Consider the following 72,089-nt stretch of genomic DNA (forward strand, 5'->3'; position numbering starts at 1 on the left):
TCTCCCCAATCATGTTTTGTGGTTCCAATTTTGATTGAATAAAATAATCGGAATAATTTATTTTCATCGAGCCTTTGTTTTTGAAATAAACGACTTTGAAAATTAATGGATGTACACGTGCACTTGACAATCCTCTGGAACTTCGTACGAAACAGTATTATATTTCCTGTTGTGGTGCATGTAACATCCCATATATCACAATAATGTATTACACTTTTAAGTATTAATAAATCATCTGCTTTGTTAACTGATAAATTACTTTGAAAGTAGCCTCCTCTTTGATGGATGTAGTTCGACTCATCGAGTCAGAAATTATTGTACATTTAACGGGAGATTGGAAGACCCTTAATAAAAAGTCAATCAATAAAATAAGTAAATTGTTAACACTTAAAAATATGTTGCAACGTGTTGATAAATATTATGTTAGGCAAATTACATCGTAAATATTACAACAACAATATATGTCAGTGACAATGATTCTATAATATTCTATATGCACTGAATAATTTTCAAGATTATATTTTTCCTTAAATTCCAAATTGTTTTCTCCGTTTAGAAAAATTTATTATTTGGAAGGATGCACGTTTCAGTGTGCCATACTGTTCCTCGTAGTCCTCCTACCAGAAAGCATAATTTTCTCTACACCAGATCCCTTGGAACACTATCCTTAGACAATGCAACTTCATGCTACTTATCTTTCTAAACACATCCAAGCCTACTCTAAACATTCAATCTTACGACACCCGAAAGCTAAGTGAGTTGGAGTCACGTCGTGGCTGCCCATAAGGGTGCATGGTTTATATCACACTCTCACTCACCCTCTAACCCAGCCATAATCGTTTAGGAAGCGAAATAGCGTCGATCTAGCTTCGTAACAACCTCAAAATATATCAAAGGTACCATCTACGATAAAGGCTAAAAGAACTTTTCGTACAATAAACGATCCACAGTTTTCCAAATTCACGTGTCTGGACTTATTCGTCCCGCTTACGACTGTAAGAAGAATTTGCATGCATCGTCGCTGTAATGCAATCCTTACTAATGTGCGTCACGTCTGCTCGTGATAATCACTTGCTTCGAACATGACGGATAGCTTGATAATATACATACATATATTACAATATCTACAGCAGACACTCGCAGTTCAAGGTTCCAATATATAAAATTGATTGAAACAAGACACTTGATTGCTTTAACTATAGAACTTATGTCTTTGTAACTGCCAGGGATCGAAAGTTAGAGTTGCTGGACCAAGTTTTATATATTACTAGTGCTTCGAGAGAATGGGCCTGGAAGAGCTGAGCTTTTCTACACCTGTATTATTGCTATAAAGCATTAATCTAATCGGATAAAGTAAGCGTCTACGTAAACTTTAAAAAAAGTTCTTGATTTATCTAAGATTTCTTAATGCAAACCCCGCGAGAATATAACCAGTTTAAAATTTAACATACTGCTATCGATATTCTTTATGTACGGCGTACTATAAACATTCAATTTGTACGTACGTCAATAATCCCCCGATATGACACGAATTTTATCATCGGAGGGCACGAACCGATGTAAAGTCTGCATTGATATACGTTTTTATCATCAATCACTGCTCGCGAAGATACGCGTATAAATATGCGCATCGAAGTCGTGAAACGTGTAAATAGTGTTCTGTGTAGAAGTGTCTGTACAGTGTGCGACGATAAATCGCGACCCATGTTTATTATTGACAGAAAAAAGGTCAGTTTGGTACATCCATTAAACATTCTTCGCTGGGAATTTCAATCGAGAGAAACAGGGACGCTATCAGCGATCTGGATGGTCTTTTCAAATCTGATTCATAAGTAGCTCTTTGATGTTCCTTTTTATACTATATTGGTAATATATCAGATACTAAATCAGATATCCTTTTCAGTATCGAGTTTAGAATGTTTAACCAGTTTAGTTTTATACGATGTGGCAAAGTTTTCAGCTTCGGTCCACGTAACTTGTGCAACTCTATAACTTCCAAAATATGCGTTGCACGACTAAATTTTGTGTAGAAAAATTACATGATTTAAAGGCGTACATTACGCAGTGTATTTACTTTTTTTATAGGTGGAGGAATTTTTGAGATTTGAATATAAAAAAGTGTTGACCTTTATTAGCCCTAAACCTAATAGCTAACGAGTAATTTCACTTTATTCCTTAATTATTTTCACTGATCTACAGAAATCTGTGGTAAGATTGAGTCTCCAAATAAACTAAAATTACTCGTTAGCTATTAGATTTAGAGTTAATAAAGGTCAATACTTTTTTACTCAGAATTTGATATTCCTCCATATTTTCATACAAAAAATATAGTATTCTATTTAAAAAAACAAAGTTGACCTTCAAATCTCAAAAATTCCTCCACCTATAAAAAAAATAAATGCACTACGTAATGTACGCCTTTAAATCATGCAATTTTTGTACATAAAATTTTTTCGTGCAACGCATATTTTGGAAGTTATAGAACTGCACAAGTTACGTGGGCCACCCTGTATAGTATCTCGTTGCTAATGAGCCAAGGGTTGGCTGTAATTGCTTTCAGGGATTTGTTTCGAAATCACTAAATTATGTTGGTACTTTATTTCTTGGCACATCCCTGCAATTGAATGCCATACTTCCAGATGGAAATAAGCGTGACTTTATACGGGAGTATTTTATAATGGAGAGATAGCTGGGATTTATATCCAAGCAGCATATTTATCTCGTCTTTATAGTGAGTTATTTTCTTTTCGTTACGAAACAGTATTTCTTAGCGAGTCGTTTATCGAGGTGCATATATTCCAGACTTTAACGTCTGGATACGTTACATTCTTTAAGGTGGATACGACGTACAACGATTTGTTTTCATTAATTTTTTTATTTACTAATTTAGTAATTTCTACTACTATCTTCAAATGTAACATCAACATCGGAACGAGCAAAAAATTTACTTCCTAACTTTTCTCATATTAAATCATATTATTTCCACATACCCTTTCCCTCGTTAACTCTATATAGATAATGATGGATTCCTAATTACTTCGTTTAATATTCAATTATATCGAAACAATATACAGAACAAAAGTATATCGAATACACACTATAATTTAAACGTAGGTATTTTCAGATACTCTAGAATAAGTTTGAAGTAAAACTAAGAATAAAATTGGCATCTATTATGACGCCATTTTATCCTGCGAAACATGCGAAGATGTAAATAATTCCATCATAAAACTTACCGCACTCTTCATCCGTGCATTTGCTGTCATGTTTGTTTTACACCGAGTTTGAACCGCTTTTACTGCTACCTTTCTGTCGATTTCATCCCACTTATCTTTTTCTTTATCACAAAATATTTGGGAATGTAACAGGAGATAACGTTTAACCGCCAAACTGAAGTCTATAATGGAGAACGATTGTAGAAAACGATTAATCGATGTTTGTACTTCGATTATACTCTGACAGTAACGTTTAACAAGAGTTCGAACTGGCAGCACCATCTCCTTTCACATCGAAGTATTTGTCGCCTTGTGATCTGGTCGATGGGAAAATTTGAAAACAAGATATGCAGGAAAATTCGGTGAGTGCATGGCATGGTTTAAATTACTATTTATGTTTCTGTATCGGTTAATGTTATCGATATTTTGTTTATGGTGTTAATGCGTTACCTAACATTTTAACGTTATATAAAAGCCGAAGCTTTAACCTCAAACTCTTTCGTCTCTATCGGGATCGCTTGAAACCTAGATACCGTTTTAGTGTTAATTCCTTTCATCCGTATCTTATCGCCCATTGTCATCTGATAAACGATAAACTCTACCTGTTACCTCCTTGAGATCTGAGAGCTCAGTATCAATCACACCACAGTAAGACTCACTATGGTTGACCCAATCACTATATGCAGCATTGCATATTACACAGAAGCCTTACAAGTTCTTCTATTTACGCAATATTATCTGTCAATGCAAGCTGTAGCTTTCGCCAATGTTAGGGTGAATAATATTGATAAATGTAGTGAGTGAAAAGTATATTGCATGATTCTAACGCGTTGATTGTTCGTTCAAAGTTACTGCCCTATAAGGTGATACAAGTCGAGGCATGATGTAAGTACTATGGTTGTGGGTTTCTTTGAGAGTTTAATTGTTAATAATTGTGGATCATTAAAATATACCATTGAAAATGGGTATTTATAGAAGTCTTTATATGTAGAAAAGTTTCCAAGTGAAGATTTATTAAATTATTCGTTTTCATCATCCAAAACATACTATTTGCAATGTTAACTAATAGAATTCTAAAATAAATTATCAATATTAATAGTTGGTGCTTTGGTAATTTTTTATCCATAACTTTTAATCTTACAATAGCGAATATATCTTTCACCAGTAGATAAACGCAGAAAATACTTTGCTAGCTACTCACATTGCTTATTAAATTATTTTTGATTATTAAGCGCTTAAAAATACCTAAAATTTGTGATCTGAAGATACAGTATATTGCAACATCAATGTATCATGTATAGAACACAATTTTTACAGGTTGGATTACAGTGATGAGTTAGAATTACAAAAAGAAGCAGACGAAGTGGAACAATTAGCCATGACTTCCTTAGGGAAGCTAATATTTGTAGATATACATTGCAGACACTCAAAGTCTTTATCTACAGATAAGTCATCTATAGATACTGTTGATTCTTTATCGCTTGCTTTTGAGAATCTTTTCTACATGCCATTTGACATTATTGAAAATTATAGTAGTACCGTGCATACTCTGGATATTAGTCATAATAAATTCAGTAGGTATGTATCATCAAAACTATTTGTGCATGCACAAGTTTTTGCACGACTACGGACAGAAGGCTTAGAATAAAGTGAATCTTTTCTTCATCCATTGTCTGTTTAGAAACTTACAATTTTTGGCTGAATTTGAAAATTTGACGTCTCTTAACTTAGATCACAATAATATAGATGACTACACTGTATTCCCACATATGCCAAAACTTCAACTTCTGTGGTTAAATCATAATAATGTAGAGGAATTGTATCCATTTATAAAGAATCTCCACGAGAGTTTACCCAACCTCAGATACTTGTGCCTTATGGGTAATAAGGCAGCACCAAGTTATTTGAACGGTGGAACCTTTTATGACTACCTTCAGTACAGGTATGAGAAAAAGTACAAATAGGCGAATGCAAATTTTCTGAATAAGAGAAATATCTAAGTATGGTGTATGTGCATACTTTATTCGGATATTTAGAGAAACGTTTTTTTAAAAAAAGGTTGTTCATCATATCTTGGTTCCCTCATTTGGTACATCTGGATGACAGAACTGTGACACCAGAACAACGTCTGGAAGCAAAAAGGCTTTTTAAACGACCGTTTTTAGAAAACCTTACGGAGTATACTCCTGTTCCAGAATGCATTAAACATCTGCAACATAAAATTGCAAACATATTTTCCAAACCAACACTGCCTTACAAAGCAAAAGCAAGGGGAACAAACTTTATTATTTAATACAGTATTAAGTTATTAATGTGATTCTACTTAAAAGCTATTTACTTTTACTGAGTTAGAATAACATTTAATGCAAGACGCGCATGTTTTTATCTTATAAAAAAACAAATGACAGTAAACCACTGCATGGGGCAGTAACAAATCAACAAGAAGTTTAAATAATTTAAAATACAATTTACACTGAGGTACATGATTATATTAATCATTTTTATACTTCAGTCTAAGTAGTATAGTAAACTAATTCGTATACAATAAATTAATTACAGATTTTGCAACAAACATTAGCTCGATAAGAGCATATCCATCTATGGGCATTTTCTATTGATTAATGTTACTCAACTACAATTTAAAAAGTATTCAGCTTTGCTTAATTCCCAATAACTTTTTACAAATATTGTATACTATACACTTGTTACATACATTTGTATGCGTTTGTATATTTTATACTACTGGCAATAATAAATAAAAAATTTATATTATAAGATCATCATGTGATTGCTTATAATAATTGTTTTTTAATCCGTGGTTTTGATTTTCCCGGTGTTTTTATGTTTTAAAATAACGTTTCAATTTTTAATCACATATCGGAACATTTTGGCTTACGTAATAATATTTTACGAATTATTTTGTTTTTTAAATTTATTCTTTGCTTTTGAACATTTTATTTGTCAGCCACATGTTTTGTTTTTAATTATTCCATTGCTTTAAACTTCAATGACTATTTTTATCTCTTTTTTCAATTTTGAATGTTGATATTCCGATTCATTTTTGCAATTTTCGTTTATTAAATTGTTTTTGCATCCGTGAAAATAAAAATTCTTCGACGTTTTGCCGCGCTCGATACAATCTATATTTATCGATAAGAATATTATTCTAGAATTTTACGATTGTGAGAACCCTTTGAGATAGATCGTTCCAAGATTGATTCGATATTCGATTCTTATTAGGAAACGCTGCCCAGACAATCGTAAACATGTTTAAGATAAGAAAGTTTATTGAACGAGTTAGAATATGTGGTAAATTCCGTTTTATACCAGCATATATTGCGAACAGTAGCTGATAAGTCATGCAAAAATATCATGCGACTAATTAACGCAACGCGACTTCAACAAATCGAAGTTAAATAAGTTTTTATCGATTGACAATTCAAATATGAGAACAATTAGTAAAATTGTATCCAAATTATTTTTTTTTTTTCATGTAAGAATGAAAAGAACTGTTTGCCATTATACATTTTTCAGATTAATTTTTATATTCTATAGGACTACATAATCATTATCTAATATTTGTTTCGATAATATCTATCGAAAGATTCTTCGTGGTCAAAGAAAATTTAAAATATTTAATTTATTCGTGAATTTTTAAATCGCTAAATGTCTCGATAAAAATAATTTTAATATAACAAGTAATCGTTTCATGTATGTCGAGTTATTCTCGACAACTATTTTCATCTTAAAATTAATCTTATCTTGCATATCGATATTTGTACGATAGCGTCAACTGTTTCAGCGATTACGAATGGGAGCCACTCGCTTCACACGACGTGCCAATTCGTTATTTGCCATCGTTCTTGGAAACTCTGCATTCTTCCACACGAGGCCTCCAAACGGGTAAGGGTTTTGTCACGTGTTTTCCAATTCGAGTTCACATGTTACAGATTTATTTCTTATCCGTAGCAGTAGATAGCTTAACTGACGATTCCCGAACACATCGATGACTTCTTTTATTCTTTGTTACACATTTTATACTTTTCAATTATCAATGCAATAGGACCTCGATAAATGCAACTTTGACGGTTGCATGAGTGCCTCGTTTGTTGCGTTTAATGGGCATTCTTATCTAGATACAAACTCGAAATAACGAGTGGATGATAAAAAAAAATGTCGATTCTTTACCCGTTAAACAAAGTTGAGAATTTTAAGTTTTAATAAATTGCACTATTTTCTTTAAAATTGTACTAGCTTATTGTCCGTTTCGCCACGTTCATGTTTTCAAAGTTTTCCATCTTTTGCATACTTTGATTTTGTCGCTCTAATTGATATTAATTCACTAGCGATTATACGTACTATTCGATTTTCATTTCTATTTCTGAAGACGTAGTATCGTTTTAATTGAACAATTTGAAGCAGCTTTCTGAATAGACTGACGTTAATTGACCAACGTCGGGCACGCGAGGATGCTAAGAAAATGATTATACAAGGAACTACGAACGTAGATACCTTAATGAACATACGATATAAAACTGAGACCCAAACAAATTTAATAAGTTGAGTGGATCGTGACATAGCGACTTTCGACTAACGATAGCGATACTTTTTTCTTATTATTACTTCTTTCGTGACCTACATCGTGCAAGATCTTGCTAATACTTTCAGGATACTAACCTTAAGCTTGATCGTTTGAAGAGGGCGTAATTTGTATTGAGAGATAGTATAATCGCTGACGTATTACACACGCAAGCACTCGATATTATGCGCGATTAATTCGTTCCTTCCGATAATCGATCTATCAAATAATTTTCTTACAGTCGATGTTCTACCGTAATGTTTTCTACAATTACAAAATGATAATTAATTTTATTATCGACTTTAATAATTTGGAGCACATTTACTATGAACAATATTTTCCTTATTATTTTGTTAGATTTTTGTATAAGCATTTAAACTTTGTCACGAACTGCTTTGTAATTCAAGTTAAACGGTATACATTACAAATATTTAATATCATTTTCATCATAAAGTTAAATCTAATTGCAACTGAAAATATATTCCTGTAAAAGTATATAAGCTATTAAAAGAAATTAAATTTTAAATTTAATTTTGTTTTACTTACTGTATCCACGAACGTGGATATAAAAATGTGTAAATAGATAATATTTAAATATGTTGCCTGGTTTTACAAAAAAAAAAAATAATGCAGTTTATTAATAACAATTTGTACAATTATATTATATCGACTAACAGTAATACTTCACGTGTCACTATAATTGTGTCCATATCTAATTAGGTTTCGATATTTTCTAGAAATTGTGTAGAAAGTTAAAACAATTATTTGGATTACTTAAGTTTACTTTTTAAAATAATGATTTCGTATATTTTGATGACTTCCTATTTCTGGTGCATAGTCTTTCCATAACGAGAGATCCATTGCTGGAATATTTTCGCAGCTCACAACAGGGTTACTAAAATTAATGGAATTAAATATAATTACTAATTATTAGAACGTGCATCGTAGAAATAGAGAGAGAAAACTTACGATAGAGATACTTGTTGGAATCCCTTTGTTTGCATACTTGTAATCTGATCGCCGTTGTCACAGAATAGTCTTGATATGCTAGATTTTCGTATTTCGTTTAGTTGTTCTAAAAAAATTACAGAATTAATTATTCGTTTTTCGATTTTAAGTAACAGAAATTTATTTAGATGGAGACTTGTTAATTCGATTAACTTCGATTCTGGAATATCGTAATTAACGATAGAAAGTAATATTTACCTATAGTAAATGCCAGTTCGTTGCCGCCTCTTTCGAACCAGAAACGATCACCCACGCGCGTTCGATAAAACTGTCTAATAAGAATGCATAGGAAAGTTGGTCCAGAAAGTGTTCCTGGTACGTGGGTCTCTAACGATCCACCAACAGTTAGATCAACATCATCGGGACTTGCATACAATTCAGACAATTTTTCCACGTTCTGTATACAAAAGACATTCATAACAATTTTTACATAATTAGTATTAGCATCGAATTGGTATAAAATTTTAAATCAGATATCTAACGAACTTCGAAGCGCGGGTCAAAAGTGATCCACCGTCCTCTACCGTCTAAGAAGTAAAAATGACACGAATTTGTGGGACAATTTAATATATGATTACTTTTCCATTCTTCGACGTGTAAGGAACTTCTAAGCGTGGGTCAAAAGTGACCAGTTCCAAGCTTATTTACAAATCCCGTTTCTACCTACCGCGATGGAAATATAATCCGTGAAGTCAGCGAAGTACTTCGCTCTGGGCAAACCGCAATACTCGCGGAAACTGTTGTACGATGCGAGTCCGTGATCGCGATTTCTTTGAATATCCGTCGCCCGAAGGTCCGATCCCAGTGGTCTACCCATTCTAAATAGAAATTCCGTAATCTGAAATACGTCAAACATGTTTTACATCTTCAGCGACATTCTCTGTTTTTTTACGATTCGTCGAATCGGTTTCGTAGTACCTCCGCGTCAAAATACTGATCGCTTGCTTTTTCTGGCTGATAAGCCATGCCTCTCGTGAGGTCGTCCATGTTGTTGCGCTCTTCGATAACGCCTGGTCTGTTGAAATGGTCGCTGAGCCTCAAGGCACCGTTTGTGAATCGATGCTCCGTTACTAAGCTGAAAAAATCGTAGAAAACTCAGCAATATCGTCTCCAATAACATTTTTTCGATGTAGTGTATTGAAATTGTAGGATTATAGGTTGTATTATTTAATTAAACAACAATATTTGACTGTAGAATTTCGTAAAGTACAATTTTGGGTTTTCGTAATGTTAAACGAATCAAAAAATATGGAATACTCGGAGAAGAAACAAAATTAAGAAAATATTACATTACGCATATCTATTAAATGTAGTAAGAGCAATCGTAAATAAAATTATTGTAAAAATTAGTGTGAAAATAGCCCCCAGAACGAGGATGCTGGAAATATATTTTTGGAATGTCTCGAAAACTAGATGATGTAGAAAGATTTCCTTTTCATTTTTAATTGTGTTTTTGAGTAAAGAATTCTATTGCATAAGAAAATTGAAAAAAGATTTATTTTTGTCAGGCAATGAAAAATTGTTAGGTTACTTTAGCTTAATGAGGCCTAACTAAGGATCTCATTAGTTAGATTGTTGGCCAAATCTCTGTAATTTTCAGAATACGATAAAATCCATCAGCGTGTATCCATAGAAAATTAGTACATTACAATGTTGATTGAAGAATAAGTTGCAAAGGTTTCGCCATTAGATTGTGAACCAATCTCGCGCGGGACTGGTTTTCAAAGGTTCCCAGACAGATAATTACGAACCGAGTGTTACATTTTTCAAGGCTATTTTTAAAGATCGTTGTTTGATTAAGACACGACTAGTGATATTTAAACAACATTCTAAAATGACTTCTGAAATCATTGAAGACAAAAATTGATGCAAATACCAGTTATACTACTGTTAGTAGAAATTTTGTTCGACTTACTTGAGGTACCCAGCGATAAGAGAATGGAAATATCGAAAAGCTGCTGTAGAATGTTCGTTCAGGACACTCGGGTTCATGTTAGGATCGTAGTCGTTCACGTAATCTTTTGTGTCGTACAAAATCTTGTTGCCATATGTTCCTTCAACGCCTAAAACAGGAACGTTCGTATCAAAATTAATAATCGTTGTACCATAAAAATTTTCATAGTTAACTCTTTTACAATTTTAACACGTTCTTGATTTATGTCAAATTTATTTAGGTTTAGCAGGGTAATTTGAAACAAATGTCCATCGATTTTATAAAAAGGTTAATAGAAATAAATTATTTACTATATTGTGACGAAGTGGTCTTACCTAAAAATATTGGCAGCCATTCGTAGTATGAAATCTGTTGATGTTCTGCGATTACGATTCGTCGCGTCTCTTGGAATATTGTTTCGTCTGTCCAATGTGGATTCAAACGAGCCAAAGCATCAGCCACGCGGTTATGCTCTCTGAGCAGTATTATTTGTAAAACGGTCAACTGGGGATTCTGATTACTACGTGTGTCGCCTGAAATTTTGATCAGTAATAACAAAAACAATTTCAGTTACATCAATTTTTACGATACACTTCTGTAAATACTTCGTGGAATAATTACTAGCAATTAACAGTTTCTACTACGACTGGTCAAATGGTCGTTTTTTAAATTTTATTTAGAATTTCCAACATAGAATGTTATTTTAGCGCCATCTAACTTCACAAATCTAATAAGATTGTACCTTTTGCTTAATGGTCTGTCAATTCGAAAAAAATACATTAAAATTCTTGTATTTAAGTTTCCCGAATAAAATGTGACATAACAGTTGCCGTCATAAAATAAATCTGAAACGTTGCATGAACACGGGTTGTGATAGATTGATGCAAGTTTAATCTTTCCCTGTCCAGAATGAAAAGTAACAATAGTCAGGTAGTGGCAGTTTCTGGCTAGTAATCTATCTCTAAAATAAATTGGACCTGTTGACAGGCTATTACGTGGAATAGATGGATCGCAAAGAGTTATACCATGAATAATAATCGATATTCGTGGTTTAGTTTCCGTCTGTAAGCCACTTCTTGAAAATTTAGATGTGTTCTGTAAAACCGAGACGGCCAGGATGTCGAAGCTTACCAGTTTGATAACAAACTTCCTCAGGTTCCGTAGTATCGCAGACTTGACTCTTATTGGCTGCCGCAGGTGGCCATTCCCTGTTATGTCGAACATCTACGTTCAAACGTCCTCCAACTCCTGCCCTCAAACTGGCTGCAACTTGATCACTGGATCCATAAACCAGGGAGAGATCCAAGTAATGTGTAACGACGGTCAGCTGTAAGATCACGTGCATAATTTCATAAAAGATGACATAAGCTTGGCAGATGATATGGTGTATATAGGAAATCTCTTCCTTCGAGAATGAATTTAGTTTAGTTTGATCGAGGTTAAAGATATCTATAGTAACAGACATTTTCGATAGTATCCGTTTGGTTTTCAGAAAATGTGTGTCTTGTACACTTGAAAAAGTATGCATGAAAAATAGTTATTTTTTCGGCAAATATTAGCAGATACTTTAATATACAAACAAAAATATATTTGCTGATAAGAATGTTGCCCCTTTCTGTTTTAAAACGGTAGCAGAGCGTGAGAAGGATAGCTTCAATTAGATCACAACATCATATTGCAACGATTGTAGTGCAAAGTGATTAAAATACAATAGAGCCTCGATAATTGCAAGAAAATGATACCGAAGTGTCTTCTACGCGTCGAGATTCACGCAATTATCGAGATAACTGATGAAATAAGAAGCTTAGTATGTCTCCACTCTCTATGGTTGACACTATTAATTCTATTTCCAAGTAGTTCATTCGCTGCTGAATGATCGTTATATTCCTTTTGTAAACGCAGTGAAAAAAGTTCTCACGCAATAATCAAGGTTGCGTTTATCGAGGTTCTACTGCGTTGTTTTAGAAAATATATGAAGAGCTACAGGCTGTACAATTAATATTTTTCCTTAGAAATTAATTTTCAGTGGCATTTAGAATGGTAAATATTTTTGTATTGATTTTGGAAATTGATAGTATCTATACATACTTGTAAATTATTCGTTTCAAAAATATTGATGAACTTGAAATCCCAAAAAATGACAATTAAGTTAAACTTCATCGTCAACAAAAGTAATTACTCCATGTTCAAATGATGTAGAAACGAGACAGAAAATTTAATATTAAAAAACAAAAATGAAAAATGCTCTCCTTGGATCTGTTCAAATTTTCGCGTAATGTTAACATCGATAATCGACACGATGCAACGAGTAATCGACGTAACGATTAATACATTCGTTCGAGTGTAACTAATTACAGTCTTCCGGCGTAGACGTTTACGTGACTGTAAATAGCGTAATTGGTGTTCGTGAACTCTGATACTAGTTCTGATCTGGGTTACCGAGTGCACCCTGGGTATCCACGGATGAGGTAACAGATGATTGCGAGGAAAGTCAATAACCGCGAGGAATAGCGAACCTGTTCTGCTGGTTTGTATTGCGAGGAGCAGCCACGGTCAAGGTCAGTTGTACCACGGACGAAGTTGAGACATCTTGTGTTGGCCTTGCTGTAGGTAGGGTCATTGTAAGGAATAAGTATGGGGTAACATTGACTGTGAAGCTGCGACTGATCTACCAATTGTCCGTCGTCTGTGCAACACTTGGTCGCGTGGGGCTCTAGAAGAAAAAATAAAAGGTCAGTCGTTAGTTATAAGGGCTCTGGGTCCATTTTGACCCCAATTCATTCTTCCGTATTCTTGCTTAACATTTATAAATTCCTTATTTATTACTATAATTCTATTTTTACAATATCACGTGTCATTATTTTTATTTTAAAAAATACAAAACTTTAGGATCCTAAAATAAACAGTTTTGATGGTCCAAAATGGACCCATAGTCTGGAATAAAATAAGTAGTCAGTTAACTATAAGGACTATGGGTTCATTTTGTTATTTTTCATTTATTATTGTTATTTTAAAAAATCCAAAAATTTGGGATTCTAAAATAAACAGTTTTGATGGTTCAAAATGGACCCAGAGTCTGTAACAAAATAAGTGGTCAGTTAATTGTAAGGACTATAGGTTCATATTGTTATTTTTAATTCATTATTGTTATTTTAAAAAATCCATAACTTCATGATCCTAAAATAAGTAGTTTTCATGGTCCAAAGTGGATAATTATTTGGTTTATTGCTAAAGTTAAGAGAAAGTATGGGGAACAAAACTTGGATGGTTCGTTGGGGCAAATAAAATGGAGGAAATAAATCATTTTAAAACTGCATTTTCTTCATAGTAACGAAGCCTCCCTGTATAAGTTCACACGTATAAGTTGCTAGAATAATAAAAACCATTTGCTACTTGTAATAAATTTAATTAGCGTACATATATTAAAACGTGAAAGTGATAATGTTAAAAAAGAAAAATGGAATAGGACAGGCTCGACAGCAATTAAATATGAATAAACATATGCAGACCCAAATACAAATTATTGTGCTATAAACTAATATGACGGATAGAAAAATTAGGTATACTTGATTGAGTAGTTCCGTCGATCAAAGCCATGTCGTGAGTAATAATTTGTCCCCATTGCATGGCTGCCAACGTCCATATTCGATCGTCAATATCGACGGAGGGGAACATTACGTAGCTGACCATTCGTGATAGTGGTAATTCCGCTCCAGTAACTGAACTCGTAGGCGATCGAATTCCTGCATAAATTAAACGTAAAATGTAACAAAATCTAAATGAAAAACTGGCTTCACTTACATTAGTTTTTTTATTGATATTATTTTCTTAGTAACGTCGAATATATTATCACTGAATTGCCACTGCCATTAAACTCTTACGTGTTAGTAAGAATTACGCAGATATACGGCATTCATGAACATTTTTATTTGATTTTTATATCAACAGGTATTTTTAAATTGCTCGGTTAGTAGCTCTCTGTGCATTTTCCGTCAAATATTTGCAAATTTTTGTATTTAGTATCAATTATACATTCTTTAGTACTTCGTTTGTAAAAAGTTCATCACTTGTAAAACTTGTTTTGGACGAAATACATCGACTAGAAATTTCACAACAATGCACGACGGTGAATTCATTATTTTTTAGTGGTATTTCCTTTCGTTAAAATTCGATATTTCCGTGCGTAGGAATTTCCTTGTCTGCGAGCAGGAATGTTAAAAATGTCAACATAAATGTTATATTACAGCTACCATATATGGCATTCTTAATTTCCTCATATTCGCCGAAGATAATTGAATCGAAGAGAAATCTAATGTGGTACTGGTTCTAGTTCCTACTTTTGTCCCTTAATGATTTATTCTTTTGCGCAGAAATTCTCAAGAAAGTTAAATAGTAGTAAATGTATCATAGTAAAAATATAACAAAACGAATTAAAATATTAGAGCAATTTAAAAATCAACGAGGAATCCAATTTTCGAAATTTTAATTTAATGGAATTAATGAGAAACTAATATGTTAAATATTATAATAATGAAACTTAGTTGAATTGTTTAAAATGCACAAGTGCTTGTAAAAGTATTTCCAAGTGTCTCGATGAACAGTAGAGTACTAAATACACAACTGATTCTGAAAATATTTTTATTTCTGGTAATTGTTTTGTAAATAAAAAAGTGAACAGTATGTCGTTTGTCTGAAGATTATTTGATGAAGCCATTCAAAGTCTTATACACGGAGTTGAAAATAAATATACAGGGTGTTGGGCCACCCTTGGGAAAAACTAATGGAAGATTCTAGAGGCCAAAATAAGACGAAAATTAAGAATATCAAGTTTTTGATTGAAGCTTCGTTAAAAAGTAATTAAAATATTAAATTAAAAATTTCAAATCATTCCGAAAAAATTATTTTTGGTTGCAGGACTCAATTATAATCATTATTGGTGAATAGACACACCCTCAAAATCGTGCGCAATTTCGAGAAAAAATTAAAAAATTTCAAATCATACTAAAAAAATTATATTTAGCTACAGAGGTCAATTACAATCATTTTTGGTGAATAGACATAACCTCGAAATCCTAACCATTTGCGAGAAAAAAATTCCTTACCGAAAATCTAATTTCTGGCCAGAAATGTTTCCCCGAAATTTCATACGAATCTTTAAAATGTTATAACTCCTGAACGGATTGGACGATTTTAATGTTTAAAAAAGCAAACTACGCGTAATTTGATGGAGAATATGTAGAAATTGCAAAAATCTTCGAAAAGTTGTTCCTTGACCCCGCAAAATGAGAAAAACCACATAAAGATGGTCCAATTTTCAAACAGCCATAACTCCTATAATAGTGAATATATTTGAATGAAACTTTTTTCTGAAGTAGAGCCCATAAGTACATACAAAAAAGTATTAAACAACTTTTCTGTAGGACGTCAAACGAAATTACTAAAAATCAAAAACGAATTGTTAAGAAAAATCGACAGGGGGTAGGTGCTGAAATTTTTCGGCAAAAAACAATTTTTTCAAATTGTTCTAAAAAAATTATTTTCGGTTGCGGGGGTCAATTACAATCATTTTTAGTGAATAGACATACCCTCGAAATCCTACCTACTTTCTAGAAAAAAATTCGTGAAGGTGTGAAATTTTTTTAGAGTCGTTATAAGACTTTAAGAATGCTTCATTGTGGTCCGGTGCGTTCAGAAATATTAAGATTACATCGTAAAATTTATAAATTAGGAGGCAAACTGGTTCCCGTGCGAGCGCATAAATCACGTTCGACGGTATTTATTCTTTTGCGATAGAAACGAGTTTCCGTGAAAGCAGAAATATTATTTGTCATGAGGCACGTTTCCCTACCGCAACAATAAACTTTTACGGCCTCCGGAAATAACATATTGTAAAACATGTGAAAAGAAACATGGAATTCCGCGCGTTTAAAACGTATTATGTATCAGCGATTTTGCTTCGTGTATTCATACGTACTCGAACAATTACGGGATCACGTTTTTCCCCAGAATCGGCCGCTTCTCGTAAATAAATAAACTCGATAGGAAATGAATTAGCGAGCAACGAATCGTAACCAGAAAACGGTTCTACGCTTTTGTTGGGCTGCGAATAAATGCAAACTCAGCGCGGAAAAGCGATAAAAAAGTTAGCATTTGAATGTAAAGAGAAATCGATAGATCGTTGGTAAAATGGCTCGTTATAGTGTAACGACAAACAAATCACCGAAGGGTAATTATTTACGACTGGCGGCATAATACGTTTACGGACAAGTATAGTTTCGGAAGCATCGAAGAAATGCAAAGACTGTGAAAGTTGTGCGTTGAACAATGTTGTCGACGGTTACGGAGGTAACGTTTTTAGTGGGAATAAACGGTGACAAAAATGATTACGTGGCGAGGGTAGAGCTCGAGTGTGCTAGACCGGAAGTTGATAATAAACCTTTCACTTGCCACGATCTTTGCTGCAATTAATTTGACGATTAATTCTAACGTTCGTGTCAATGTCATGAAACGAACTATGAAAATTCATTGTAGTCTCTGCAAATATGATTATATAATTTTAGTCTTCCGCGGTAAATTATACGAGTATGATTGCATGTCATATAGTATTAAAAGAGGAATGGAAAATTGAATCAACGTACATTTTTATATTGTTTTCTCAATATTTGTCTAGTTGTGTTTGGTTTATTTTCGCTTATAATTACTCACAATAATCGTGTTTGATGGGTGTAAGAAGGATCTGTGGATTCAAAACCAGCATAGGCTACTTCGCTACGAAGGTAGAAATAACCTTCCAATAGGCGTATCGGAAAAATGAGTGCAATCACAAAAAAAACGGATGTCAAGGAGCCTAAGGGCGCGGGTTTTATCAATAGTAGGATACAAATGAGCACGAAAAAGAATTTCAATAGCAAAGCAGGCTTTGAGCAACGAATTTATAACACTGGTCGCCCATACGCGTTCAACGCACGTGGAACACCGATCAACATTTTAAATTTCATTGTTTAGAACAACGTTTCCCAAACTGAGTTTCTTTTCTCATTATGGGGAGTAAAAAAATGATATATAAAAATTATGTTATACCACTTTTTATATAGTTGATAATAGCCTTGGTGGTTGTTGAGATTTTAATTATTAAAAAAAGGAACATTAAGACCTATATGGAAAATAAAGATTCAGCAGATTAATATACTGGAAAATTAATGAGAATATCCTTGGAAGAAATTCAGATTTAATGATAAAAATGTTTAGAAATGCTTATTTCGCCTTTGCTATTGTGGGGGAAAAAACAAAATATTACCTAATAATTATATTTTATAATCAAACTTTCAGTTCTATAGTTTATTTAAAAACATTCATTTTGTAAATTAGAAATAATTAAAATATTTAAAACAAATTATTTAATTTTCAAAAAAAAAATATTTTTATCTTTAATTTCCAAAATTAATATTTTAATAAAAGTTCAGTATATTAGTATACTTGGAAGCTAAAAAGAGTATCCTTGAATGGAACTGAGATTCATAATGAATGAATGAAAGATTGATAATGAATGAATGAGAATGTTCCTGGAAGAAATTCAGATTTAGTGATAAAAATGTTAAAGGTTATTTCACTTTTGCTATTGTGGGGGAAAAATAAATATTCAGTATATTAGTATACTTGGAAGCTAAAACGAGTATCCTTGAATGGAACTGAGATTCAGTAATCAGAATTGATAATGAATGAGAATGTCCCTGAAAGAAATTCAGATTTAGTGATAAAAATGTTAAAGGTTATTTCACCTTTGCTATTGTGGGGGAAAAATAAATATTCAATATATCAGTATACTTGGAAGCTAAAACGAGTATCCTTGAATGGAACTGAGATTCAGTAATCAGAATTGAAGAAAATGTTATTTCCCTGTTGACTAAAATTTCGTATTGCATTGATTATTAAATAATTTACTATTCTGAAAAAGCAATACATGGGTGGAAGGATGGATTTCCATCGCGTCGTAAAATATCATTCAGAAGCATTCTTTATGACTTCTTGAAGTAGACGTTGAGGTATAGCTGGCTTTACGATGTTTTATTGGCAGATATAGGCAACAGTAGCAATGGAAGGGTTAATTGAACCAGTTGCCAAAACGTTTGACTACTCACAGCCCCACACACATACATATTTATCGACATGGAACGATTGTAGGTGATGTCGACTGCTTTTACGGATTCTTTTTAGAGTCTGGGTCGTAGACTGCGTAAATGAAAATATAAAACGTCATATTGCACATGATGGAGTCTGGAAGTATGAAAGTCACGTGTTTTACGGATGAATAAGTTTTTCGCCCGTCGAGTGTGAACGATAAATGTACGATCTTGGACATAAGTATCGGAACAGTAAAATTCCGTACACGAATATTGGTAATTACTGAACAAATTATTAATACTCATTACTCTTTGCGTGACTCTTCGTTTAATTTAGTAAATGGGGTTTTAAAATAATTTAAAAAATTTCAAGAGAAGGAAAAGAAACTTATCGAAAGGTCAATGAATTGTCAATTGTCATACCAGTATTTATTTAAATTATGTCAACGTAAACTTTTTTTATGTGGCTCGGTAGTTAAGGAAAGAGAAAATCGATCGACATCGATTCCTCTGTGAACAAAAGTTATTTTCCTGCCAACGAACAAAGCAATTTTTAGAAAGTGAAACACTTTCTTTGTTCACGAGATACATTATTTAATTACGATAATATACATTATTCAAATTACCATAGTTTCTGAGTCATTTCCTATTACTAATTCGGGCCAAAATAATCTTTGACAATCTGGAAAAACATAGAACCAGCAAAGAAGAGAATAATTACTAATTTCTATAAGCATTTTAGTTGCAATAATTATGAATTATAAATATTTAATTTGAAAATTTAACACTCATGGAACTTCGCTATTTTTATGTATTTTCTCGTAAATATTAATTGTCTATTATTCTTGTTAGTTTTCTTATAGTACTATTTATATTGCTTTGTGGTTTTATTATTTGAAGAAGACTTCAAAATAGGAAGTGCATATGTTAATGTCATAGAAAATTAAAAAATTTTTTAAATTTACCGTCTCCATAGTTCGCTGGTAAAAGACGTCCGTATCTCGTGTTTGCCATACCCCATGTAGGATTTTGAAGATTGTTGCAAGAGCCATCGTACGTTCGGTATCGTGATTTTTCGCAGCCTCGTGGATACGTGTCACCACATCGAATTTCTTGATGAATGTTGCTGGTAAAATTTTGTCCGAAGCCAGCGAAGAAGCTTAAACTACATTGAAAATGTAATTGAAACCGTATCAAAATTTAACGAACACACATATACAAATTGAGAAAGAATAAGAGGGGCTTGAAAAGCTAGGGAGATGAAAAACTTGAACTTGATGGTGACCTTAACACCTGACGCAGAGGTCTAAATTAGAGGCCATTTAAAAGATATACCTGCGATTCTTATCCCAGGATTTTGGAGTTCATTGTTCATGGATAATTAATAAACTGAAGATGTTCAGATAAAAATTTAACGTGAGGTGATCATAAAAAGCAGGAAATATTTACCAAATAATATTGTATTAGATGTGGAGGATTTACGAATATCTTGATTAATATTTATTGCATGGATAAAATCACCAGCACATAAAAATATTAATGATTTAAATAAAGCATGAACAAATTATATGAAAAAAGCTAATTCATAAAATCCAGTTCTTAAAGTTAATGTTATTAAACTTAATTGACTTAATGTTGATAAAGCAATAATTTTTTTTAAATCATATTCAAAATTAGCTATTAAACCCGTTATAAAAGTAGTTATCAAAGAAATATGTAATATATAAATATTAATATTTATATTTAATATAAATAATTTATTATAACAAATTAATGAATATACTTCAGCATAAAGATACGGAGAAAATAGTGAAGATTCTCGAGGGAGGGATTATTAGTAAATAGGAATATTTTTTATATTTACCCTCTATTTAGGAACTTTGAATACGAGTTGGCTGGTTGTGGCGAGTACCCAAAAGAGTGGAAGGAGTTTCCAAAATTAATGGATAGAGGGAAATTATAGGTAGCCTCCGATGCCTTTAAGTCCAAGAAATCTGGAAAAGAACAACGCAACAGTGATTCTAAATTGAATTGACTAACACGTCGTACGGTTTTCCTTCTAAATTCTATTCTTCATTGTTATTCTGCATTAATTGATATAATCGGATTGCGTTCGAAGCTAATTAGCTTTCGTGGCCCATAAACGTCAATAATATACAGCGAGTATGAGGCAATATTGCAAACCTTCTCGTACAATTTCAAATGTATAAATTAAATGTTCTAAACAGTTAGAAATACTGCAATCTTCGAAAGAAATTTATTTGTCTATATTTATCCAGTGAATCACATTTCCTGTGCCATGTTTTGTTCTATTCAGATTCTACATTTAATTAACACGAACCAGATTATATTGTCTTTTTATTCTTCGAGATCTTGATAAAATATTTTTCGATAAAATCACATAAATGATTGTATATTTTATAATCTTTTAGTATACTGTCCCATAATTCTATATGTGTCGACTTATTTCTCTCGCCATTTTTCATGTATCGACGTTTCGTTTTCCTAGCATTTCACGAGATTCGTCATGAAATATCTCTGAAATATTATTCGATCGACAAATATTCAGGGTATTCGACCACCCCTGGGAAAAATTTTAATGGGAGATTCTTGAGGCCAAAATAAGACGAAAATCAAGAATACTAATTTGTCGATGGAGGCTTCGTTAAAAAGTTATTAACGTTTAAAGTTCCGCCCGTACTGAATTTTTTTCTAGAAAGTGGGCAGGATTTCGGGGGTAGGTCTATTTACCAAAAATTTTGTAATTGACCCCCGCAACCAAAAATAATTTTTTCAGAACGATTTGAAATTTTTTAATTTAATTTTTTAATAACCTTTTAGTGAAGCCTCAGTCAAGAAATTGATATTCTTAATTTTCGTCTTATTTTGGCCTCTGGAATCTCCCATTAAAATTTTTCCCAGGAGTGGCTGGACACCTTGTATATTCGTACAACTCCCAATCGTATTTAAAACCAACTAAGAACATGCTTTGGTTCGATCGAGCATTTCGTTCAGCTTACTCATTCCCGTTTCCATTCCCCAACGTATTTACCCGGAACCACAGTAGTCGCTACGTAAGTGAAATCACTTTAATCAGGACAAAGGCGTAGCTTTAATGCCATACCACTGTGCTCCCCCATCGACAGAAGGACGCTACTATTTTCCCACGAAAAAGGACAAATGATCGGTTACCATAATTTGCTGTCTTTCTTACGTAGGAGGTGCCTATCTCCAACGAACCTTGCATCGATTCATTTTGCCATCACCATTTTTTTTAACGTTTATCGCGCATACCATCTGATCAGGCACGTTCACCGTACCATGGACGATCGTAGGGATCCAATGTCGACGTAATAGATCGTGAAACAGGCTCGTTATTGCGCCCCGATGCCTTTCACTGCTTTCAGCCGGAACGATAAATGTTACACCAACGACAGATCATATCGATGCGACCAGGTAACTCGACGAATGAACCACTGTGACTGGCTTAGGTTCTATAGCAAACTCTCCAACGAATTTCGATCAAATTGAATATATCTATCGGTCATTACGATAGCGGTCTAAATTATAAATAAAATTTTTCCATTGTGCTCCAAAATGTTTCAAAAAGTCTATCAAAAGAAGTGTTCAGTTAACGTGAAATTTATTTGAGATCACTAAATTTCTTATATTATTTTCAAAATTCATATCTTATTATTATCAATTAATTTTTATTCATTTTCTACTTCCACCACAAAACTTACTCCAAAGCACACTATCTTTGTTCGTAACCAATTGGTGGAATGATAGATAATTAATCCATGTACTACTCAATTTAAACTAATCTCAAGTAATATATATTAAAATGGAACAAATGGTTCATTGAAATTTTCCCTGGAAAGTGCAAGTTGAATAAGCAAACATATACCCAGAAAGTGAAGTCGATTACGATTCTATAATTGATTCTCCAATTAATTTTTATTCATTTTCTACTTCCACCACAAAACTTACTCCAAAGCACACTATCTTTGTTCGTAACGAATTGGTGAAATGATAGATAATTAATCCACGTACTACTTGATTTAAACTAATCTTAAGTAATATACATTACAATGGAACAAGTGGTTCATTGACATTTTCCCTGGAAAGTGCAAGTTGAATAAGCAAACATGTACACAGAAAGTGAAGTCACGTGCCCATAATTGTGGCTATCAAAGTATTAACGCACAGAGCACATTCGTTTGTCGAAGTATAAACGTGCATTATGTTTATATATCGTGGGCATAGAACGTCCCTCGAGAACGTAACTCGAATTCCGGCATGTTACACAGTCGAACGTTTTCCAACTCGAGAACTGTTCCCTGCCATTAACTTCCACTTGTTGCATAAGGAACCTATTGCCCTAGTTTCCTTTCCAACTTGCTGCTGCCCCTTGCCTTGATTATTAATACTCGATATGCCATTCGAGAAAGCCAACCCTCGAGCAAAAAAAGAGTGACGAATTGGTGTATCCTGCTCGATTTAATGGCGTATTCGATCCCAAGATCTAGTTGATCTCTTGACACTTTGACGGTGTCGAATTAGATATGTATACTGAGTTAATAACAAACTCATAAGTAAAATAACAGTAACTGGTAGTAAATTATGCTGTCTAATTGCATAAGAGAAACTATACAATTTTGTAAAATTGAAGTTTCACCAGTTATTACGATCTCGTGTGCAACATTCTTTTCAATAGTATGATGGATATTTAAAAAAAATGAAAATTGAGAGATTCTGAAAATATTAACATCGTTATTATAAAATGGAAACTTTTTTTCGAATCGAATGTTTCTTACGCTATTCTCACCTTCATTTTCCGAGGATTTTTCATTGTCTAACGTAATCTTCCCATGACTCGCTGAAGATGCTCTTTTCAGAACTATCGCGACAAGAAAAATTGTTGTAATCCAATGCACCGTTCGTTCTTTCATATTTCTGAAACAGAAATTGAAAAAGTCTCAGAAATATTTAATCTCGTGCAGCGGGGGGGAAAATTGTAAGAAACAAATTGCAGAATCTTTTCAAAGAAGAAAACTGTGGAAAGTCACTTTTAATTTATAGATAAATAGAATTTTTAGTAAGTCGATTAAGTTCATCTTAACTATAATTTTGTCAATTTTTAATATTTTTAATCGTTCATCTGTCGATACATAATCTCTAAACCAAAAATTCCAAGAGATTGCAAAAATCAAAAATCAATTTTGACAATGTTTAAAACTATATATTTATACCGTGTAATTATCAATATTAATAAAAAAAGAATATTAAGTTTCAACTAACTCTCCCATTCAAGATTTCTTGACACACATACGTGTTAAATAAAACAAAACAAAATCTATATCAAGGCGTTTCTCAACTTTCCCTTTATTTTCATACTAATTTTCAGAAAGGCGTGCAGAAATAAAATTGCGGTAAAGCTAACCGCAACTGCAAAACGAATTTTTTCGAAAGTTTGCTATTAAATTTTTCCTCTGGCCGTGAACTCCATCAACATAATTTCTGACGATGCAGTATACTTTTATTATTAACTATGTTTAATAAGTAGACGGTATAAGTGTAGTAAAACATTGATTAAAAGTAAATAATTTAGAATCAATGAAATTAGGTATTAAATTTTGTACCTGTTTAAGAAAACTTATTTTTTCGTTGTCCTCAGATATTAAATTATATTTATTAGACATTTCCCCGGTTGTGTAAGAAAGAAAAACACAAGTGGAAACGACAAGTAATGTTTTATCTAGAGTGAAAAGTAATTACTGCAAATGGTTGCGCAAAGATGTTGGTTTCTCACGTTTTTAAAGTTTCTTATCAGCAGTTTGCAAATTATATAATCGGCTAAACGCTGAAATGAAAATGACAAGAAAATCGTAAAAACCCATTACACGGCTGTTAACGCTTCTCTGATTTTACGTTATTTCTTTTATCGCGTTGTCCATGACGAATTGCTTTCATTTCACGGAATGTAAATTCAAACTTTGTTCTGTTCAGTCGGGAGTGGGTAGAAAATCATCTCGAGACAAAAAATGTCCGATAACGAATCAAACAAGAATTTTTGTTATTCGTTATTAAAATTAAAATTTGCAATTTTATAATGGAATTCTTTGCTGCCGCGCTCTGTTTTCAAACTGTGCGCGACCGTAACGCGTTCTACACTTTCCAGATTTACGAAAAAATAACCTACATCTATAAAAATGTTCCCGAACCATTCGTACGGTGAACGCACGTGCAAGATAGTTGCATTCGAGGCCCTCCATAATACCTCTCTATGCACCAGTTTCTTTATACGTGATCATATTTTCCTTTCGATCTAATAAACCGGGGCACAATACGTCAATGTTAATCAGAAACTGCATGGTTGCCTGAGAAAATGTATTGCAGATCTTGTAAGTTTCACACTTTCAGTATACTGAGCTAATAACAAACTCAAAATTAAAATAATAGCAACTAGCAATAAATTATGTTATCTAATTGCATAAAGTAAATTATACAATTTTAAAATAAATAAATTCTCTAACAGAAACACCAATGAAAGAACGTTCAATACAAAAAAAAAATGGAAAATCGGTTTTCAATTCTCAGAAAAATCTGTCTTATGACTTACAGTATATTAAGTCAATAACAAACTCAAAATTAAAATAATAGCAACTAGTAACAAATTATGTTGTCTAATTGCATAAAGTAAATTATACAATTTTAAAATAAATAAATTCTCTAACAGAAACACCAATGAAAGAACGTTCAATACAAAAAAAAAAAGAAAAATCGGTTTTCAATTCTCAGAAAAATCTGTCTTATGACTTACAGTATATTAAGTCAATAACAAACTCAAAATTAAAATAATAGCAACTAGTAATAAATTATGTTGTCTAATTGCATAAAGTAAATTATACAATTTTAAAATAAATAAATTCTCTAACAGAAACACCAATGAAAGAACGTTCAATACAAAAAAAAAAAGAAAAATCGGTTTTCAATTCTCAGAAAAATCTGTCTTATGACTTACAGTATATTAAGTCAATAACAAACTCAAAATTAAAATAATAGCAACTAGTAATAAATTATGTTGTCTAATTGCATAAAGTAAATTATACAATTTTAAAATAAATAAATTCTCCAACAGAAACACCAATGAAAGAACGTTCAATACAAAAAAAAAATGGAAAATCGGTTTTCAATTCTCAGAAAAATCTGTCTTATGACTTACAGTATATTAAGTCAATAACAAACTCAAAATTAAAATAATAGCAACTAGCAATAAATTATGTTGTCTAATTGCATGAAGCAAATTATACAATTTTAAAATAAATAAATTCTCTAACAGAAACACCAATGAAAGAACGTTCAATACAAAAGAAAAAGGAAAATCGGTTTTCAATTCTCAGAAAAATCTGTCTTATGACTTACGACTTGCAAGAAATTAATGGACGGGAATGAATGCGCCCGCGGCGGTTAGAGTACGACGAACCTAATAGATCGATTGACATCTCGTTTTTATTTTCGTAGATAAATGTTTCTAAATACGGAGTTACGTAGCGCAGGGAAATTTTGCACTAACGGTGCACGAGAAACTCGGTAAAAGCAACTCGTGTGTAACGTGCAACGGCTCGCGATCGCCTTCCGGTTGCATGTCGCGGACTTCTTCGCGAAAAAACCGACGTATTAATCAAAACCGCCAATTAATGTTTGTTTATGACGCGAGATCTGTGTCAAATTGCAACGCGATGAAAGGAGTTAGCATGCGGCGTAAAGATCGTTCTTGTACACGCTATTTCGTTTTATTTATTTACTAGCTACCATTCGTAACGAATTTTTAATAAAGAAAGCAAAAATTATTTTAATTAACGTGCATTATCGTTGTCTCATTTAATATTCTTTTCAGTAATCTATCAAAGATGCAATAGTTGATAAACAGAAAATAAACAATATTACTTTTAATTACGATAAATATATGTGTGTGTTTAGATATATATATGTTCTGAAGGAATTTGATCAATTATTGAAATTGATTTAATTCGATTCGAAATATCCTGTTCTTTTAGCACTACTACTGCAACTCCATTTTGTTTCATTCTTTAATTGATCACGTGATTCAGTTCTGCCGTTTTTCCCAGCATACTCCAATTTTTCTACTCATAAATAATGCATAAACTATCATGAAAGATGAATGGAGCATAGTGAACGCTTTCTGGGAGAGTTGAAACATCCTGCTCTGACGAAATTGTTTACAGTTTGTCACGTTTGAGGACAAGGATTAGGGAAAGTACATAGTCTGAGGCGACGATGGCGAGTATACTAATTTATCGTGGAATTCCCTGTATTGTGTCATCGTGTTTTCGACGATACGACCTCGAAATAGAACCTGTTTCACGTTGGCTAGACCAGTGATTGCGTTTCCTTGGGATTTTTAATTTTAGAGATTCGGGAATTCCCCAATTCTTCTTTATTTTGGTCGTTGGGATTCGAAAAATCACGTCGAAAAACTTTTAGGGAGAAAGTTTGCTTCTTTTCCACTAGATGGCACCTGTTCTGTGCCCATGCAATATGGCGTGCATTAAATACTCTCGATTGCCACATTTGTTTTTAAAGAAAAACTAAACGGAAAAATATTTAGACTAGTATTTGACTTAGTTGAAAAATTTTCATCTGAGAAAGTACTTTCGTCGTTTCGAAATAAATCACAAAAAATGGTAACCCCTTATAAACGTTGCTATAGTTTTGCCTCTAAAAATAATTATTTTTGTAATATTTTCTAAGTTTCTCGATACATTTCTAGTATCCCGAAATGTTTTAAAATTAGAAGAGAAGGGAAAATTTGTTAAAAAATCTCCAAAATTTTCTATACTGGATTCTCGAACTTCGCTGGACGACGTTCAGTCGTTCTACGCGATTTCTCGCTTGATTGATGAAACGAACGAAGGCGATGCGACACGATAATTGCAATGAAGTAATTCCTGCTACGCAATTGAGCCAAGACAATTTGTAAAGTGACTTACGACTTTGGTGAAGAAATTTTCTGGAACCGTTTAGTGCAGCTTCGTATGGCGTTGTAGAATCAGAATGTTCGGATAAAAAGCAAGGATAACATTAAGTAGAAAGTTATTTGTTGAGCCAGAAGTCAAAGCACACCTGCAAGTCACACCTGCGAATTGTGAAACGTGCCGAGAATAGATACCTTACAATGGTGTGAAAAAAAACGAGTTTAAATTTTGATAAAATGACATAACGATTAAATACATTCGCTGGGATATTTCGTGTTCATAACAAGGTGTACCAAAAAAAAAAAAGATTTTCTTATCGACTTGCAAAGCTGATGAAATTTATGTTGAACGTATTCCTTGATGTAAGAAATTCCTCAACTGCAAATCACTTCGTTGAAGTTTCGACGTTCTAATTTATTTATTTATTCCCATGGTTCGATTACAAAAATTTATTCGCTATTGTTTTCTAGAAATAAAATAATCTAAAAAGCAAGCTGCAGTAGGGGACAAAATACAAACCAAAACAATTGGGTCGATTATTCAATTGGAATTATAAATAGAAATTAGAGAAAACCGTTTAATTTCCCAACATTTCAGATCAAGATTAACATATTTTCCATATAATTTCATCGCTTCGAACGAAACATTGTACAGTATTGCGCGTTAATTAGAGACAACATAGTTTCAAGAAAATCGAAATTGCTCTTGGAATTTATTGTTCAATAATGAAACGACAAAACACTTTCAACTTTCCGTGGAATGAATTCCTGTTTACCGAAGATCTATTCGCACATAAATCAGCCATTTACATTTTCCCAGGTATAATAAGTTTCCACGTTTGTTCCCTTAATTTAAAAAGATAATTCTGCGTTCGATCTCGAAATCGTCTTTATAGAAACGCAATCGTTTCTGTAAACGTTCCTGAGATACGACGAAAAAAACGAGCAACAATCGAATTAATTACGTTGTTATTGCTAGAAACGAGGCAACGTGACGAAATCGATTTAACGATTCGCGCGCGAGTACCGAGGAATTTTTATTTAGCACTTTCTTCATTCGGTTTTCCACGAGGAAGCTCTCGGTGTTTACACGCGATAATTAGACGCGCAACAACTGCACAAGTGCAGTCTCTGTAGCAATTGCACAAAACTGGCTTCGATTACACCGAAGGTTAATGCTCGGTGACCGTGGTGACTCGAAACTTTTAGGACTTCTTTTTAACTTCACTAAAAGTTTCAGAAAACTCATTTAAAATACGATACACAAGATAAGGGTAATTTGAATCGAATAAAAAATATATTTCACAACATATTTTAACATTTTTAAATGGAATTTATAATTTCGATAGCGGAAGATTAAATTTTGTACCAGGATCTATAGGTCTATAAAAGTCTCGTAAATATCGATATAGTATCGCCAATATTTCAGGACGAAGTTACACCCACGAAAGACGCTTTTCCATGCTTCATTAAATTGCCCCAAGTTTCTCCCAAGCTGAGCAAACGTCGGTCGTTAATTAGTGCAATCGCTGTGTGTTATCAAACAGGAAAGGAGAACGCGAGAACCGATCGTTGATTCATCGTTCTCGTTCTGCGATATTATGTAATTACTCTATCGATATTCCCAGACTTCGAGGATCTCGAAGCACTTGCATCTGCGATAAACCAACGACCATGGATTAGGAACATCAAATGGAACACGTGAAACGTTAAACAAACTCAAAGTTGATCATAACTGAAATTGAAACGTCTGTTTGATCATTTGAAACGTAAAACTTACGGGCCCCCCCATGAGGATATCGATCATGAAACATAATTCTTGGGGTCCTCGTCGAAAGCTTGTACGACTTGTAAACTTTAACATTCTAGTTTAACATTTTGTTTTGTATTAATTCATGATTACTTGATGAATGTATAATAAATGTAAGATAATTATTTTTAGCCATGACTCTTGCAAATAAACGTTTGTTATTTTGTATATCAGAACATAAAAACAACGAATTTTAGTCAAATCAAATCCAACTTTAACATTTAGACTCCTCGTCAGAAACTGTCCTCCATTTTAGACTACAAATCTGCAAAATTTTATTAAAATCAGGAGAGGGGATAATTCATGAATGTACTTTTCCAGTGACCTTTCCTCTCCAACTCTATTTAAATTTCACGTCACCAAAATCGATGAGGTCGACGATAAATAACATCCAGACCTTGGATTATTGCCATAACTGTTTGCCAAATTACACAATTTGGTGTGTTTACATCTAAATGTACGAAATTTAGGTTTAAACAAAGTTTATTCTCTGGCAAGGTAACAGCAAATTGTATGTATATTCGTGTTTTAGAGGTTATAATTTTCGATTGTAACCTCCATTTTAAGAAAGTCTTTCAGCAGTTGTCGAATGCTAGTTCCCAGTTATCTAAAAACAGTGTTTCGTTTTTAAAGGGTATCGATATTCGTATGAATAATCGTGTTGCATCGTGAAAGTGTGGGTTCGTTTCATAAATCAGCTATACCATTTAAAAATTTAATGAATAGATAAAGTTTAAGCGACATCGCGTTTCCAAGCTCGTTTCCTAGCCTCTAATGATCTCCTCGCGGAGGATGTAGTACGCATTGTATGTTTGCGGCGCGTAAATTTGCATCGGAAACGTTGGGGCAACAAGATTCCGTAACCTTTTGCCTAAACGGAATTGCAAAATTGGAGAGTTCTTTGTTTGTTAGAAACTTCACACGAGCAGAACTTCGCGGTAGCAACTTCTGTTTTTGTAGCAAACAAGTCGTTGCGTTAGTTGCGTGCCTCACCTTTAAATTGTCTCTTCTTCGAACAGCAGAACACTTTTATTGCACCAGACTTTAATCCAATAAATAAAAAATCATTGTCGCAATTGGTGTACAAATAATTGCAATATTATAGAAGTAAATAGATCTTTTTTATTTCGAAAGACTGTCTGTATTTGTTAATCTAAGAAGGATTTCTGGAACTCTCTGTTGTTTTAAATTTTCATATTTGCAAGGAATCCACGAATACCATAGTTCGCGGAAAAAACTGTTTAACAACCTTCGTCTATAGAACTCCGCTCATAAAATGTTAACGAGAATACTAGGCGTAATTGGCGGGAAAAGAAACTCGACTTGCAAGTTGCCTAAAATGGTTTGATTGGTTCGATGGAATGGAAGGTTAATAACTACTTAAAGATATTTATTAAATTCCACCTGTAGGAATTGACGTCGAAATTTCAGACTTGAAAATTCAAATCAAACGATTAACACGTTGGCTGCCACGTCAGGTTTCTATGTTTGGATGTACCCTCGACATTTGTTCAAATTTCAGTGGAAAATATAATTCGATAATTCAATGGCGTATCCGTTCTTTCGTTGTAAATGATTTTAATAAGTTTGAAGCACCGGTCGCTAAACGTGTTAATTTGTTAGAGCTACTAGATTTCACAGTGATTTTAATAACAGTGAAATCAATTTAAAAAATAATTGTTACAATCGTTCGTTCGTGTCGTCCATATTTTTCTTTCAACCCCCAACCTCGAAGAACAATATCAATTACGATTCACTCTGGTCCACCAGTAAACTAAAGAAAAACCTATAATATTCAGTAATTAATCGTGTCTATTGCTCGATAAATTTATATCGATGGACCTAAAATTCTTCCGAGTAAAACATAATGATCGTTTCCGCAACGTTGAAAGAAATTCATTAGTTTCCGTTGGGACGGGGAAACAAGTGTTTCTTAGAACAGGGAGTAAAACCTGCTCGATTTCCACACGTAATGACCAATTTACCCAGCAATGCTGTACGAGTATTTTTCGACAGGAAATAACGGAACAATTTGTTCACCCTGTCTGGGAAAGTATGCTATTTCCTTTTTACCCGCATGTTTCGATTGGATTTAATCGTTACAGATGGGTTGCATCCAGGGGGGGGGGGGGGGAAACGAGAGTCTCGTATTGAAATCCTGGCAAATGACGTCTCGTGGACAGATTGAGAAATTACGTGTCGAATTTTCTGCGGTCGGAAGTGAGAATGACGTTCTTGATCTGCGAATTTACACGTGAATGTCACAGTAAACGGTGGTCGAGCTGTTTCATTCCCGCGTCTTTCGAACATTCATGGATTCTCGAATGGCAATAATTCAATCATTAACCCAATCGTTATGGTACAATACATAATATACACTATACATACTGGAATCTCACTATAGGTGGTCGGTCGAGCACTAGTGAGAAAGATATAGGTCGAGCGTAGCCCTCTACTGGCGAGCGCGGGAAGTGTCGCCAGAACTGCTACTAAAAACTAGCGTTGCGTCTATCTTTGCACTTTTTACGCACTTTTTACCCCTCTACAAGACAGTATTATTGCGACGGATTGAAGATGCATCGTTACGGCAACGTGAAGGCTGTTCCGCAACGATGTGAAGCCGCCTCTTCGAACGAGCGGAAGCGAAAACCCGTGATTTCCGGTTGTTAGAGGAATCGGCAACGATTTAAAAGATGAGAACTACGAGAAACCTCGTAGCGTGCGAACATGCGATCAAATCCCTGTTAAATAAAATTCCTTGTTCGTTAGTTTGTGTTTATTAGTTGTGTGTTATGAGTTCTACGAGAAACACCTCGCCCCGGCGCAACAGTACTTAAAACTACTAATTTAAGAGTTATTGCGATTCAAAGTTTTCTTAATATACGTATTCAACCATATCGAAATTAATTTCAACAAATAAATGGCTTCAGGTATCTTTAGATTGCAATAACCTTTATATTACTAGTTTTTAGACGTAACTCCCTTATTACTGTTTTGTAGAGGAAAGAAAAGGGTCTCGATTATAGAAAACGCAGAATTATTAATATTTCTGAAGTGGTTCGAACAATTTCCTCCGTAAAAATAATCGAAACTCTCGAAGGTCCAAACTTTTCTTCTCTAATATTTATCTAGTCGTGGCTGTTAATGGATTCAAATCGAGCGAGCTTAAGAAAAGTAGCGTACGCTTTATCTCGATAATCCGTTTATAGAGTTGTTTCGCAACGAACGTTTATCGAGTTGTATATTTCACCACTGTGCAATAACGATTGTAATTGAACAATTTAGTGCTTAGCACTTTCACGATCGGTGACGTGTTCCACGCGCGCAGGAATCGTCGTGTTACGTAGCCCGAAGCTAAGAACCGGTGACACAGCGTTAGATTTTTTTTTTTTTCCTTTCCGCCTCGGAAGAAAAAGTCTGGGACCATTCAAAGTGTGAATGATTTCAGTTACGCAACAATCGATTCCCCCTACTGGATAATTTCTTATTCGTTCAGCGTAGTGTTTGCGCTGAATCATCGAAATACCACAGGAAGGACAACAGTTTGCAAAAAAAGTGACAAGGAAATTGCACGAAAATTTAACGTAACAATTTATATTCCTTTCTTTGCTCTGTTGGGTATCGTGACTTCATTTTGAGCACAGTTATATTAAAGAAATTAATAGAAATTTTACGTACTATGTTATTTTAATAAACTATGTAGAATATTTTATTCACGACGATATTGAACATACATCATTGAAGTTCCCGCGAGGTTACGAGACACTAGCGCCATCGTTTAAACGTGTGCGCAAGGTAGATGCGCAGAATAATTGTAGGGTCGACGCATGTATTATTATCTCATATTTAAAAAAAAGAAAGAGTTGACTCGAACACTTAATCTCATTCCAAGTATAGTTGACCAATTAAATAAATAATTAAATCTACAACAATGTTTACAAATCGTATTAAAAGCACGAGGTGCATAACCTATATTTTCACACAAGATATTCCTGACCCAGACCTTGATGAAAATCGTAATAAAACTTAATGAATTATAATAAACTTCTGTCCCGTCGCGTTTTCGTAACTCTTTTTGCGCGTGGCGTTCTTCGAACGACCGAATCAAGGACGTACGTCAAGGAACGTTGAATTTCTTTAATGATACCTGTTGCGCGAAGATCAAAGAAATGCAAATTCTCGAGCATAATGCTAGGAGAAAGTTTTGCGTGCATGCGTGTTTAGCTAAAACGTACGGAAGATAGATCGCAATCTTCTGAATGCAGATAATTAAGCCACATTTTTACGCTGATTATGCGTACGTATATGTTAAAAGTAAATTTGCTCGATGGAAGTACACTAAATGACGTTGAACGATCCATTTTCCGCTTATTTTAAACCTGATTAAACTTTATCGAAGTCTGATTTAATTAGTCATTGCTGCTTCGACCTCCTACATTGTTTTCTGTGGTTAAAAAACGTATTTTCAATTTATAAATCAATAATACTGCGTACGTGGCAAATTGTCAGAATAATGGTGGGTTAATTGAACGCAATTTTTTGTGCTCTTCCTTTACACGAGCTCATTAATCATTGCACAGGATCCAGAAAAAGAACTACTGACTTTCAAATTAAATGAATATCTCTGAAACTATCTGACACATTTATCGTTCGCGTTCGTTAGTTTTATAAATCCATCACATTTATTTGCACTCGGTATATATTAATGATTGCGGTATACGATACATTCGTTTCACAATAGTGATTTTCATTCGTTTTAAAGTCAAAAAGGAAGTCCTCGTAAAAAAAACTATCGTACGTTAGGATTGTAATAATTTTCAAAAGTGATTCATTTGCCTGAAGACCCAATTCCAATAGTGATTATTTGCAATATATTTTTTTGATTTTTTCTTCGTTCCTAGATACATACAAAATGTATAAAGATTTTGTATAATTGTTGATGAACATCATTTTTATTTGACAAGTGTAATAAACATTTTATCAGTTCATTATTAAAATAAAAACGTATAATAACAAACATAAAATGTATAAGAAATTGTAGTAAAAGGATTCTTTAGAAATATTAATATGATTGAACGTGTTACGTTACAACATTAAAATAAATGATCACACGAGCCTCTATAATTGACGCCAGAAATTTTAACAAAACAGCATGTAATAATGTCCATTGTGTGGAAGACACTATGTGTGATTTATTAGTCTCCAATTGCATTATTTAATTAATATTTTCAACATAAATTGTTTGGAATGCTCGTTACAACCGTGATACTTCTCAACGATATTACTACATTGTGTGTTAATTAATACATCGATCAGAAGATATAAATAATTTGTATTTTCATTAAATATTTCATTCCCTTCTGTTTCTTGCGTCATTGCGTATCTTACGATTGTTTATTTTCTTAAGAAATATAATGAAAAAGACTCGAAGTCTTCAATTGTTCGTTTATGCCTAGAAATACGAAAATTTCGACGAATTTATATTATTTTCTTACTGCTTTCAAGTACGTTCATTTTTATATTTATTTAGTTACCTTAGTTTATACAATTCAACTACTAATATCTAATATACCTGTTTTTGCTTATTAAAAATGAGTGTACTTAAAAGCGGTAAAAAAAATAATATAAATTCGTCGAAATTTTCATATTTCTAGGCATAAAGAAACAATCGAAGACTTCGAGTATTGTTCATTATATTTCTTGAGAAAATAAACAATTGTACGATATATTAGGTTTATACAGGGTGTTCAGCCACCCCTAGGAAAAATTTTAATATGGGATTCTAGAGGCCAAAATAAGACGAAAATCAAGAATATTAATTTCTTGACTAAGGCTTCATTAAAAAGTTATTAACGTTTAAAGTTCCGCCCGTTCTGAATTTTTTTCTAGAAAGTGGGAAGGATTTCGGGGGTATGTCTATTGACCAAAAATGATTATAATTGACCCCCGCAACCGAAAATAATTTTTTTAGAACGATTTGAAAAAATTGTTTTTTGCCGAAAAATTTCAGCACCTACCCCCTATCGATTTTTCTTAGGAACTCGTTTTTTATTTTTAGTAATTTCGTTTGACGTCCTACAGAAAAGTTGTTTAATACTTTTTTGTAGGTACTTATGGGCTCTACTTCAGAAAAAAGTTTCATTCAAATATATTCACTATTATAGGAGTTATGCCTGTTTGAAAATTGGACCATTTTTTTGTGGTTTTTCTAATATTACGGGGTCAAGGAACAACTTTTCGAATATTTTTATAATTTCTACATATTCTCCACCAAAATACGCGTAGTTTGCTTTTTTAAACATTAAAATCGTCCAATCCGTTCAGAAGTTATGACGTTTTGAAGATTCGCATGAAAATTTGGGCAGAAATTATAGTTTCGGTAAGGAATTTTTTTCTCGAAACTGAATAGGATTTCGGGGGTATGTCTATTGACCAAAAATGATTGTAATTGATCCCCGCAACCGAAAATAATTTTTTCAAAGTAATTTGAAATTTTTTAATTTTGTTGAAAAATTCCTACACCTACACACTGCCGATTTTTATTAAGAACTCGTTTTTAATTTTTAATAAATTTGTTTGACGCTTTACGGAAATGTTGTTTAATACTTTTTTGTAGGTATCCATGAGCTCTACTTCAGAAATAAATTTCAATTAAATATATTCACTATTCTAGGAGTTATGGCTGTTTGAAAATTGGTCCATTTTTAGGGGGTTTTTCTTACTTTTCAATTTTGACCTCTAGAATCCCCCATTAAAATTTTTCCCATGGATGGCCGAACACCCTGTATATTAGTGTATAAACAGGGATAGGGATTATGTCTGGGAACTGTCGATTTCGGAATAGAAGGCAATATATCGAGCGAAGCTCGCTAATAGTTCAACTTAAGCATTGTTTAACCTTTAATCGTCGGAATATTCACACGGCAGATGCTAAATGGCAAGTCCAAGGTATTTTCTCTGGTTCATCTACGAGCGAGGACACTTCTCTATGCCACTTGCAATTAAATAAAGGATAAGTTAACTATCCTTTTAATATATTTTATTATAAATTACTCGTCGATCAGAAAAGAAAGAAAATCTATCGAATTTCGACAAAAACAGAAAATAGAAACATTATGCATAAGGTTGACTCTATTTTTCGACTAACGAAATTTTCATGTTGTGATCATTATTTTTCAAGATTTAAAATTCGTACCAATATCTATAATAGTAAATATCAAAACAAAATTATATTTTGTTCGGGTAAATAAATAAATTTTCCATTAAGTTTTGTGTTTTCTATTTAATTTAATTAACTCACCTAATATAGTTTAATAAATACTCCCGTTTCACGTATTTTTCAAATAAAATTAATACAATATTCTATAAGTTTGTAGAAAGTAAAAAAATATTTTTGTTGTCTGTTGATTACGAAATATATTTAATTAAACTTTCTAAAGATAATGCTGACTTAAAAGAGCTAGGAACTCAGTCAATTTCTACAATATTTACACTTTTCATTTCGTATTCTAGTGAGTAAACACAACTCGTATTTCATTTTTGTTATTTTTATTTCATTATTTTGACATGCATATGTCTAATTTTGTTTATTAAAACAAAATGTTACGCCACGCTCGGTGATGTTTGTTAAATAATCCGAGCCCCTTGTCAATTTCTAAGGAATAATTTACGAAGTAGTGAATTCACTTGCATTATCACGACGCGCTGGTGATTAATGCCTTTGCATTCCTAACAGCTGTCACAAGTAGCCGAAACATTAATCATGTTCCCCGAAGCAAGGGAAGTTGATGCATTTTCGCGCGACAGATAAATTCGCGAAACACTTTCCAATATTTTCTGCAAATTAATTGCGCCTTAAGTACATTTAATCTCTGAAATTACAACATAGGTAAACGCAAATCTATTTTTCATCCTAAGTACTATCACTCAGAATCAATTACACAACTTTTTCTGAAATAAGTGTAGATTGTAATTTAAATGGTTCACGAAACAGGGAATTTCGAATAAAATCAAAAGTAATGGCAATTTATGTGGATAATGATCGTAAAAAAAATCTTTTCGTTTAGTAGGCGATATAAAATTTTACTTTTGACAAAATACTAAACTGGTGATAATAGTTTTATTAATAAAAAAAATATTCCCTTAACGCGAGAACGTTTATTTTCATTTTTTATAAATTTCACTCGAACCCGATCTTTTATTTATCGTCATTGTCAACGGCAAAATTCTCATCAAAAATTCACTTTCGAAAGTGAAACAAATTTGGCCTAAAATAAGTAACAATCCGCTAAAAAAATATTTTTACTCTCATAAAAAATTTCAAATTCACGCATCGATTTAATTCAGACATCTACAAAGTAAAAAACTATTGCAAAGCAAAAAGTACAATTCAAAATACAAATACAATTAATAACAATACAAAATCTATCTTCGGTTAGAATACGTCACTGGCAAATCGAATTCCATTTTTATAATTTTTTAGAAAAATACAATTAATTATTCGAGTGGCGTTTCTTTCAATGACGAAATGCTCGTGGCGCGAGTTAACGAGCCCTGGATGCGTCCTCGGGAAGTCGCAAACGTTGGGAAACTTTCGATCCGCGGAGGGTTGTTTCGAACTTACCGGAAAAGGAAACTTCGGATCCTTCGAACGCCAAACTGCTGACCCGACGGAACTTCTCGTCGACGCACAAGTTGAACGAGATCACTTCATACGCGTTTAGTCGTGCGATATATACCGAACACGTGATACCAGGACGACTGAGCGAGCCTAAGATACGAGCCGAACTTTATAAATGGTGGGAGAAAGTGCACAGAAGGTACGCTATCGTTGATCTGCAGGTACCCCACGCTCCCAAAAGCTTCGACGTATCCACCTTGATTTTTAGCGTCGTTTACCACCGTCTGCAACGTTGACGTTTTAATACGCCGTTTTAGAAAGGATCCTACTCCCCAATTCCTTTTTTATTTCACCGCGACACGTTCGATTTCTTTCTGCCTTTTATTTCGAACGTGCGAGTCACTCCGCGTCGCGCCACGCAACTTCGATCCTTGATCCTTACAGAGTTAAAGTAGTGAACCGTCGAATATGACTATAGTATTTTGTGATCTATTATTCGAAATTAATTATCGAAAGTGGTCTAAAACGATCCTTAATCGCAGTGTATTTGCATGGACTATTTTTGGAAGTCTATCGAAGCTCGTAGACTCTGGAAAATTGAAAACGAGATGGAACTTTGAGACGTTACAAGACGTAACGTTAAGTTCGGAAGATTTATTTTAGTTCGATGGTCTGATATTGACATTTTATTAAAAAGAAGAATCATCTTGTGTTTCTTAAATATTTTTTCTACAACCTAGACGAAGATAAAACAATTCAAAGCACACGCAATAGGAAATATTACACGATTCCAAAGTAATTGCTTGAATTTAATTATCTGATTGTAAAGTAACGAAATTTACGACCAAAGTATAATTCGCGAGTTCATTCAGAGAGAAACTCCGTATTGTAAAACTTTTAATTTATTGTTTGAACTATTCCGAGCCAGACTCGATTAGATCAGTTGTAATAGTGAGAAAGTGGATGTAACATAAATTAGGTTGTTTTAGGATCGGATCATTAAAATGATGCATGATATTATGTTACCGAATTAGATTTTTAAATGTAGTTTAAGAACGTGAACAGAGAAATGTAAAGTGCCATTCAAAGAGCACAGCATGACGAGTGTTTTTTTTTATGGGAGAAAGGATACTTTCGAAAATTTGAAGATACGTGTTCTAAATAAATCACACAGCGATCCGGAGAGTGGAGCAGAAATTAAGAAACAAGCGACAGAGAATATCAAATGTTATAACGATGTAACAATTCATAATCGATTATAATTTATTTTAACGAAGCGTTATTTCTTATGGAAACAGAAATCGAAATGTATTTTACCATTTTGCAATCTAAAGCTTCGTTTTCGAGATACAATAATGTCCGCGTAAATGACCACGAATCTATACGCTTATATGATCACGAGTCAACCCCGCCATTTCTTGGAATTACAAAAAATAGAATGACGCGTTTAAAGTATTTTTTAACATACGCGTGAAATAAAGGATCATGAAAAGAAGCAAGGAATTTGAACTTTTTGAAAGATTTACCGACCGTTATATTTTTAAAAACTATTTTACCATCCGAGTAACTCCCCCTTGCGACGATGAGATATTCTTTTCACGGTGAAAAGTCACAGAATATTTGAAACCAGTGAATCGAACTTCACTCTTACCATTAAATTTACAATGGAGAAGGAGAATCTGTTGCCTAGAGGAACGTGTTTATGAAAGAAAGTTGCGTGTCCTGTCAGACCCAGCGTTCCCCAGAATGCTTTGTGTCCTTTTCGAAAGTAGAAGTGATCGCTTGCCAAAATTCAGATCGAAACCCGGGTAATACCACCACGCGTAAACGCGTAATTATGGCTGTTTTGCGATCCAGTCGAATCTCCTTGACACTGATTATAGCATATCCAGTGCTCGACAGTTGCGGACCTGAAAATTTCTTCCTTGTTAAAACACGCTGCGTGTTTGATCTTTCAATCTTCTCACACTACTCACACTGATGCATAGACATGTTTTATATGAGTTCTGGCGTTTCGTATAGCTTCGAGGATTCGAGGAAGAAGTAGTTGATTCTAATAGCCTCCTACAATAGTGAGTGTATTTTATTGAAATTTATTTATGTACTAGAGCCCATGGATATCTACAAAAAAGTATTCAACAACATTTCCGTAGAGCGACAAATAAATTTATTAAAAATTAAAAACGAGGTTTTAAGAAAAATCGACAGAGGATAGATGCAGAAAGTCGACAAAATTAAAAAATTTCAAATCATTTTCAAAAAATTATTTTTAGCTACAGAGGTCAATTACAATCATTTTTGGTGAATAGACATACCCCCGAAATCCTAACCATATGCGAGAAAAAAATTCCTTACCGAAAATATAATGTCTGGCCAGAAATGTTTCCCCGAAATTTCATGCGAATCTTTAAAACGTCATAACTCCTGAACGGATTGGACGATTTTAGTGTTTAAAAATGCAAACTACGCGTATTTTAGTGTAGAATATGTTAAAATTGCAAAAATATTCGAAAAGTTGTTCCTTGATCCCGCAAAATTAGAAAAACCCCATAAAAATGGTCCAATTTTCAAACATCCATAACTCCTACAATAGTGAATTTATTTCAGTGAAACTTTTTTCCGAAGTAGAGCTCGTCGGTACCTACAAAAAAGTATTAAACTACTTTTCTGTAGGGCGTCAAACAAAATTACTAAAAATCAAAAACGAATTTTTAAGAAAAATCGACAGGTAGCTCTGCTGAAATTTTTCGGCGAAGAAAAAACATTTCGAATCGTTCTAAAAAAATTATTTCTAGGTTCTGGGGTCAAATACAATAATTTTTGGTTAATAGACAGACCCTCGAAATCCTACGTACATTCGAGAAAAAAATTCGAGTAAATGTGAAATTTTTCGGCAAAATTAAAAATTTTCGAATCACTATAAAAAAATTATTTTTAGTTGCAGAGGTCAATTACAATCATTTTTGATAATAGATATACCCCAGAAATTCTATCCACTCTCGAGAAAAAAATTCCTTACCAAAAATCTAACGTGAGGCCAAAAATGTTAGACGAAATTTCTTCCGAATCTTTAAAATGTCATAACTCCTGAACGGATTGGACGATTTTAACGTTTCAAAATCCAAACGATGCGTATTTTAGTGTAGAATATGTAGAAATCGCAAAAATATTCGAAAAGTTGGTTCTTAAACCTGGAAAATGAAAAAAAACCTATAAAAATGGTTTAATTTTTAAACTGCCATAACTCCTACAATAGTGAATGTATTTTATTAAAATTTTGTGAGGAAGTAAAGTACATGGATACCTACAAAAAAGTATTAGACAACATTTCCGTACAACGTCAAACAAATTTATTAAGAATTAAAAACTAGTTTTTAAAAAATATCAACAGGAGTAAGTGCAGGAATTTTTCGACAAAATTAAAAAATTTTAAATTATTTTTTGTTGCGGAGATCAATTACAATCAGTTATCAAGTTTTTTAATGAATAATTATCGAATAATTTACTGAGTTATATTTCACCAATTTTTCTTAATTAATCGTAAGATATATAAAGCAATAAAAATATGGTCTCGTGAAATTTTTCAAGAAAGTGTTTAAATTGATAGGGAAAGAATATACTTACTTTGCAAAAGATCTGTCACCCAAGGTTTATCTATAGAATACAGAAGCATACAAATTCGTTGATTTTATTTTATTTTTTAAATGCGCAATACGATTAAGCCCCATTTTTAATCGGATTCGATAAAAATATGGATCGTATTGAACGCAGTAAGTACAATTAATTCTAATCGTGTACAAAACATTCAACAATGTTGCTCTTTTCTTAAAAACTAGTCAGTCATACTCCATATTTGAACAGTAAATCACATGTAACCGTGCAAAACAACTAGAACATTGAATAGAATTTTGTTGAAATTAATCCTCTACACTGGAAAAATGAAAAAAACATATTTCTTTTAGGCAAGTTCAATATCTGCTTCTTAATAACAGATGTAAGATCTATGTATTATAATCTCTTATAGCAATCGATATTCGACAATTTCGGTGGACTTCCTTAAACAAAATACTATATACGACAGTACAAATCTTCGAAAGATTTATAACGATTGGAAACCAATTAATCTGAACATTTTTTAAGTATTTTTTTTGTTTACTCTCTCTGAAACTTGTACAAACGATCACACACTTCATGATTTTCGTAGTTACAATGCAATTCATTCACTCCGAAATGTTACAATATCGATTATTTTTCCTAAAGTTATTGCTCATTAGGATTCCCCTCTTTCGATATAATCCCTCGAACTCACTCTTGCAGTCTCGTTTATCGTTCCTTTCGCATTTTCGTGCATTGCTCTCAAACCGCTCAGAAAGCAATAGCTTTCTTTCGCTTAATTTAAACACGCTTTATGATAAATTTCATTCATAAATTTATTCCGTTTGATTATTACGTTTCTACGTAAGATTTCCTAGGAACTACATCTGTGCAAAAGATGACGAAACTTGGACAAACGACACACTTTCTAGCTGCTCGACGCGTTTGAACGAAACTCGGGAAACTTTATTCGATTAAAATTCACGCGACTGTTGTCGTTTCGAGTTCGTTTTAGCAAACTAAATTCTGGGAACTGGAGTTTCTCGGTCGTCGCAAGCATACTATAACCTCCTATCGGTAAACGATTCTTTTCTATTCCAGATTCACACAAAAGAAAAAATACACACAAGACCGTAGAACATTCGAAAACACGAAGACTCTCGCTTACGTACTATACACTCTACGGATCATTCTAAATATCGTACAACTATGGTCTACGAGAATAAACTTGCTTACGCTCCTCGCGATAACGAAAACGAAGAAAATATGCCAAAAGTAAAGAAAAGAAACAAAATGTTCCCGCGTTCTGGGCGAAGACGAGACAGACAACGAACCGTAAGGTGGATCGATGGCGCGCGAACACTCATCTGAAACGCATAGTAACGATACGATTAAGTTTGATCGGGTTTGATCGAGTTCGAATAGGTTTTAATACTAAAAATTTCAGCATTCCTCGCGTGTTGCGCGAAGATGAACGAGTGTTCTTCGCAGTGTTCCTATACTATTTTTAAACAACATCCCTCCGCATACAAGAGTCTCTCTGTAGCCCTTTAAACGTCTACGTTTGCGTTCGTCTGTTCTCGTGGATCGACGTATATGCGTTGCTCACGCGTAGCCCCATCGCGTGCTCGTTTAATCGACTAGTCACGTTTGCAGATGCACCTTATATCGTTCTTTTTTCTGCGTCCAGTGCATAATTATTTTACTTTTAATCCCTTTAGCCCCCCTGCCCCCCCCCTTTCATCGTGCCCGTTGGTCGTCCATCGCGCGAGCAGGGCGCGGCATCAAGCGTTGAACTTCGTTCCTTTCCCTAATCACATAGCGACCCTATAACCCGATTCAATTCGAGTAAATATCGCCAGTGTCCTCCGATTGTGGGCTTTTATCATCACACTTGTGGCCTCTATCACGCCCATCCTGCGACTCGGGCGAATCGACGCGGCTATGTGACCAGCCAATTAAGGGGGAATTTCAACGGTACGCCTTTGCCTTTTCCGCCCAGGCAAACAAGTCCACGCTGGGGATCGCTTTGAGGTCCGCGCACAATCTCAGCTCGTTTTTACTGAAAAATAAAAATCCTTCAATTTATAAGCGATCCCTAGACAACTTAGCCTTTGATTCTAAGTGACGTAGTCTCTTTTATTGTGGGATTGCTGTACTCTAAATTTTAGACGTTGAGTATATTTATTATTAATAGAATTAATGAAATGAAAGCTTTGTAGAGGATTGCCTCAACCCCTAAATATAATAATTCGTATCTTTAAGTGTTCCTTATAGTTTTGCAGGTTAAGTGTATTCTGTAGATTTTTGAGAATTAAAATTTCCCATAAATGCATAAACATCTGCAGTTTATACTTCTTGTAAACCAAATTTAACTTCTAAACGACCATTTGGTAATCAATTTAAGATGGAAGTTAATGAAATAAAATTTGTACGATAAACTCGACTAGAAGAACTCTAACTATATAAAAAATATAGTTACCATGTTTTAGATACTATTGTAAAACGACAAGGATATTCAGATAAACAAGGAGGTTAATATACAGGGTGATCGGCCACCCCTGCGACAGAAATTTTAATGGGAGATTATACAGACATCAAGAATATAAATTTCTTGACTAAGGCTTCGTTAAAAAGTTATTAAAAATAAAATTAAAAAATTTCAAATCAGTCTGAAAAAATTATTTTCGGTTGTGCGGATAAATTACAATCATTTTTGGTGAATACACATACCCCCGAAATCCTAACCATTTTCGAGAAAAAAATTCCTTGCCGAAAATATAATGTCTGACCATGACTGAATAATTCCCTTGAAATTTCATGTGTTTCAAATCGTTCTGAAAAAATTATTTTCGGTTGCGGGGGTCAATTACAATCATTTTTGGTGAATACACATACCCCCGAAATCCTGCCCATTTTTGAGAAAAAAATTCGAGTAGGTGTGCAATTTTTCGACAAGATTAAAAAATTTCAAATCGTTCTAAAAAAATTATTTTCGGTTGCGGGGGTCAATTACAATCATTTTTGGTCAATACACATATCTACGAAATCTAACGCACTTTCGAGAAAAAAATTCTTTACCGAGAATATAATTTCTGGCCAGAAATACATCCCCGAAATTTCATGCGAATCTTTAAAACGCCATAACTCCTGAACGGATTGGACGATTTTGATGTTTAAAAAAGCAAACTACGCGTATTTTAGTGTAGAATATGTAGAAATTGCAAAAATCTTCGAAAAGTTGTTCCTTGACCTCGCAAAATCAGAAAAACCCCATAAAAATGATCCATTTTTCAAACATTCATAACTCTTACAATAGTGAATATATTTCAATGAAACTTTTTTCTGAAATAGAGCTCATGGGTACCTACAAAAAAGTATTATACAACTTTTCTGTTTTCTGTCTATCAAATAAAATTACTAAAAATGAAAAACGAATTTTTAAGAAAAATCGACAGGGTGCCTAATTTTTCGACGAAAAAAAATAATTTCAAATCGTTCTGAAAAAATTATTTTTAACTAGGGAGGTCAATTTCAATCATTTTTGGTGAATAGACATACTCCCGAAATCTTGCACATTTTCGAGAAAAAAATTCAGTACGGTCGGAACTTTAAATGTTAATAATTTTTTAACGAAGCCTCCATCAACAAATCGTTATTCTTGATTTTCGTCCTATTTTGGTCTCTAGAATCTCCCATTGCAATTTTTCCCAGGGTTGACCGAACGCTCTGTACATCCATATACATATAAATCCGGCAAAAATTCAAAGCAGATTTTCTCGAAAACAGAGCCTCACAAGAAAAATTGTTATTCTATATTTTAGACTTATTTTTCCCTATAGAATCACCTCCTTTTCGCTTATACCACCAGTTACCGAACACCCTATATATATATACATATATATTCTAAATATGACTTACCCTATTTGTGGCTTAAGGAAAACATTAAGCTGCATGTGTGTAATGTTGTTGCCATTATCGCAGAATACTCTTGCCAATGTTACGTTGCGGATCTCTGCCAGTTGTTCTATGACAGAAACGAATAAATATTCATAAAATGAGACTACGAAAACGATCATAATTCAAACTGAAGGAAAAGAGATGAATAGACAGCGCTTAATTTTGTCATGTCAATTTTAGCGTACAATTACTCAGTATTAAATTAAATTTGTGTAATGTCTATTGTATAATGTCTAAGATTCGATTGTTTCTCACCTGGTGTGAAAGGATATGGCTGATAAATGGAGTCGTAGAAATATCTATCGGTACGACGAGTTCTCGAAAATTGTTCAAAGATCAAACAACGGAAAGTGGGTCCCAACAACCCATCGTCTATTGGCCTTTCAGCCATTCCGCCAACAATAAGATCGACGTCGTTAGGATGAGCGTACGTTGTCCGTAATTTCTTTACCATCTATTAACAACGAAGAACAGTAATTTTTAATAATCGTTGCAACAGTTCCATGTGGCTTGTTTTCGTTTGGAACTCTTTCTAATTCTCTCGATGGAATTGAATGGTAGTACAAGGTTTCTATTTTTTTTTAAATATTTACCTCCAGTGGAATGTGATCCAGAAAGTCCTCGAAGTTCTTCGCGGTCGGAAGTCCGCAATATTTACGGTAGTGATTGTAACCTGGTAAACCATGATCTCGACCACGTTGAATGTCCAAACTGATGGCGTCCAAACCAAGATTATTGTCTCTACTAGCGAACAATTTGCTCGTCACCTGCAAACCGCAAATAATTATTCCTCGGACAAAGAATTTTTCTAAAGGAAGCAGAGCTTTTGATTAACTCTACTTAACTCGTCGAGATTTAAATAAAACATTAGGTCGTCCCGTAAGTTCGTGCCGTTCGATATTCTGAAATTAACGAGGATAAAATTTGTAATTTAACACTAAACCTACCGCGACCGGTCAAATGACCGTTTCTAAAATTTCGTTTAGAATTTCTAACACACAATATTATTTTAGCACCATTTAACTTGACAATTTTTCATATAGTATGCGTACAATGAATTTCACAATATTCACTTCTATTCTTGTTTGTTTTCTGAGAAAAATATGTAGTCAACTGACCGGTTGAATGATTTATATTTTTTTGTAAAAAAACTGGATGAAATTTGGTACCAAATTCTGGTTAGCTTCCGATGTGAATAGGAAATATACGTATAGCAAAGACAATAGAATAGAATCTACAGTTTCCACTGTCTTAAAAAAGGCTGTCAACGCGTATTAAAAATAGTTAAACTTTAGACCCGTGCAGTTTCAAAACTACTCATGTTTTCTGCATAACTGAGCCATCGTTGGAAGAGGTAAACCTTCCCCTTTAAAATGGTTTTTGGTTTTTGTCGATGCGACCTTTCGTTTTCGAGATATCGTAATTTATGTAAAAGGTAATTTTTTTAATTCCGCTGTCTCGCGCATCCCGAAGGCTATGAACGTATTAAAAATAGTAAAAGTTTAGACGCTTGCAGTTCCGAAACTATTAATGTTTTATTAATTATTGTGGCATTGTTAGAAGCGGTAAACCTTCCCCTTTAAAATGGCTTTTGGTTTTTGTCGATCCGACTTTCCGTTTCGGAGATATCGTAATTTATGTAAAAAGTAATTTTTTTAATTCGACTACGATCTCGCTCAGCGCCTCAGAAAGGCCTATTAACGCGTATTAAAAATCATAAAACTTTAGACGCGTGCAGTCCCAAAACTATTAGTGTTTTATTAATTATTGAGACATTGTTAGAAGCGGCAAAGCCTCCCCTTTAAAATGGTTTTTTGTTTTTGTCGATCCGACTTTCCGTTTCGGAGATATCGTAATTTATGTAAATGGTAATTTTTCTTAATTCGACTATCTCTGTCTTCGTCTAGTGGCGTCGGACCTCCTTGTCGCACGTGCGTGGTGCTGACCTAGCCCGCGTACGTGACTCGCGTGACCTAGTTCCGGCGTAGTATTTCCAAGAATTTACTACGCGCTACTATCTACGCGCGCGGGGGATGAATGAAGTCGCGCGAGCGCAACAAAAACGTAAACAAACCCTATCTCCGAAACTAGCCACCGCATCGACTTGAAATTAAAATCGCTATATCTCCGGAACTAATGAAGCTATCGGCTCGCACGAACGCTCATTTTAAAGGGCATTTCATCCTCTACCTAATGACCATATCACCTACTATAATTTTTGCTATCTTCTATGTTTATTTTGAAATTTACTTTGACGCTACATACTCAAAGAAGTTTCAGCAATTCCTACTGATCGTAGGACTATTGTACGATAAAACTGGACCATAAATTGTTTATTTAATTGAAAATGAATTTAAATACAGAATGTTTGCGTAATTACTAGCCAGCATTTTTTCTTAAATAGTTGTTTCCTCTAGAACTAAGTACGGTATCGACTTGGAACAAAATTCGTTTTCAAGTGCGTTTTATCTTCTATCCGATGAAAATCAACTAATTTTTTAACATAAAAGAGAAGGGTATCTTACGAATAAACATCAAAACACAACTTTCTATACGTATAATGCAAAAATTAGAAGTACGTTGCCTCGTAAAAGAGAAAAAGAAAGTCATTTGACCGGTCATGGTAGGAATGAGTATACATGAAGTACCGGTAGATTTAGTGTTAATAGAAAATAAAGAAAATTCGTCAGTTGAGGGGACTTCTAAAATTTCAAACGTATTGACAATTCATAGAAATTTGAAACAAATAGATATTCTATTGTGCTAGAGCCTGATGGCACAAATATTTTTATTATAATAAAACCAAACCTTTAAGAAATGAAATATAACAATCTCCAGGCTTATTAGTGGGTAAATAATTTGAAAATGTCAACGTTTTAATGAAAAGCATTGAACTACATTAAATAAAAGATCAAGCAAGTGTTGTATCAACTATATAATAGCTTTGTCAAAGGAAAGGGAGCTGTCGAACGAGAAGAGGTTCACTATTTTTCATAAAATTCCATTACATGTTTAAAATATTGATTCAAGTTGTAAAACTTGGCACGAACATATGGGATAACCTAATATACGAATCCGTAGTGCTTTATATTTCTGTCAGTGCTACTCATATATGTCCATCTTTGCATTGTAGCAATTTGTGAGGAAAAAAAGCTCTTCTTTGATCCACCATCTCACCGTCTAGCTACTCTCTGTTTCGTACATGGCATTAACTTGTACTCACGTCTGAAATTATGTTGATGTCCATTTTCTGAGAGGTCTGAGTAGCCATACCACGAAGTAGCCCGTCAAATACTTCGTCTGACTCGATCACACTAGGGTTGGAGAACGATTCCGTTAGCGAGAGCGTCCTGTTCATCTGGCGCGTGTCGTCCGTCAAGCTAGAAAAGTAAATACAGAACATACTATCGCAATCATTGTAATTGTATTTCATAAATACGTTGAAACAGCAACTGGTGAATCGATAAGTAAATACTTTGACACTTCCTTTAAGTGTACAATTAATTTAACGTTGAAGGATCTTTCATAGAAACGATCGTCTAGTTGCTCGAAGCAATATTAAATTAAATCTTGCAACTTACCGTAACTGTCCTTGCATCAAGGAAGTTAGGAAACGCAGAGCCGCCGTTGCAACCTCGTTACTGACTGATGGATCATCCGCGGAATTATAGTTACGACTGTAAGCATTTCCAACGCCGAGTCCAACAGCTTGAGTGTGCCTCTTGCCAAGCAGTATAGGCAACCATTCCTTATAAGTGATATGCTGAATTTCAGCAATAACTATTCGCCTAGCTTCCTGATAAACTTTCTCCTCCGACCAATAGTGGTTTATTTCAGCGAGCTTCTCGGCGATTCTGTTATGCTCCCGAAGCCAGACAGTGTGTAACACGGCCAATTGGGGGTGTGTGTTTACACGATGATCGCCTGGTGATGAATATTTCAGAGAAACAATTAATTTCGAACGAAGGATGTTCGATTGATCGAGAGAAGCACGAGAAAGAGGATTTTACAATTACTAAATATATACAGGGTGTTCGGCCACCTCTGGGAAAAATTTTAATGGGAGATTCTAGAGGCAAAAATAAGAAGAAAATCAAGAATACCAATTTGTTGATTGAGGCTTCGTTAAAAAGTTATTAACATTTAAAGTTTCAACCGTACTGAATTTTTTTCTCGAAAATGTGCAGGATTTCGGGGGTATGTCTATTCACCAAAAATAATTGAAATTGACCCCCACAGGTAACAATATTTTTTTCAGAATGATTTGAAATTTTTTTTTTTTCTTCGAAAAATTTCACACATTCTCGAATTTTTTTCTAGAAAGTGGGTAGGATTTCGGAGGTATATCCATTTACTAAAAATTATTGTAATTGACCCTTCTAGCTAAAAATAATTTTTTTAGAACGATTTGAAATTTTTTTTTTTCGTCGAAAAATTTAGGCACCTACCCCCTGTCGATTTTGATTAAAAATTCGTTTTTCATTTTTAGTAATTTTGTTTGACGCCCTACAGAAAAGTAGTTTAATATTTTTTTGTAGGTACCCATGAGCTCTACTTCAGAAAAAAGGTTCATTGAAATATATTCACTATTGCAGGAGTTATGGCAGTTTGAAAATTGGACCATTTTTATGTGGTTTTTCTCATTTTGCGGGGTCAAGGAACAACTTTTTGAATATTTTTGCAATTTCTACATATTCTCCATCAAAATACGCGTAGTTTGCTTTTTTAAACATTAAAATCGTCCAATCCGTTCAGAAGTTATGACGTTTTAAAGATACGCACGAAATTTTGGAGTGACATTTCTGGCCTGAAATTATATTTTTAGTAAGGAATTTTTTAATTTAATTCTTTAATAACTGTTTAATGAAGCCTCATTCAACAAAATAGTACTCTTCATTTTCGTTTTATTTTGGTCTCTAGAATCTCCCACTAAAATTTTTTCCCAGAGGTAGCCGAACACTCTGTATTTTAAAAGCACTTTTCATTTTTTAAAACATTACTGTTGAATATATACTAATCTTAAAATTTGTTAGTATTAAAATTAGTGGAATTATCGTGTAGATAAGAATCAAATTCGTTTCAAAAGTCAGTTTTATACTGCTGCAATTATTACATTTGGGATGTACCTACTACGTCTATTTATTTTCAACTTAAGAGGAATTTTCAAATGGAAAGAAATTTCATTTTATATTTAAAATTTAAGATAAATGAGACAATTAATGTAGTCGTATCGTAATAACCAATTAGTCGACCCATTTTAAGGAGATAATTTTCAAAATAGTTACCAGAATTGTAACAGTCTTCGTCGCACTCGAACAATGTTTCCAAACTTCCAGCAGGCAAGAAATCGTGATTGTTTTCTTTGCGAACCCGTAGGCGTCCTGATTGGAACGTACGGAGTTCCCGAGATTTTGTTAAGGTAGAACCATAAATCATCGAACCATCCAGGAAGTGACTCGCCTGATTCATCTATCGATCGAAAATCGAGGTTTATTATCAATGTATTATCTTGAATGCATGAACAGTTCGTCGCAAGCCAGTAAAATTAATAATTTAAATAAATAATAATAATTATAAATCAAAAATATATATTTGTTACATAGAATTTGGAGTAGAATTACTAAATAACATAGAAAAAATTAGATACAAAACTCTTAATTCGAAGATTTGGATTTGGAAATTGATCTGGATAGAAGTTTACGATCGAGTATAGCAAAATTGTTATTAAATACGATATTCGATAAAAAAAAAATTACTAAATAATATAAAAGAAATAGAATATTGTGTTATAAAATCAAGTTTATAAATTGAGATTACAATTTGAAATGGTAACCCTCCACTTGGGGTACATATACAATGAAATTTGTTTATGAGTTCAAGGTGATGAATATATGCAAGAAAAGATGAGAAACAGAGTAATAAAATTTACCAAAATTCTGGAGTGAATTAATTTTGTTCCAATTAGAAATACTACCGAGAATTTCTATAAAAAAAATAATAGAAACAAAATTTATTAACCTGTTCCACGGGTCCAAAAGTGCACTCTGGTCTAAGAGCAGGCATCGATCGTACATAATTCATGCATCGAACATAATGCTCGCCATAAACGGGATCCCTATCAGACACCGTAATCGCTGAACAATCGGGATGAATGTGTCGCGGAGACAAGGTACTTCCGTCCGATCGACAACATGAAATTGGCTTTCCTGATGACACTGAAAACAACAACGAAACTAATTAGTTACTGTGCTCTGCTACATATCGTTGCATCTGAAGCAATAAAGTTTGGAATTTCAATACCAAAACAGCAGGAATCGAAACAGAAATAATATTAGATTGTCAAGTATGAAATGGAGCAAACTTCATGTTATTCATTTCAATCGCACACAACCTCATTTAGACGCCGTATTTTGGCATAATTTGTTTTTCCTGTGAAAGGTACATCTTTTTCTCTTTCTAACTCATATTTCAGTTCGAAAAAATTTGCAATAGTTTTTTTGTATAAGAAATAAATTTGTATCAGAATAGCAAGTATTCCTCAGTTTTATTTCATCATCATACACTACTTTACAATTAATTCTAGTATCATTCAAATAAATTCAAATTCGAATAAAGAAACAAATTCAAGTAAACAAATATACAAATTCAAATATTAAAGGAAAAATATCCAGAGTTACGTGAAAAATGGCGAATCAAGAGATTTAAAAAAACTACTTTACAATTAATTCTAGTATCATTCAAATAAATTCAAATTCAAATAAAGAAACAAATTCAAGTGAACAAATATACAAATTCAAATATTAAAGGAAAAATATCCAGAGTTACGTGAAAAATGGCGACTCAAGAGATTTAAAAAAACTACTTTACAATTAATTCTAGTATCATTCAAATAAATTCAAATTCAAGTATACAAATATACAATTTCAAATATAAAAGGAAAAATATCTTACTGATAAGTGAAAAATGGCGAATAAAAATATTTAAAGAAACTACTTTACAATTAATTCTAGTATCATTCAAATAAATTCAAATTCGAATAAAGAAACAAATTCAAGTAAACAAATATACAAATTCAAATATTAAAGGAAAAATGTCCTACAGTTAAGTGAAAAATGGCGAATCAAACGATTGAGAAGATCTACGTTACAATTGATTCTAGGATAACTAGTTAAATTTTAAATTTTAACAGTTAGAAATAACTGTTAGACGAGAACTATTTGAAATACCAGTTTTCACTGTTCGCGGTTATTTTAAACGTAAACGAGGCTTACCCATCTTGCGCACCGGCGTGTAAGAAAGGTCGTTTGCAATGAAATGCCCCCATTGCATAACCGCCAACGTTCTACTGACATCCGACTGATCGTTGGAAGTCGAGAGAGCCGCGCTTATGCTCCTAGCGCCGGGCAGCGGCTTTTTGGTGTGTCCCATGCGCCTCGGTTCTTGAATCCCTGGTCGCCAAACAAAGCATTAGACACTCGTAGTCCCACTGTGATTTCACGTCGTCGAATCGGAGTAAATTTGCACTACGTTTCAACAAATGTCCGTACATCGAACGTAACTTTTCACTTAGCAACGTTTCCTTGCTCCAATTCGAGTGTATCGTCGGTGAAACGATGACGGTTTGAATTTTGTCAACATTTAACGATTACTCCGATTTCCACGAGATCTGACGCGCGTGCGTAATAAACATGTCCGGTGCAGCGCGAGAGCGAGCCACGATTTGCGCGTCTCCGATCGTTAATGATAGAATCGAGGTGGCCCTGTTCGAATCTCGCGCCTAGCCGCGCGCGCCCTAAACCTGCCTCGATCCGCGACCCCGCGTCGACGATCGATTATCGACCTCGATAGATCCCCTGCTTCGACTGGCAAACAACGGCTCTCGCGCTGCAGAGCACAAGTACGAGATACTTGCTTCTACTTCGACGTGACGTTCTGATGCGTTGTCGACGGTACGCGTTCAGACTTTTTCTAATTGAGAACGACAGAATCTTCATGCGTGGGCAAGAATTTGCTCGATTGCCCGAACGATCGCGTCGAGAACGCTCGCAGAAGGAATCAAGTGACTTATCTAGGTGGCTGATGAAGGTGCCCAAGCGAGAGAATCAAACTGAGAGACGAATATCTCGGCGATCTGTCGGACCCCGTGCATCTCGTAAATTCGCTTAAATATCGAAAGGAACAGGAGATTCCGCGAACGTCTCCCAATTTCCACTTGTCTGGCTCGGACACCTTTAACGAGACCCGTATACCGCGAACAACAGAAAATATTTGAACTAGTGTTACAAAAATAAATATGATACATTATTAGGTATATCCGAATTAGTTTACATACACATTCTACTGCTGGATAGAATCTCCCGACCGGGGCACCCTATTGTAGACAGTATTATTCACTGCTACACTCAGGCATTTTATGCTCTATGTGCCTTATCGCACAACAACTGTAATGCAAATCACAGAATATAATTTGTTAAGCCAATCGACGAACGTTTTTCTTTTTTTTTTTTTTCTTATCATCCATTAGCGCCCAAGGATCAGAGTGTATTCGTTAAAAATTTTTTTTTTGCTTTGCTTTGGATGTTTCGTGTAACGTGTATATGTCTGATTCTCGTGTGTGTGTAGAGTGTATGTGTACGTTGCAAGGTGTCGATGTGAGCGGATTGGGTGGGTTAGTAGGTCGAGGTTGGCGACTCGAGTGTACACGATTTTCGTGTATAGAGAACAGCAATTTATTGTATTGCTAGGCTGAACCTTTAGAGATCTCGAAAAGATGGCCGACAAGTAAAGCCTGACGATGAACCGAATGATCTGGTATCACGATGTAACCTGTCGTTAAAAGAGAACCATTCACGCCTCCAGAGAAGAAGTTAGTAATTCCGTGATCGGTCGAAAGTAAAACACAACTTTCTATACGTATAATGGGAAAATTAGAAGTACCTTGCCTCGCTAAAAAAGAAAACGAAAGGTCATTTGACCGGTCATGGTGGGAACAGGTATACACGAAGTATCGGTAGGTTCAGTGTTAAATATCCTGGATCGTCGGCCATTGTCTCGAAAATTGATGTCTCGAGGAAAGTGTAAGAACCGTGAGAAACGAGAGATAGAGAACAGAGAGAACCAGATATCGCAGAGGGATCAGGACGGATGAGAGAAGAGGAGAAGGAAGCGCCAAGCGTTCAGAGGCTGCAAATAATTGTACGATTATTATTCCACACAAATAACGGTAACGCGGTAAACGTTTAGTGCATCTCGAATTTTCGTTACTCCCGTCCTAATCGTAAGCCCGTATTAGAAAATGGTGGACCCGAGGGGACGGAAACGATAGACGCTGGCAAACCGATCGCGAGTCGTGCCGCTAACGATCAACGAGACCGATGATACCGGATCGCGGGGGCTCGCGTGAACGGGGATACTAAATGAAAATGTCCTTTTTTTTTGTTTTTTTATCGTTAACGTCACACGGTAGGGAGGGGATCCTTACCGTCGAAATATTGGGGGAAGAGAATTCTGGTGTACGCGGTCATCGCACTACCCCAACTTGGATTTTCGACGTTATTGCAACTGCCGTCGATGGTTCGATATTTGGCGTTGGTTTTACAGCCAGTGACTGGCGATGTCGAACAGGCAGAGCTCAACAGTGTGCCATGCAGCGGCAGCGTCGATATGAAACGCACGCAATCGTCCTTGTCCAGCCCGAATCTGCAAAAGACAGTAAACGTTGCTTCGCTTTTTCGAAAACTCGCGCGCTGGTGGCGCGGAATTCGGGTTTGGACGGAACCCGAGACAACTCGGGCCGATTCGGGAGCTCTCGGTACCGTTCGGTTCCCGAGATGTATCGGGCTCCGCCTTAACGCTTTGATCGTCACGCCATCCACACGTGGGCGACAGGATTTAGTACTATGAAATTAGAAAAATTCATTCTCGAGTTGAGAGAAACGAATTTGCATTGGACTTGTGAATTTTGGCAAGGTTACAGAAACAAGTAAAACAAATTTCTAGGTTATGGTAGCTTACTATAGTTTAGAATTAAAATTTTGCAGAATCAGAAAAATTAATTCTCGAGCCGAGACGTCGAGGAAAAACAAATTTGGATAAAATTTGTGAATTTCAGCTAGGTTATGAAAATAAGTAAAACAAATTCTAGGTTACGTAGTTTACAATAGTCTGAGATTAAAATTTTGTTGAATATTACAGTGTGGAATGAGAAAAATTAATTTTCAAGTTGAGACGTTTAGAGAAATAAACTTGGTTTTGTCTTTAGTTCGAATAAAGTATTCTCAAATAATTTTTCATTTCAATTGCTGTGTTCATATACGTAATTTCTCGTTCGTGCAAAAATCTTTGATGAAATTATGAATGAAATTAATGCGAGGAATTCGTTTTCGATCCTTTAGGGAAGTTTTTTTATATTTTTATGAAAGTTACCCATGGATTAATGAAGTTCTAATGATCGTGAGTTAAAACACGACCTCGTTAAGACTATTTTTAATTACAATGTGTAACTAAACATAGCCCGAATGTGGTCGTGCTTGGACTCATTTTCATCGGGGAAACCTCGTTGATCCACTGCTAATACTATCGTAAAAAATAAAAAAATAATTGTTCCACATTGGCGATTCGAAGTTTCGTGGTCTCGGTTAAAATTAAGAATAGCTACTTTGCCTTTGAAACGAACGCGATACTTATTGTTTTATTTGAAAGAAAAAATTACTGTATTCGCATAGTATCAGACAGACACGTTACTGGCATAATTTTATCGATTACCACTAAACACGACAAAGTGTTTCTCTTCTTCATAAGCGCCGTTTCTGTTGTGCTCCAATAACACAAAATATCTTCAAGGAATTCTCTATTGTGCAAAAAGATATTTCTATTGGGAATCTTTCAGTTCTATCAAACTCATTTAACTTAATATTAAATCAAGATCTGGTGTAAATCTTGGATTCTTCGATAAAAAAAAAGCAAATTCGATTTGTAAAAATTGCCTTCTGGAGATTTACTTCGTTTATCTGGAGTTGAAATTTTATAAAATTTCGGATACGAAATGTTGTAAATAATGAACTAATATAGAAACTTCTGCAAGAATAATCTGCGTAAAGTAGTCTCCTTAAATATTCTACTTTAATATTTCCGTACAATCTTCCTTTTGCACAATTCCCCTTCTCTTCCCAGAAACCATGAGATCATTGTAAATCTAAGGTATATGTTCCCATTACGATGCAGCTCGTTTTAGCAAAAATATCCAACATTTAGATACGATAGAAAACGTTCAATCAATCATGTTGCCCATCAAATGTTTGCAAACTTATCTCACTTTCGTGAGCTTTAAAAATGGCTGACCGTCTGCATGAACCCTTTCCACCTTTTCTAAACGTTAGATCGATTCTTGAGACAGCTCTGACCGATTACGCGAACATTGCAGAATTAATTAAGTAAAAGTGATCAACTAGTACCGACTTGTATCTTCGGACCTAAGAGGTATATTACCTGCGGCAGCTCTGATGAAGGAGATAGGACGAAGCTTTCGTCGCTACAATGGCGTCGAGGCCTCTCTTAAAAGCATCCTCGGAAGGATAAGAATCAAGGAATTGCTTTCCAACCGGCGTGTGAGCCTTCACTTCGACGCCAGCGTTCACGATATTCCTTTCGAGGGTGCTCATACGATTGACCAAGCTTTGCGCGAATGTGATCGAGTTGTTCAAGACTGCCTCGTCAATGTGAGGGAAACGCCGATTTTGGAAACGACCCGTGTCTACGACGACTTCGTAAGGGTAGTTTGACATCGGCAAACCTGAAAGGATCCCTTGAAAACGTCAGTAAAAAGGATTCGGTCGCTCGAACGGTTCGCGTATTTAAAGGGGGGAGAGTCTGAACTAAAGATTATTCAAAAACAAAAAAAAACTATTCATCCTGTCCGTTTCAAATTTTCACCACGTATTCGTACGTACACCGAGCACTGGTAGAAATTTTTACGAGCACCGATGATCGTTCGTTCTCGAATTAAACGTTGTTAACGGAGCACGTGCAACGCAAATTGCCTGATGGCGTCCATAGTTTTTAAAGCAATGTAAATTGGAAACGCAAGCACTGAAATATGTATGATTAGGCACTATATAGCGGTACTCTTTATCTTTATAGCTATGCTAACAGATTATTAAACGTTAAGTAATTCCAGTGAGATATCTAAAATCCAATAGTTTAATTCTTTTAATTACGTACTTTTATTATCTCGTAGTTCTCGTAATTCTTGAGCTAATAATCGACGATTTTTAGCTCCTCGACATTATTTTTTCCAATGTAATCTAATAACCAGGTGAATTCGTTGTATATCAGAGGAAGAGCGTGATAAATTTTATTTCCACGAAATCTGTACATATCAACTATTTAGCACGACCAGTCACCTAGTCTTTTCTTCAATGTTGATCGAGAAATAACATTAAAATTTATTGTCAGTAATCCAATCGAACAGTGAATAAAAATCTGATCCGTTTAATCTCTATTTAAATATTGAATATAAAAATAAACGTTCGAATTAATATTATTTCATATATTCTATTTTCTGGTACTGTACAATTTGCGACGAGTCTCCAAAATAGAAGATTCACTGTACGAAGTATCAAATATATTTGTAATTACTCGTAAACGAAACTAAATTTAGTATTTTATTTCCTAAATCAAAGTTCTCTAAATTAAAATATTTCTTTTCTGTTCAAATATAGAATTTCTAAAATACTTACAAAGTAAACAACCTAAAAACCATTTCAATAGGCTGCAATTTGTACAAGAAATAAATGTAAATTAAAAAATTTTTTAAATAGCCAAAATCAGGCCAGTTTGCTGTACGTAAAGATAAAATTTTTCGGAACAAAAATTATTTTAGTTATCGTTTGGCCAAATAATACTACGATAATTTTTTTTTTTTGGTCTATTGCTCGAATAGACTTGCCCATCCCTGTGAGTCGAACTTATCATCGAGAGTGAACTTACGATCAAGTTTTCCTTCGATAAAAAAGGCAAGAAAGCAATGACCCACTTACCTGCGTAACTAACGAGATAGTTCTGCAAGGACACCGGCAACTTGTAAGCACCGATAGAGTGCGAATTGCCAAGGAATCCCATGGTCTGCAGGGAGACCCATAGGACCGCCAAAGTCACCACGGAACCCGCCATTAGGCTACCTGCTGCAACAGAACGGAACGATTCATTCGCGTTTTGCGCCTCGTTGCAATTCCCTAACGAATGATTCAACGCGTGCGTATCATCGAGCCACGCACATGTTTGCAGAATCGATCCGAGGCTGAATTTTCGTGTCGTTTTTATCACAAAAAGCTGGTGTCGCAATAGACTCCGTGGCCTGGATTTGCTAGCTGAATCGTTTCTGATAACGAACCGAGCACAGCATTTGTTTCGTTACGTTTAACCGAAAATCCAGACTTTTTAAAGTGAAAGAAAACCAAATGCTGTTCATTGATATATAATTTACTACGTAATTTTCATCAACGTTAACTTTTAAATTAGCTTCGAAGACGCGACGAAAATTTGAAATACCCTTAAGTATTTCAAGTTTTGAATATTTTCATTGACGGTCAGTATTAATAACGTATTGTTAGTAAATAACACGTGGCTTCAGGCATGTTTACATCTCTATAGCATCATATCTAATCACAGAAATGGAAATAGAAATAACAATCTCTTGTCGATATTTTTAAATAGTTTAGATACTTAACGTGGTATCAACAACCACAATTAACACTCCGACAGCTAAAAAATAATTATACAAACAATTGTTTAGAGGCTTATGAATCAGACAATCGTCGAAGTTCCAATAACTTTCCCAAATAGAGATCGAATTCAAATACTCACGTTAAGATATTTCTTATCCCAATTTCCAACGACTAAATTCGATAAACGTTCTGAACGATTTGGAAAATTGCGAAACAAGAGAGTTGCAAGTTCGCCGCTGTCACGTTCGATTAATTTTCTACGGTTGTTCGCAACGATATAAAGAAAAACGTGGTTTGTTCCCTCCTACTTATACCGCAGATAAATCATCCTCGGTATAAAGAAAAATCTCTTGTGTCGGGGCTCAGCGAACGTTCTCGTTTGAAGCACGATAGATAACTGAGTTTATTTTCCTCCGGTGTATTCTGTTTTATACGATCGCCGAAGCAACGTCGTCATAAACTCGTTGTTTACAATTTTTTACATTTTATCCCCCCTTTGTTTCAATTCTGCGACTTAATCAAAATTTGCGCGCTTATGATTGCTAATTTATGGCTTGTTTATTTCTGGCGTTAACCTTTACGATTCAAATTCGTCGCGCGTCGATGTGTTTTCCCTATTAGCAACGTATTTTCTATTGCGTTCTTTTAAGCATCAGTTTTACGATTCGCGTGGTGGACGAGAAATAGTGCCTCGGGGCACATTGTGTTTGTTTAGTTGCGTACGAAGACGAATGATACTTTAATAATGGCTAATGGTTCTCGAAATTTTTAGAATACGACCCCCTTGAAAAGTACAAATTTCACTTGTCTTTTGTTCACGAGGAATCACCCTGTGCCAGGTTGTACCGCGAATAACGGAATCACCTTGTATATTGAATCAAGCACTCGTCGTTTTATCATCCGAAAATTCTCTTGCAGCGTGCGGATTAGATCTGAAATCTTTGTGCCAATACAAGTCGAAAACTCTTTTTCCACTTTACGATCCGAGGCTTCGTTATCGAGATACAGGCAGTTAAACTTTTTGCGCGCGAGAACGGTTTTCGAATTCAACTGCGCATGCGCGGTCACGCGGTCAGCTGACTGGGAATATATATAACACAAATGGGGAATCACAACGGTAATCTTTAACTGTTAATATCTCGGTAACGAAACATCATACTGAAAAATGGTAAAGGACTTTTCGATTCCTTTTTACGCAAGGAATCGACAGGAATAGACAGTTAGAGTCTAAAGTGCGTAAATTCAAATGAACTTACTTTTTCTTCCTTCGTAGGATGCAACAACTTTCTCCTAGAGACCTGATTCGCATAAATTTAGTAGTGACATTTTGTAAGAATGAAAATTGGCGGTGTCATGGCGGATGAGAATAGACATGATCTTTCATAACACGAACCAGACAGATTATTCAGAAACCGTAAACGATGCTTGTCGCGGTCTTTGTTAACGTTCTTCGAAGTTATTTATATCGTCGGCTGCTGGTTCCCGATAATCTACATAACTGAAGTTTCAAAAGGCGTTGCGTCACACGTCATTATGGTTACAGCTGTTGCTCGTTGGAACACTCGGTCAATTTGCATTTATGATGAATTGAATGCGTTGGACAATAGATCCAATAATAGAAAAAATGTAAATGGGAGTACAGAGTATGATAGAACTTCACGAACTTTTGATTTAAAAGCTGATATATTAATTTCTGTAGAGATTGGTCAGAATACCTGCACATATCTAAGTTATATTCTATCCAAATTTATCTACATAACAGAGTGTGTAATGCTAATTTTGTAAGAGCAATGAGAGTAGAAATAATCGTCGAAAAATCCTTCGTTTTCAATATACTCCAAAGCCTACTCTTGCAGTTGAATAAAGAAAGAATATTTTAGCAAACATTTAAAAAATACAAAATTTCTGAATGTTGAAAAGCAGGGATTTTTCGATGATCATTTTCATCTTCTATTGAAACATTCGTCGGAATATTTCTCACCATTCTGAAGATATCACGGAGAAAAGGAAATGATACTTTTGCAGATCCTTTAACCTGTCCCAGAATATATTTTGTTCAGAAAATAAGCGTCGTGCAATTGAAATTACACGCTCGTGAATGAGATCCGTATGATAATTAATAGTTCATCGATGCTGCTTTGCAACTCCTCTTCTTTTCCATTGAGCCGTTTAAATTCGTCTGAGGCTAAAATTAAACGTCAAATGGAACGAGGAACTGTTTCGATTAAACGCAAATATCCAATTGAATATTAATCGAGATTTGAATGAATCGATGGATCGAAAGGAACGTCTCGGTTTCCAGCGACGATGATTAGCCTGAAATTACGAATCGTCTAAGGTCTGCAAATGCATTGTCTCGGAATTTACAAACATTGAAAGGTTTATCAGATTATGGAAAAATTCCAGCGTTCGAACGAATAAGAATGTTAGCATTGTGTGTCATTGGTTCGACGCGATAACGGAATCTAAACAACGATAAGGTAACGATAAAGATAATAATATTACGTATCATGCGTTTTGTAAATAGCATCGACTGCGTAGCCTTAATTTAAAAATATTTCAAAATTTCAAAATAACTGAAAATCTATTAAATCAACGCTATACTATTCCGTACATGTCTAGAAATATAATTAACTTTTTTCACCTTGAATTTAAAAAATAGTCAAAGATGACTAACAATATTTGAATATAAATATTCTAAGTTAAATCTTAAATTATTCGAGCAGAACCAAGCTCTATTTCTAAGTCGACATTTTTAGAGGTAGTTGAGTAGCAACTCTGTATTCCAGATATCCAAGACCTTAACTGTGTAATTGTTTCCAGCAGAAATAAGTGACAGTTAGCAATTTTACCATTGAAACTAATCAAAGGCGACGTCTCGTATTAGTTGCATTATCTAGAGCGCATACTCCAAGCGTCAACTACTTACAACGACTCCGATCCGTCTGTAAAATTCAAAATCTGTGTGTTTGTGATTTTCCTACAACTGCTACTATTTTCGTCCAATTCGGATGAGATTTTGTTTAGTTGCTCTTTATTCTCCGACGTAAAATATAGGCTGCTTAATTTGCGGAAATATTAGTTACGAAACAGCCTACGAGGCTTCGAACGAACGAAAGTTCTTTATCGAGGTACAGAAAAATTAATTTATCGTCGATCCAATTTTATTCGAAATGAACGCTTGCGAATTCTGGCAGGGAAGAATATCTTCATTTATGTAATACCGAGTACGGTGCGCAGCTAGCGCCTATGAAGAATCGCAAACAGACCTTGAATTATGCATTGTGTCGTTTGCACACGATGCGCGTTGCATAATAATCAATCGTTCGTTTACGAACGTGTTCTAGACTCTTCGAAAACAGAAGATGACCGTCTTTAAAAGGTTACCAATTTCACATAAACAAGCCTGTCTGTTTGAATATTGGCACGTGTTACGATACCGCGTAAATAATCTTTGCAGCGTGATCGATAACGAGTGGCTTTTGCAAAAGAGCGACGATAGTTCACGAAAAACTCAACGTTGGCGTATTAAATTTAATGAATTTTATTGCAAAAAACGATGCAAGAGTAATCATCTTGAATAACAATTTAAAATACAAATATAAAGCAACGTTGAAGAAATGGTTTTTCTAAGTTGAAAATGTCGCTTTGTATTTTATATTACTGATCTTCACAAAATAGAGCTTCTTTCACTTTTTCTAGTTTTTTACAAATATTCGATAATCTATGTTGTGACTTGCATTTTTCACGAGTGATCTCGTTTATAAACATTCTAGTTTGTGTACTATAATATACATATATAAGATATGGGAATTTAGAGTCGATTTGTATTTTATAATATTACTGATCTTCACAAAACAGAGCTTCTTTCACTTTTTCTAGTTTTTTACAAATATTCGATAATCTATGTTGTGACTTGCATTTTTCACGAGTGATCTCGTTTATAAACATTCCAGCTTTTGTACTATAGTATACGTATATAAGATATGGAGATTTAGAATCGATGTGTATTTTAATGTCGCTTTTTATTTTATAATATTACTGATCTTCACAAAACAGAGCTTCTTTCACTTTTTCTAGTTTTTTACAAATATTCGATAATCTATGTTGTGACTTGCACTTTTCACGAGTGATCTCGTTTATAAACATTCCAGCTTTTGTACTATAATATACATATAAAGAAAAATCAAGAATACCAATTTGTTGATGGAGGCACCGTTAAAAAGTTATTAACAATTAAATTCAAAAATTTCAAATCGTTCTGGAAAAATTATTTTTGGTTGCAGAGGTCAATTATAAGTATTTTTGGTGAATAGACATATCCCTGAAATCCTACCCACTTTCGAGAAAAAAAATCGGGTAGGTGTTGAAATCTTTTGGGAGAAAAAAAAATTTTTCAAATCGTTTTAAAAAAATTATTTTCAGATGCAAGAGTCGATTACAATCATTTTTGGTCATTACATATATCCCCAAAATCCCACGCATTTTCAAGAAAAAAATTCCTTATCGAAAATATAATTCCAGACCAGATATGTCACTCCAAAATTTCGTGCGTATCTTTAAAACGCCATAACTTTTGAACGGATTGGACGATTTTGATGTTTAAAAAAGCAAACAACGCGTATTTTGATGGAGAATATGTGCAAATACAAAAAATATTCGAAAAGTTGATCCTTGACCCCGTAAACTGAGAAAAACCCCATAAAATTGGTCCAATTTTCAAACTGCCCAAACTCCTACAATAGTGAATATATTTCAATGAAACTTTTTTTTGAAGTAGAGCTCATGGGTACCTACAAAAAAGTATTAGACAACTTTTCTGTAGGACGTCAAACAAAATTACTAAAAATGAAAAACGAATTTTTAAGAAAAATCGACAGGGGGTAGGTGCCTAAATTTTTTGGCGAAATTGAAAAGTTTCAAATCATTCTGAAAAAAATATTTTTGACTGTAGGGGTCAATTACAATCATTTTTGGTGAAGAGTCATATCGCCGAAATCCTACTCATTTCCTAGAAAAAAATTCGAGGTGTGAAATTTTTCAACAAAATTAAAAAATTTCAAATCATTCTAAAAAAATTATTTTCAATTGCGGGGGTCAATTACAATAATTTTTTATGAATAGACCTACCCCCGAAATCCTATCCACTTTCTAGAAAAAAATTCAGTAGGGGCGAAATTTTAAACGTTAATAACTTTTTAACGAAATCTCCATCAACAAATTAGTATTCTTGATTTTCGTCTTATTTTGGCCTCTAGAATCTCCCGTTAAGATTTTTCCCAGGGTTGGCCGAACACCCTGTATAAGATATGGAGATTTAGAGTCGATTTCAGTGTACTTAAAAATACAGAGATGGCGGATACTTGGCGTAGTTTTAAAACACGTGGATATACAATGAAAGACTGATCGTTTGTATAAGAATAATAAACAAAACAAAAGATAGAGAGATATACTTTCGTCGATGTTTATCTGAAAGTCCTTTATTACCTGATAATGAAAATTAATTAATAAAACGCAACAACGAAAAATTTCCTTTATTTGCGTATTTCAGTTATCGTTAGGCTGTGTACTACTTGGCAATTCTAACAACTTTTAATTTTGTTTCAACGATACATTTATACATACTATAATCCAATTTTTCATTTGCATTGTATGCATGACTGAACGTAATAATAATACAATTTTTCTAAAATTCAATAACAGATTTTGAGAAATCCTTTTTACTAAATTCTTGTTTTTCCTCCGAGGAATAAGTTTATTTCTCACCACATACTTTTTCCCCCAAATTCTTTTGCTCGCTAGAAATAGCTACTTTACAGCCCACTATTATTAGCACGTGCTTTGAATATATTGTTATTGAACTATACCCTTCAAATACTATGATAATTAAATTGTATACAACAAAGAATTTATTGTTTATTGGAAAAAATTCTTGTGTTTACTCTCTTTAAGTTCTCTTTAACTTCTCACAAGAAGCTACTTTTTATCAGGTTTATCAATTTTCATTAGAACACTTCCGTCATTACGCACAATGATGATAAAAACTTTGTTGTAATTTAAAAAACTTGTATCTCGACCAGATAACCGACAATATGAATAGTCAATATTCCTGTATAGTCGTTGATCACGAACCGGTACATTTCCTATGAAGTGTCTAATAATTTTCATATAAACGAAATTTACTCCAAAATACAAGCTTAATGATCTAGAGAAATAATTAGTAAAGTCTACTCAGAACTACCCTTTCTTTAGAATTATTATTACGGTAATAACGATTGTAGTTATCAACTAAAATAAACTATTTAATTTAATTACTAAATGGAGATGATACTAAATTTCAGAAACATTGGGCAACATTTGAACGATCTACGTGACCTCGTCATAACTGAACCACTAAATGCTAATTAAGTCACACGTCGTGTTCACAAACATACGGTCTATTACTTTGGGCAAAAACATATTAGTAAACATCGGTTCGAAAGTCAACCATCAGCGTTGAAATAACGCAAAGGCTGTTGGAATAATAAATTATCTTCTTTGATGGAGTGTTATTCTCAGACATCTGTCTGTCAAGATTACTCGAATAAACAAGTATTTCATTTTGCTAATTATTCTCGTATTTCCTCCCTAATCAAGTTTTTATCATATTGTGCATTTACAGAAATGTATTTATAAATAATCAACGAACGTCCGATACCTTAAGTTTACAATAATGTTTTCGAAATAATTTACTAGAATATCAGCAATCGAAGTCGTGTTTGGGCTCATTTTTATTGGGGGGGGATCCACTTCGATCAATAATAATACAAAGATAAGATATGCAACACGTGATCGATTTCTCAATCAGTGTAATAATAGGCTCGCTACCTACCCCGTATTCGAGAAAACTGGTCTCGTTACTTGATAGCGGGTCGTACCAACTTTCACTAAACCGAATAACTGAATATTCAAGTATTGAAAACCCTATCTACGATTTCTTCCTGCCTCTGTGACTAATAGAACTCTGCCCACGTGGCAAACTCGAGCGATGCAAGTAACAATCAAACCTAATCTTATTTGTTTATCAATGCGCCTAAAAATGGCATTTCGATTAGTAAATAAAAACCTTCTCTAACGGAATTGCTATAATTTACCAAACACCTGGCCACAGTGTTGTCCTTGCAGAAATAAGTCACCAGAGCTCCAGCACCAATCAAGGCCTCCATCTCATTCGGGCAAGCGTCATGTTTGGTATCGGAGCTCGTGACTTTCTCCTAGACGGACGAGAATCACTATGGCCGGGTGCACGTAGCCTCGAGGACACGATCCTAACTTAGATCCGTTTAAATGCTCGTTATTACATTATTTTTATTTAAAAAAAAAAAAAAAACAGATAAATGTTCAAATTACCGGACACATGATCCATAGGTTTCTCCAAACCGTGCATCGTGTAGGCCCAGCGATTGTTGTCGACCGGCGCGAGAAGAAACATTCTCTATCAAAAAGCAAAACAGCTGCGTTGTACACGGCGAAACGGTGATTCCGTATCCTAACGAAACATCGAGAAACTCCAACCGATTCCAACTACCGAACCCCCTGTTGGCTGATTCTCGAAACGTACTCGAGTGATTTTTTTCGCTCGTTAACTCGCGGTCGCGAACAGGAACTCCTCGCGTGTGCACGACCACCTGGTGAAGCAGGTGCAAACGAGAAATCGTGTGTGCTCGCGGATACGCTAAAGTTGCGAAAAACTGTACGCAGAGACGAGCCAAGAGGCGCATTCGAGGCAGCAGGGACGACTGAACGCGCGAGCACCGTGGCCACAGAGCCTAGCGAATCTCTGCTCTCTTTCCCTCCATCGTTGTCTTTCCCTCGTCCCTCTCTCTCTCTCTCTCTCTCGAAGGCTACCACACTCTCGCGATACTCCCGTCTCTCTCTGTCGTTCCGTCTCGAACGTTCCGTTGTACAGACTTTTCTATAGAATTTAGAACAGGCTTCAAGCTCATAGCCGGTGAAAATATTCCTCGGTGCGAGCAAATAGACAGCGTCCAGGGGCCGCTACGCCCTGGCGACAGGCCTACCAACTGTACCCCTTTCAACCCTCCGCGGGAAATATATTTCGCCGGGAATATGATTCCAGTTGTCGGTTTATTTCCTTTAACGTGTTTGCGCGTTAAGTTCGCTTGCTTATATTAATGTTTCGAGTCGGGGAGAATTATATTCCGAAGGCCACTCGATACGTTTGCATAAACAAAATTATACTGAGCGCTTGTTAGCTTCTGAAGAGTGTTTTGTGTCGTTCGAATAATAATTGTTCTGGATATTTTTTTTGTTTTATGGAAGATTTTATATATTTCACCCTCCTTCCCAACTCATCTTTTAACGCTAGAACTATCGACAACTGTAGTGTATTAATTTGTACTAAAGAAATATAAACAATAGATACGCGTAGAAATGTATGTTGGAAATAAGTGTTCATTCATTCTCTTATAGAAAATTACGGTAAATTTTTTACAAGTTTCATTGCTTACGAATCATTTTGACTGCTTTAATAGTTCTAGTGTTAAAAATGTATTTCGTGTTCTAATACATTTCATCCTCCTCTTCTTCCCAATTTACTATTTTTTAACACTAGAACTACCGACAATTATAGCGTATTACCGACAAATATAAAACATATAATGCCATGGAAATAAGTGTTTATTCATTCTCTTCAGAAAATTACGGTAAATTTTTTACAAGTTTCACTACTTACGAATCATTTCGACTGCTTTGGTAGTTCTAGTGTTAAAAATGTATTTCATATTCTTTTGATATTCAAGAATGGTAAACTTAAACGGGAGGTCCCTAATGTAGATGGAGCTGCACTCGTCTGTCACTCTAACCTCAAAAGTATCGTCTATTTCCCAAACAAAACAACTGTTATTTGACTCGTTTTCATAATTAACCAAAATTTTTAACGTTTCTTTATAACTTACATGTTCCTTTAGGGGGGCCTTTACGATTAAATTTTCTCTGCTAGCCATTTATAATAAATGCACGGCGAAAAGTTCGTATTTTCAATGTTTGAATTTTAAATATTAGGTAAACGTGTTTCAATTTCTTCAATGAATTCTTCGAATCCTCCAGTATAAGTAAAAGATAGATACAGCGTCCCTCCCTCTGAGCTAAGAAATTTAAGGGTACGGGAAATTCTATAAATATACCTGGTTCAAGAAAGAGATCCCCGTGTTTCCAGTTGCACCCTATAAGTCCCTTTTAACCGTATTTACTGGCTTATCGTACCCTCCCAGGCATTCCAGTACTTTTCCACTGCTTTCGCTAGACATTTCTGTCCTGCGCAGTTCTGATTCGCATAAGGGTACAAAACAAGAGTATATTAGTTAGACAAACGCGCAAACTCAACGTTAAATCGATATGAACAAATCGACATTTATTTATCTCGTTATATTCCGACGAACAATTGGAACAACTTTCAACAAATCAGAAAGAAAAAAATATTAAACACTGTCGCGTTTCTCTAATATAAATTAATAATAACGAGCAATTTTACTATATTTTATTACTGTTTTTGTATTTGAATTGCCATTTTAGGCGCGAATTTCTTGTAAAATGACCATGTTTGTCTTATTTTAATTCTATTATTATATGTTATTATATTCTATTATTGATGTTTGATCCATTTATAATTGGAGATTATTCATACATTTATACAATTAAATATTAATTATATTACAGCAATATTTATTGGGTACTTTACTAGAACAATTATTGAATTAATACCGGGAACATTATTTTGTATAAACTGTTAATAATAAACAATTTCAATGCAATTAAAATAACAAAACCATTAGAAGACCCAATATAGTCATAAGATACATTTTATCGATTTATTATGCACAATCATTTACGACTAGTATCATTTGTCATAATTGTTACTAACAGACAAAAAGTAGGCATGTGTTGTCAAGTAAATGGCACTAAACTATTTTTAGTTTTCAACGTTTTTTCACAGTTTTCTTTCAGCAATTATACGTTACGTAATCAAACTAAATTGGACATTCGAAAATACTACTGTTCATTCTTTCTACACCGAAATAGAAATAGAAATTGTGTCATAGTCGCAAAGAATCAGTGAAACGGGAACAATTACAAGCGAAAGGATGATAAGTCAATCGAACCTATTTTTAAATACGTATTCGATGAGTAAATTATGCGAGTACTCCGTATGAAAGCTGCAACAATGACGTCACAACTGCATTCATGATTTTAAACCAAGGAGAATAATAACGATCGCTATTTATAAACGATATATGGACGAGATTAGTTACATAATTGTTTTTTAATACCAATTATTACCAACATTGAGCCTCTAAAATTTATTGAATCAAAAAACCTTTAGAGGTTTATCAAAATGAAAATATATGTACATTAAACGTTTTTAATTAAGAAAGGAATTTTGAAATTTCCAAGGAAAACACAAAATTCAGCTGCAATTTTAAACTAAAAGAATAATTTTGCCATAATAATGCAGGAAGATTTCAGAAATTTTCGCTAAGGATATAGAAAAACACGTCTGAATTTATGCACATAAAAAAATTTGCCGCTTTGACCTTCTCGTTCTATTACATAATTATTGTAAACACAGAAATTAACATTCTGGCGTGTATTTGCGAAAACATACTAATTTTTGTACTTTGGTTGACACTAGAACTCTATCAACATATTCGAACGATGTTGGAGTACAGGGTATTGCGATGTTTTCGTTGTAACTTTACTGTACGCCCGTTATATCAATTCTACTACGTATTTTCATTACAATAAAAACGATTTAGAAGTTCCAAAATTGAGACAATTTTTACATATTCTGAGTTCTCAAAATACATTGAGATTTCGTAATATTTTTACATTCAAAAGGAATCCAAGATTATTCAATTCGTTCAATACATTATAGTTAGATTATATTGATTCTTGCCATCCAATGAAAGTCTACTTTCTGTGATAGCATGACTGATTTAGAAAGCTTGCATATTTTCCATTCATATTATTTCCCAACGTTTACTTTACAGTTAATAACACTACCAATGAAAAGATAATTATTGATTGAATATTTTTTTTTTAATGTTGTAAATTTCACGTTATTTCCAAATTTGTTTACAACTATATAATAATCAATCAATTAATACTTATTTTATTCCAAATTTCATGCCCATTTTTGGGGTCTTAGTGGCCATATTTGTTTGGTTCAGTTTCTAATATGAAATTTATTTTTAAATTTAGAAATGTAGCTAGACAATTTCGAAAATTCCTTAAAATCATTATTTAGAATTCAAAGTAAGTACGTATTCAAGTATTAAACAAAATAAAACAGAATTATCTCTATTTGTTGCATTACCCCAAAACTCTGTCATTCGATTTTGGTACAAATTGATCGAAACTTTTTTAACGCCTTCGTCGTTCATTAAATTATCGTATACTGTACTAGGACAGAAGAAATGAGCTGTGAGATAAGTTAAGAGATTTAATATAGAATAAAAAAATAAACTCCTATCAAATTAACCCCCAGGCGACCTCGTATTTCGTGAACCGACTGGCCACGCGTTCCTCGAATTTTATAAATCAGTGATAAGAAAGTTATTTCTGAACTTATCATGAAATTCGATCTATAATGAAAATTAATCATTATACACGGGTATTCGTATTTAGGAACGAACATGAATTAACTACTGCCCGATGTATAGCATAAGTTAAATCGAAAATTTTAGATTCATTTGTAAATTCAGTTTTGACTGTAGCTTGACCGTAGTTCATTTGTAATTTCATTTTCAATTTTTAGGGATTAAGAAATTTGTGTATTTTAGCTAGCCCTTATTCGAAGATATAATATATGAATAATATTGCTAATACGACAGCATAAATTATTTCAAATTGCAAAAATATATCGCCATGCAAGAGAATTTGCATCAACTATGGCTTTTCAATATGTCTACCATAAGAATTCAGTTTGGTTAATTTTTAAGGATTAAAAAATTTGTGTATTTCAACAAGCCCTTATTTCCAAGGTAATTGTTCTCTTTATATTAACACGACAGCATAAATTGTTTCAAATTGTAAAAATATATCGCCATGCAAGAGAATTTGCATCAACTATGGCTTTTCAATATGTCTACCATAAGAATTCGGTTTGATTAATTTTTAGGGATTAAAAAATTTGCGTATTTCAACAAGCCCTTATTTCCAAGGTAATTGTTCTCTTTATATTAACTCGACAGCATAAATTGTTTCAAATTGTAAAAATATATCGCCATGCAAGAGAATTTGCATCAACTATGGCTTTTCAATATGTCTACCATAAGAATTCGGTTTGATTAATTTTTAGGGATTAAAAAATTTGCATATTTCAACAAGCCCTTATTTCCAAAGTAATTGTTCTCTTTATATTGTTAACACGACAGCATAAATTGTTTGAAATTGTAAAAATATATCGCCATGCAAGAGAATTTGCATCAACTGTGGCTTTTCAAAATGTCTACCATAAGAATTCAGTTT

At 34.0% G+C, this 72,089-nt stretch overlaps 3 protein-coding genes across 13 annotated transcripts in view; 1 reads left to right on the plus strand and 2 right to left on the minus strand.

The window, feature by feature from the left end:
• Positions 1 to 1,229: 1,229 nt before the first annotated feature.
• Positions 1,230 to 5,995, plus strand: LOC143343846 (leucine-rich melanocyte differentiation-associated protein). Of its 6 annotated transcripts, XR_013080020.1 has the most exons (6): positions 1,230 to 1,353; positions 3,369 to 3,577; positions 4,533 to 4,793; positions 4,897 to 5,157; positions 5,274 to 5,693; positions 5,775 to 5,995. XR_013080020.1 is itself a non-coding variant. In XM_076769140.1 (5 exons), exons 3-5 carry the CDS (start codon positions 4,594 to 4,596, stop codon positions 5,506 to 5,508), a joined length of 696 nt encoding a protein of 231 aa, XP_076625255.1. In that variant the 5' UTR covers positions 1,230 to 1,353; positions 3,369 to 3,577; positions 4,517 to 4,593; the 3' UTR covers positions 5,509 to 5,995. The 6 variants fall into 6 exon arrangements, 5 of the variants coding, with proteins under 5 accessions (XP_076625255.1, XP_076625250.1, XP_076625252.1 ...); XM_076769140.1 differs by having other exon boundaries at positions 4,517 to 4,793; positions 5,274 to 5,995; XM_076769135.1 differs by having other exon boundaries at positions 5,274 to 5,995.
• Positions 5,996 to 8,404: 2,409 nt separating this feature from the next.
• LOC143343844 (peroxidase) lies at positions 8,405 to 38,431 on the minus strand. Of its 2 annotated transcripts, none has more exons than XM_076769132.1 (14): positions 38,287 to 38,431; positions 23,684 to 23,811; positions 20,720 to 20,849; positions 19,821 to 19,981; positions 14,302 to 14,478; positions 13,252 to 13,448; positions 11,867 to 12,062; positions 11,071 to 11,268; positions 10,718 to 10,865; positions 9,721 to 9,877; positions 9,470 to 9,640; positions 9,001 to 9,199; positions 8,764 to 8,869; positions 8,405 to 8,689 (listed from the first exon to the last, which is right to left on the minus strand). In XM_076769132.1, the coding sequence occupies exons 2-14, from the start codon at positions 23,805 to 23,807 to the stop codon at positions 8,575 to 8,577; spliced, it is 2,079 nt and encodes a 692-aa protein (XP_076625247.1). In that variant the 5' UTR covers positions 23,808 to 23,811; positions 38,287 to 38,431; the 3' UTR covers positions 8,405 to 8,574. The 2 variants fall into 2 exon arrangements, with proteins under 2 accessions (XP_076625247.1, XP_076625246.1); XM_076769131.1 differs by lacking the exon at positions 38,287 to 38,431 and adding an exon at positions 24,498 to 24,612.
• A 3,530-nt stretch (positions 38,432 to 41,961) lies between these two features.
• The window catches only part of LOC143343843 (salivary peroxidase/catechol oxidase), a 30,534-nt gene continuing 406 nt past the window's right edge, over positions 41,962 to 72,089 (minus strand). Inside the window, exons 1-13 of one of the 5 annotated variants that reach the window (XM_076769125.1) lie at positions 66,951 to 67,349; positions 58,875 to 59,018; positions 57,325 to 57,640; positions 55,319 to 55,536; positions 53,109 to 53,285; positions 51,856 to 52,052; positions 51,123 to 51,306; positions 49,419 to 49,761; positions 49,061 to 49,217; positions 46,431 to 46,604; positions 46,093 to 46,291; positions 45,799 to 45,904; positions 41,962 to 43,939 (exon numbers count right to left, since the gene is read on the minus strand). In XM_076769125.1, the coding sequence (XP_076625240.1) occupies positions 43,849 to 43,939; positions 45,799 to 45,904; positions 46,093 to 46,291; positions 46,431 to 46,604; positions 49,061 to 49,217; positions 49,419 to 49,761; positions 51,123 to 51,306; positions 51,856 to 52,052; positions 53,109 to 53,285; positions 55,319 to 55,536; positions 57,325 to 57,640; positions 58,875 to 59,018; positions 66,951 to 67,032 (2,388 nt within the window). In that variant the 5' untranslated portion in view covers positions 67,033 to 67,349 and the 3' untranslated portion in view covers positions 41,962 to 43,848. Of the gene's footprint in view, positions 43,940 to 45,798; positions 45,905 to 46,092; positions 46,292 to 46,430; positions 46,605 to 49,060; positions 49,218 to 49,418; positions 49,762 to 51,122; positions 51,307 to 51,855; positions 52,053 to 53,108; positions 53,286 to 55,318; positions 55,537 to 57,324; positions 57,641 to 58,874; positions 59,019 to 66,950; positions 67,350 to 72,089 lie in introns of those variants that run through there. The other 4 variants (XM_076769126.1, XM_076769127.1, XM_076769130.1 and 1 more) reach the window with 4 other exon arrangements.

The sequence above is a fragment of the Colletes latitarsis genome, chromosome 7 (genome assembly GCF_051014445.1).
Source record: "Colletes latitarsis isolate SP2378_abdomen chromosome 7, iyColLati1, whole genome shotgun sequence".
Classification (NCBI taxonomy): Eukaryota; Metazoa; Arthropoda; class Insecta; order Hymenoptera; family Colletidae; genus Colletes; species Colletes latitarsis.

Excerpts from the sequence above, each read along its gene's own strand:
- LOC143343846 (XM_076769135.1), top strand. The coding sequence starts at position 3,540 with ATGGGAAAATTTGAAAACAAGATATGCAGGAAAATTCG. Across the intron at positions 3,578-4,532 it reads AAGATATGCAGGAAAATTCG|GTTGGATTACAGTGATGAGT; the intron begins GTGAGTGCATGG and ends CAATTTTTACAG. Across the intron at positions 5,158-5,273 it reads TATGACTACCTTCAGTACAG|GTTGTTCATCATATCTTGGT; the intron begins GTATGAGAAAAA and ends TTTTAAAAAAAG.
- LOC143343844 (XM_076769132.1), bottom strand. The coding sequence starts at position 23,807 with ATGAAAGAACGAACGGTGCATTGGATTACAACAATTTTTCTTGTCGCG. Across the intron at positions 13,449-14,301 it reads CGACGGAACTACTCAATCAA|AGCCCCACGCGACCAAGTGT; the intron begins GTATACCTAATT and ends TTTTTCTTCTAG. Across the intron at positions 9,878-10,717 it reads CTTATCGCTGGGTACCTCAA|CTTAGTAACGGAGCATCGAT; the intron begins GTAAGTCGAACA and ends CGATTTTTTCAG.